The sequence below is a fragment of the Zootoca vivipara genome, chromosome 4 (assembly GCF_965207765.1).
Source record: "Zootoca vivipara chromosome 4, rZooViv2.hap1.1, whole genome shotgun sequence".
Taxonomy (NCBI): Eukaryota; Metazoa; Chordata; class Lepidosauria; order Squamata; family Lacertidae; genus Zootoca; species Zootoca vivipara.
The window spans coordinates 2,733,289-2,805,377 of record NC_142587.1 but is presented as its reverse complement, the minus strand read 5'-3'; the positions used below and the strand labels follow the sequence as shown (position 1 = coordinate 2,805,377).

Genomic DNA, 72,089 nt, shown 5'->3' with positions numbered 1-72,089 from the left:
AAAGGAAGGCTACTTCATAGAAATTTGTCTAAATATTCTTCAACTTTTGGGGGGCAGCCACCATTTGCCTCCTATGGTACCCTGGAACAACAATATGTCTGACACATTGAGGAGGATGTATTATTGTGGCCTGTCAGACAATACAGTTGTTGTTGTTGTTGTTGTTGTTGTTGTTGCTGCTGCTGCTGCTGCTGCTGCTGCTGCTGCTGCTGCTGCTGCTGCAGTGTTGGGAGACCTCTGGATCAAAGAAAGAATTGGTGCTATTGTCGTGATTGCCACTGCTAATGGCAAGCTCCCCATCCCCACACCATTAAATTGTTGGAAAAAAATATCCTCCCCGTGGAGAAAATCGGTGAAATTGTTCTTCCAATTTCTCTGTCCACATTTTTCATGAAAGATGATGTTGGTGCACATTTTTTATATTGCTGGAAAAGTTAGATTGTGGGGTGTCACTCAAAGTATTATTGCATGCCAAGCTGCCTTGCAAACATTTGTTCTGATGGAATACACCACTGTTACTTTTAGAAGACATCTGAAGTCAGCCCTGTTTAGGGAAGCTTTTAATGTTTTTAATGTTTAATAGACTTGTATTTTAATATTTTGTTGGAAGCTGCCCAGAGCAACGCACGACATGGTCAGCTAGTTTCTTTATATAAGGATATACAAGATCCCAACAAATTCTTCCTGATACTTTCTCTATGCTTGGGGAATTGTATGTTTCAGTTTTAATGGCAGACTCCAACCCAGCAGAACTCAAGTCAGCCTGCAAGTTGCTTAAATGCTCCCCATTCAAATTTCTCCCCTGAACTTTAAACTCTAAATTATCTAGTCTTACTTGCTAAGTGGCAGCAATGCAGTAGAAATTTGCCTTTGCCCCCTTTGGCAGCACAAGTTCAATAGGATCAGATGATAGGATCCTCAGCCTTCAAATCTGGAGAGCAGCTGTCTGTCAAAGTAAACAATAATGGGAAAACACCTGAAGGCAGCCCTGTTTAGGGAGGCTTTTAATGTTTAATAGATTATTTTATTTCATTTTTCTGTTGGAAGCCGCCCAGAGTGGCTGGGGAAACCCAGCCAGATGGGAGGGGTATAAATAATAAATTACTATTACTATTATTACTATTATTATTATAATTATAAAAAGGAACTAATAACTCAACCTAGTAAAACACACCTTCCAGCGTTTTCTACTTTTGACTTCTGTGCTTGCATAATTTCCCCCAGTTCATTTGAAACACCTCATCCCACCACACAAATATTGTATCCTCTAAAAACATGGGCCAGGGGCAGGGGCAATATTGATGCAATATATGCATTATTATGTGTGTGTGAGAGAGTGATCAGGGGGTTAGTGTAGCATATTGGGCTTGTGTTGAAAAAAAATTGTGAGGGAAGGAATCATGTTCAATACCTCCAACAGATAAATGGAATGAAATACAATTTTAGCTGTAAGCTGCCTTGAGTCCCTGTCAGGGGGAAAGGCAGGGGGAAAGTGCAAAGTTGCAATCCTGGTGTATTGGCGATATTTACTCCCACTCCAGCAAAACCCAGGTGGGTTTTCCAGGGTGAATCTGAATGTGTGAGCAAGCCCCCCAAATTTTGACAGCATCCGCAAGGGGTAGGGAAGGAGCAGGAGGAGGCAGGGCCCCTGCTGAAGCCCCCAGTGGACTCACATGTGCTGCTAGATCAGAAGATCCTTGCAGACCTCATTTGCATAAACAAACAACAAAACATTTTTTTAAAAAAAATGTGTGTGTGGGTTTTTTGGGGTGTGCACTGTCCCCAAACACAACCACATAGAGGAATGTTTGGATTGAAACCTCAGTGGAATTATCCATTTGTTGCAAGAACAGACATTTGCAGCCTGTAATTTAAGCAGCTACATTGATAAGCCAACAAAGCAGAAAGCAAAACATGATGCATTGTTACAGAAAGTAAAATGTATACTACACAATGAAGAAAGAAGTGCATGGATGCATGTTGCTGGAGCTCATTTAAATTGATATTTACAGGCGAAAGTCTAGGGTGGAGCCCTAGAGGCCTCTTCACTTGTGAATCTTTGTGTGTGGAAAGATCCCTTTCGCCAAAGAAATGGATACATGTTCATAGGAGGACATGAATCAGGGCTACTTGCTCAGCAAAAGAAAGGTATGTACAGGTACTGCTATGATTCAAGGTGCATTTATTCTAATTATGCATACAAATTGCCAATTATAGAAGTAGTTAGGTGTTTGCATACTCAGTTAGACTGCAGCATGGGGACACATTTTCATGGAAATATGGGCCTGTATCTGAATTTCAAAGAGAAACCCAGCAGAAGGAGCCTGGCTGAACAACAGCACCATCTGCAAGAAACGGAAGAGGAATGCATACCTTGCAGATCTTGTAAAAGCAAAACAAACAACCCTCAAACATTTTGAAATTAATTTCAAACACAAAGATCACTTAAGCATTAAAGTGTTTGCAAGGTCTGATAATGTTTTACATGTACCTGAGAGTTCAGCATCATGCACAGAAAAGGATCAGAGGAGAAAGAATTATTTGGACCCCTGCAATTCCAGAGAGGGTTTGCCATTCCTCATCCTGAGATTTCAGAGTCCAAACCTGAGACCTGGGGGTGGCCTCCGGCGATGCTATTAAACACATCAAACATTCAGGCCATTCAAATAAAAAACACAAAGTCTAGCAAATGAGAAAAACATCACTGGTTGAAATGATGGGCTAAGTGGGTGTTCCTATGCTTGTTGTGTGTTTTAATGTTTTAATGATGCAACTGCAGGCATTTAATTTCCGTCTGATATCATTTCCTTCTGAACTCCAACCTCAACAACACTTCTGCCTATATACATTATACTTCAGGAAAAAACTAGATTTTAAAAATCAGGTAGGAACATTTTAATCCAGTAGACGAAATTGCACAACCTTCTTGATCTTGAGGTTCAGATACATGGGTATTTTCCTACACATGTACATTAAGACAGATGCCAGTAGCCTCTGAAAATAAATTCCACTTACATAATGACACACATTTCATGTCAATTGAATTCAGTTTTTCTGAGTATATTTATGACGTGAATGAGGTGGGCATCTTTTTCTATTTTACATGAATAAACAGTTGTCTTGCCTGAAGCATGTCTTTTTTTCAAATTTTATATTCGAAAATTTGACCTTTAAAATAAAATAATAATAACTTACATAATGAATTGCAGAGTACATGCATTAATATTGTATTAGTGGCATATTAGCTCATACAATTTTATGGGCGACAGTCTGAAGGCAAAGATATTTCACATTAAAATTTTGTTAAAGAACTACAATAATCCACTTGGATGCAACCTCAACATTTCACAGCTAGAAAAAAAGTGTTTTCGAATTTGCCAGGTATTATCTCAGTTGCATTAACAAAACCATCAAGGTCATAATTAGCAAGCATTAACCTAATGAAAATAACACTAAAAACAGTAGGATTGGTGTAGTTACAGGTAGGTAGCCGTGTTGGTCTGACATAGTCGAAACAAAATAAAAAAATTCCTTCCAGCAGCACCTTAAAGACCAACTAAGTTTTTATTTTGGTATGAGCTTTCGTGTGCATGCACACTTCTTCAGATTCTTTAGTAGGATTGGTGCACAAGCATATTGCAGTGGGGAAATTATAGCTGAAAAAACTAATGGTAAAAGGGATTTTGTCTGCCTTTATGAGTGGCAGGTGGAGGGACACCCTTCAGAAATGAAGTCAATGAAGAAATGAGGAATGAAGTCAACATGACTTGACCTTCTGGCAGATTCCGTTGCTGTGTCCCAGTCCTGAATGACTAGTTCTCCATGATGTCAACTTGCTGTACTGCCTAGAACTGCAGCTGGGAGCTCAAATGACTGAATGCCAATCAATACTGAACAAAATAAATAAATGCATCAGTGTACATAGAAATCTTGATGTCCTGGAAAAGAACAAACCTTTATGACAGCAAAACAAAACTATCTCAGACTCTAATGGATGCCCCAAACCCACAGAGACCAAGCAAAATGGTTGGTGACAGAACACCAGGCATCTGGTACTGCGGGGGGGGGGGGCACCGACCCGTCAAGCATTTTCTAATCCTAAAATCCCCAGACGTATTGAGAATACCTCTAAGCCTTTGTCCGCCACCCATCCAGGCCAACCTACCTACCCTGGGGGTCTTTCTAGAGAGGCCCCACTGCCAAGTTATGTCTCAGAACTGTACCAGCACACATGCACCCCACCAGCAGGAGACAACCAGAAGCCAGGCCAACGGAGAAGCAGGCAAACCTTTTGCTACCATCTTCCTGCTTTGCCTTGCTACTTCATAAGGAAGCAGATTGGTGCTGCCCTTCCCCCACCTCCCCTGGGTTGTGTGGTGGTGGCCAGATCTCATGAGATTTGGGCAAGGTTTCATGTGGAGACAGCAGGGGGGTTGGGAGAGCTGCAGGGAGGTTGGAATTTTGAATTGGAGAGAATGGATTGAAGATGGGTGTGCGCGGTGCGATTCAGCACTTCTGTGCATGTGCAGAGTTAATAACTTGCTCATAAATACAAAGAAAACAAAGGAGCTTGTGGTGGACTTTAGGAGACAGAGGAGCAAGGTCCAGCCACTTTTGATTGATGGAATTTGTGTGGAGAGGGTAACAACGTTTAGATTTCTAGGCATTGAGTTACAGGAAGATCTGTCCTGGAGTGTTAATACAATGGGGCTTGTGAAGAAGGCGCAGCAGAGACTTTTTTTTTTGAGAATTTTAAGGAAAAACCATCTTCCACAAAAGCTGCTGCTTGCCTTCTATCACTGTGCCATACAGAGCGTGCTGACGTATGGTTTATGTGTGTGGTATGGAAGCTGTACTTCTCAGGACAGAGCAGGGCTGTGCAGAATTATTAAAACAGCAGAGAACATTATTGGCTGCTCACTCTCCACCTTAGAACAAATCTACACCACCAGGTGCCATAGAAAAGCACTAGACATATCAAGAGATCCAACGCACCCTGGTCACCATGTCTTTCAGCTCCTGCTATCCGGACGGAGATATAGAACTATGCAGGCAAGAACGAGCCGTCTCAGGAACAGTTTCTTCTCTAGAGCGATTTTGGCCTTAAATGGAAAGCCTGGACTTTGAAGTCATCTTATTTTACTTGTTATTTTGTATTATATTTACTCTTTTTAATTAGGTTTTGTAATTTTGGATTATGCGGAATGCTTTATCTGAGTGGATGTAGCAACCGAGTAATTTCGTTGTTCCCGCAAGGGGACAATGACAATAAAGATATCTTATGTGCATGACATCATTCGTCGCATCTGTGCATGCGCGAACTGCTGAACCTGGAAGTAACCCATTCTGGTACTTTCGGGTTCAGCGCGTACCTATCCTGTGTTGTACACAACCCACAGCATTCGTAACAAGAGGTATGACTGTAATGAGAAGAAACAGATCTTGGAGGTTCCTCCTCCCGCCCCCCGCCCCCCAACCATGAAAAGATTTCATACTGACCTGTATGCACATTTATCACCTTAACTATATGTATATGGTGATAAACCTTAAATATATGTATATATCTGGGACACGGGTGGTGCTGTGGGTTAAACCACAGAGCCTAGGGCTTGCCGATCAGAAGGTCGGTGGCTTGAATCCCCACAACGGGGTGAGCTCCCGTTGTTCAGTCCCTGCTCCTGCCAACCTAGCAGTTTGAAAGCATGTCAAAGTGCAAGTAGATAAAGAGGTACCACTCCGGCAGGAAGGTAAACAGCGTTTCCGTGCGCTGCTCTGGTTCACCAGAAGTGACTTAGTCATGCTGGCCACATGACCTAGAAGCTGTACGCTGGCTCCCTCTGCCAGTAAAGCGAGGTGAGCGCCACAGCCCCAGAGTCGTCCCGACTGGACCTAATGGTCAGGGGTCCCTTTACCTTTACCTATATGTATATGTGTCTGATGAACAAAATAAACTTGGGACCTAATTTGCAAAGGCAGAGCCCCCTGAAATCACTCATCATGGAGTAAACAGTTGAAATCACATTCATTTTCTCCCGGCAAATGTATCTCGAACGAAGTCCCAACAACCACCTTGAGCGCTCCCTGTGACAGCTGGTTGATGCACCAAGTGACATCCACATCTCGAACGCTCCCAGGCTGCTGTCGATTCTCCTCCTCCTCTTCCCTGTCAAGGTGCTCTTTAGGCTACCTACCACCAGATCTATATGACACATGGGCTCCTGGGAGGGTCAGCTCTGTAAGGTTGATGCTTAGCTCCTCCAGCAGCTTTTCCACTCTGGAGACTTGGGAGATGCTGTTTTTGGTACAACTGCAGAAAAGGAAAGGAGGGCACAGTATAAATGTGCCATCTGAACGATGGAGCACATCATCCCAAGGGAAGAAAGGAAGGTTGAAACTAAAGTGTTCTGAAGATGTAGCAAGGCTGGGGAATTCATTTAATGTTGCAAGGCAATTTTTTCCATAAAAATATCCGTACTGTAATTTTACATCTTGCAAATCCATTTATGTGGCAATCAAACATCTGGAGGATCTACATGTCGGAAGCTTGCTTATCCCCATAACAAGCGCATTATGTTTGTTCACTGATGCATGAGCATTCTGGAAACTCAGCAGAAAGTAAATACACGGCAAGGAACTGATCCATATGAGAGCTTAAGAATAAAACTATACATGCAACATGTTTCTGTTATCTCTCATGCATGAAGGGGAATAAATGCTACAGATAATCACCCAATATGATTGTGAATAAGAGCCATAAACTTCCATAAACTTTATCTTATTTTAACTACTGGTACTTCCAAGTGTTTAGTCAAAGCCTGCCAATCTTTCTACTTGTTTACAATATTTTTGCACATATACAATAAATGCCTCCCATTCTTTTTTGAATTTCTCGGTGTCATTGTATCTGAGCTTTTCTGTAAGTTTTACCATTTCTGCATAGTCCATCATTTTCAATTGCCATTCTTCTATAGTTGGTATCTTAACTTCCTCCCACCTTTGGGCTAGTAAGATCCGGGATGCTGCTGTTGCATACATAAACAGTTTTTCCTTTTCCTTCAGAATTTGATCTTCTGTTATTCCTAATAAAAACACTTCTGTTTTTTTGGTAAAAGTCATTATAAACATTTTCTTTAGTTCATTATATATCATTTCCCAGAAATTCTAAACCATTTTACACTCCCACCACATATGGTAAAAAGCAGGCATAGGCAACCTTGGCTCTCCAGATATTTTGGAACTAGAACTCCCATGATCCCTAGCTAACAGGGCCAGTGGTCAGGGATTATGGGAATTGTAGTTCCAAAACATCTGGAGAGCCAAGGTTGCCTATGCCTGGTAAAAAGTATCCTCTTTTTCTTCAAATTTTAAACACTTATTGGAACTTGTTCTACACTCTCTCTTTTTTGGCAATATTTTCAAGTAGTTCTCTTTCAGTGTTGTACATGCAATAAATTTCAGATCCACCTTCCAAAGTTTTTCTGAATCACCTATTGGATATTATGTCTCAGATCTCTCACCCACTTTATCATCACACATCATCACACCTCTTAGAATCATAGAATCATAGAATCATAGAGTTGGAAGAGACCACAAGGGCCATCCAGTCCAACCCCCTGCCAAGCAGGAAACACCATCAAAGCATTCCTGACAGATGGCTGTCAAGCCTCTGCTTAAAGACCTCCAAAGAAGGAGACTCCACCACACTCCTTGGCAGCAAATTCCACTGCCGAACAGCTCTTACTGTCAGGAAGTTCTTCCTAATGTTTAGGTGGAATTTTCTTTCTTGTAGTTTGAATCCGTTGCTCCGTGTCCGCTTCTCTGGAGCAGCAGAAAACAACCTTTCTCCCTCCTTTATATGACATCCTTTTATATATTTGAACATGGTTATCATATCACCCCTTAACCTTCTCTTCTCCAGGCTAAACATACCCAGCTCCCTAAGCCGTTCCTCATAAGGCATCATTTCCAGGCCTTTGACCATTTTGGTTGCCCTCTTCTGGACACGTTCCAGCTTATCAGTATCCTTCTTGAACTGTGGTGCCCAGAACTGGACACAATACTCCAGGTGAGGTCTGACCAGAGCAGAATACAGTGGTACTATTACTTCCCTTGATCTAGATGCTATACTCCTATTGATGCAGCCCAGAATTGCATTGGCTTTTTTAGCTGCTGCATCACACTGCTGACTCATGTCAAGTTTGTGGTCAACCAAAACTCCTAGATCCTTTTCACATGTACTGCTCTCAAGCCAGGTGTCTCCCATCCTGTATCTGTGCCTTTCATTTTTTTTGCCCAAGTGTAGTACTTTACATTTCTCCTTGTTAAAATTCATCTTGTTTGCTTTGGCCCAGTTGTCTAATCTGTTAAGGTCATTCTGAAGTGTGATCCTGTCCTCTGGGGTGTTAGCCACCCCTCCCAACTTGGTGTCATCTGCAAACTTGCTCAGGATTCCCTCAAGCCCATCATCCAAGTCATTGATAAAGATGTTGAACAAGACTGGGCCCAAGACAGAACCCTGTGGCACCCCACTAGTCACTACTCTCCAGGATGAGGAGGAGCCATTGATGAGCACCCTTTGGGTTCGGTCAGTAAGCCAGCTACAAATCCACTGAATGGTAGCATTGTCTAGCCCACATTTTACCAGCTTCTTTACAAGAATATCATGGGGCACCTTGTCAAAGGCCTTGCTGAAATCAAGATAGGCTACATCCACAGCGTTCCCTTCATCTACCAGGCTTGTAATTCTGTCAAAAAATGAGATCAGATTAGTCTGACATGACTTATTTTTCAGGAACCCATGCTGACTTTTAGTGATCACAGAGTTTCTTTCTAGGTGCTCACAGACTGTTTGCTTAATGATCTGCTCTAGAATCTTTCCTGGTATTGATGTCAGGCTGACTGGGCGGTAATTGTTTGGGTCCTCTCTTTTCCCCTTTTTGAAAATAGGGACAACATTTGCCCTCCTCCAGTCTGCTGGAACTTCGCCTGTTCTCCAGGAATTTTCAAAGATTATTGCCAGTGGTTCTGAAATCACCTCTGCCAGTTCTTTTAATACTCTTGGATGTAGTTCATCTGGCCCTGGAGACTTGAATACATCTAAACTAGCCAAGTATTCTTGTACTACCTCCTTACTTATTCTGGGCTGTGTTTCCCCTGCTGAATCATCTGCTCCATATTCTTCAGGTCGGGCGTTGTTTTCTTTCTTGGAGAAGACTGAGGCAAAGAAGGCATTGAGGAGTTCTGCCCTTTCTCTGTCCCCTGTTTGCATTTCACCATCTTCTCCTCTGAGTGACCCCACTGTTTCCTTGTTTTTCCTTTTGCTACGGACATACCCATAAAAGCCCTTTTTGTTGCTTTTAACCTCTCTGGCGAGCCTGAGTTCATTCTGTGCTTTAGCTTTTCTGACTTTGTCTCTACACGTGCTGGCTATATGTTTGAATTCCTCTCTGGAGATTTCCCCCCTTTTCCATTTTTTGTACATATCCCTTTTAAATCTTAACTCAGTCAAAAGTTCTTTAGATAGCCAGCCTGGCTTCTTTAGGCACCTTCCATGTTTCCGTCTCATTGGTATTGCCTGAAGTTGTGCTTTTAATATCTCCCTTTTAACAAACTCCCAACCATCATGAACTCCCTTCCCTTTTAGTATTACTGTCCATGGGATTTCACCCAGCGTTTCCCTAAGTTTTCTGAAGTCGGCTTTCTTAAAGTCTAGAATTTGGACCTTAGTATGCTTGGTTGCTCCTTTCCGCTGGATAATAAACTCCAGAAGAGCATGGTCACTCCCACCTAATGATCCTGCCACTTCTACCCCACTAACCAAGTCATCACTATTGGTTAGGACCAGATCTAAAATGGCTGATCCTCTTGTTGCTTCTCCCACTTTCTGGACAATGAAGTTGTCTGCAAGGCCAGTGAGGAATCTGTTCGACCTTATGCTCTTGGCTGAGTTTGACATCCAACAAATATCAGGATAGTTGAAATCCCCCATTACTACTATCTCACTTCCTTTGGAATGCTTGGCCATCTGTTCCAGGAAGGCATCATCTGTGTCCTCAGTTTGGCTTGGGGATCTATAGTAAACTCCCACAATGAGATCACTGTTGTTTTTCTCTCCCTTAATTTTGACCCAGATACTCTCAATTTGGCTTTGAAGTTTTAAATCCTGGATCTCTTCACAGGTATACATATCCCTAACATATAAAGCTACTCCTCCTCCTTTCCTGTTTGGTCTATTTCTCTTAAATAGATTGTATCCCTCTATTACTACATTCCAGTCATGAGACTCATCCCACCAGGTTGAGTCTCCTTTGTTTCCCATTCTAGCAACAAACTACTGTATACATTTTCTTCAATAGTTTGGTATTGTCCTCTACAATTTCTCTTTGAAATCTAGATATTGTATAATTGAATCCTCTTTTTTTTTTTGGTCTTCTTTAAATGTCTCATTTAATTGAAAATATTGTAGCCCGTCTGATACCTATTCTCTTATTTTATCAATTTTTCTTAATTTCAGTTGATTTTCCACTTCCACTGGGAGCTCTCTATATGTTGACCAATTTGTCCTCATATTTATCTTTTTAAGGGATATTGCTTCCATTGGTGACAGCCATCACCTTGAACAAAAGAACAAAAGATGCTCGTTAATTCTTATTGGTGAACTACCGGAAGGGAGAGAGGAACTCCCGTACTTGACAGAGCTTTTGTTAAAGATTCAAACCACCGTACCACAGAGGATCTCAGAAATGTCTGAATGCTCTAAAACAGGACAAGGGGATTTCTTGGGCCCAGTGGGCCAATTCATTATCTGACACCAATACTGTGCACCAACTTTGGTAGGTGGGTGTGACAATCCACTCTTTGATCACCGGATGTCATTATGATATCAGATGATTGACTGGTTGGTTGTCTCACCCATCCGTCAAAGTTCTGGGAGCTGCAGAGCAGGAGTTTGCTGAGTTCAGGGCTGCCTCTCTACGTGCCCCATAGCGGACATCACATGTGACGTCAGATGTGGCTCAGATGTGGCGAATAGGGCCCTAAGCCAGGCCAAGTTTGGCCTGAGGGCCAGAAGTTCCCCACCCCCCACATACTAGAACTTATTCCAATTCAATATACATTACCTATTCTTAGCAATATTTGCAACAATCCTGCCTGTATTGAAAATGTGAAATTGCAGCTTGCACACCTAGCATTTTATCTGCAGGTCCACTAGGAATATAAAAAAGATCATGTGATTATTATTTTATGGTAGGTTCCAGGGTTTAGAGAGAGAGTATTTCAGCTACCCTAAACCTCAGCTTCCAAAATATAAGACTAATCTGGTGAACACTTGACTTGCCACTTCTTAGAAGGCTTTCACTGAATACCTTGGAAACAGCTAATTCGCACATGCAACAAGCTCACATAATATAACCTAGAGCAGCTTGCCATGCACATGGGAAAATCACACCTTTGAATGTGCTCTCAACATCAAATTCTTTCTTCACAAGGGAAGACAGAACCTAATACTGTGGATCCTCAAGTGCTGAACCATCCAGAGAAGAGCCATTGAGTGATACACATTCTTGACAATTACATCTAGGGGCATATTGTGGCACAGCTGAATTGCGCTGATAGATTTCAAACATACACTTTTAATAGGGAAGAACTACTTACACCTGTTCAGGAATGTGAACATTTTCACAATTGTATTTATGGTGAGCAGATCATTGATGCATTGGATCACAACTACAACTCTCATATTACCTTTGCAATAAGCAGCCGGGAGCATGTACACAAAGAAAGTGATTCAGATTGAACAATGGAAAATCTGGAAGCTGATTATATAGCCGAAAATCACTTAGCACCAGGAAGCATATCAGGAGTGTCTTACACTTGTTTTTAATCAAGGGAAATTCTGTAAAAAATCAGTGGTGATTTCCTTTAATGAGCTATGGTTAGGGGAGAAAGTGCAATAAGCAGAGGTGGATTAGCAAGAAAATCCCTGAGCCACAAGAAGATGAGAGCTTCACACACCCTTGTCTTACCCTGATCTTGCAGCTTATGAGCCAAAGCACCAGAGCGGTGCAGGTGCTAAGAGCATGAGCTCTGAGCCAGGAAGTCTCTGGATCAAATCTCTTCTCCACCACTAACACTCTAGATGGCCTTAGGCAAGTGACCATTCCCCCAAACAGCAAAAATCCAAATGATAAAACCAATGTTACAGTTTTCTGGTAAAGATTACAGAAATTATATATGTAAAGCACCGTTATATATGTAAAGCACCCCAGCTGTCACCAAATTTTAAGCATATGTGACAACCTTGGCTCACATTTACTCTTTATTCTTTATCTTTCTTCCTTCTGCTGTTTTCCTCAATGACTGTGTTTGCTGCTAGGCCATGGTTTGGCTAAAAAATCTATTATTAAAGCTTAAGGCATCCCAAAAACAACCAAGCAACTTACTTTCTCTGCCCGCTGCTTCACCACACCTCCGGTTCATTATCGCAAATGCTTTTGTGGCACTGTACTACTGGCATTGCCTCACACTTACCACTGGCAAGATGTTTCAAAGGGTAAGGAAACCTCCTTTGGGTCTCCCCAGTCTCTCTTTTTCTCCATTAAAGGAACATTGCATGTTCTCTCCAGCAGTGGAGGTCTCCAAACTCCAAAAACCAAAGCTCAAATGCAAATGCAAAGCAAACAAAGTTTGGGAAACATTGGTTGGTTGGCTGGTTGCCTGGTTGGCTGGAGACAATGGAAGCGTGTGCCTACAGGGGTGAAGTCAAGCCACTGGAGAGTTACAGTGCTTGCTGTGGATCCTTGGCGGTGAGCAAAATTCTTCTCCAGCCAAAGAAGACTCATTGCACAAAGCAGAAGTGTGACCATGAATCAACAGTGCCGGAACAGCCATACCTGAACTTTGTGAATGCTTCCCTGATTCTATTGAACAAGCTCTACGGAACTGCCCCAAAGACAGCGTCAAAGGAAGGTGGAACCACATCAGAGAGGCAACCTACAACACAGCTAGGTCCTCTTTTGGCAAAAGAGAGCAGCAAATCTCTGACAGGTTTGAGGCTGGCATTAAGGACATGAGGCCTGTTATTGTGAACTAGAAGCATGCTCCTTGCAAGATGACACTTGCTGAACTGAGAAAGGTTCAGAATCCCAGGTGGCAGGTCAATGGGTACTGGCTCAAGCTGTGCCAGAGCATCCAACTCACTGCTGACAACAGCGACACTCATGAAATGTATGAAGGCATAAAGAAAGCCTTGGGACCAACAGTCAGGAAAACTGAACTACTGAAAACAAAAACTGTACTCATGGGAAAACATGGTCTCTGACACAGCAATCAACAGCATCCAGACCCTTCCCATGACAAACTGAAGAATACCACCAACGGTCAGGCATGTGGTAAAGCCCCAGGAAAGGACAGAATCCCAACAGGAGAGCTAGAAGCTGGCCTCAACTTCTCCCTGATGACACACCTCCATGGCCTCCTACTGCAGCGTTGGGAACAAGGATCCATGCCATAAGGCATGCACAACTTCAGCATTGTGACCCTCTACAACAACAAAGGTGACCACCATGACTGTAACAACTATCATGGGATCTCCCTGCTGAGGACCACGGGGAAAGCCTTCCCCCATGTGGTTTCCAACAGATCACAATCACTTGCAGACAAGGTCTATCCCAAGTCACAAGGCAGCTTCAGAACTCAGAGTCAACATGGTGTTCTCACTGCTGAGAGCAGAGACACCCTTGTCTTGCCTTCATAGACCTGGCAAAGTCCTTTGATTTCATCAGCCAAAAATGACTCTTCACACTGCTTCACAAGATAGGTTGCCCACCAAAGTACCACAAGATGATCCTGTCCTTCCACAAGAATATGTGTGGACCATCCATTATGATGGCTCATCTGTGGACCCCTTCTCTACACAGGGCAGCATGAAATAGTACTGTGTTCTTCTGCAACCCTCTTTGGTGTATTCTTCTCCCTGTTGCTCTCCTGAAGGCAGTGAGCAACAGGGGTCTGTTCAACCTGGCACAACTCCATACTGAGACAAAAGTGTGGCAGGTCCTTATCTGACACATGTTGTTTGCAGATGACACAGCTTTGACAGCGTACTCTAAGGAAGCTCTACAGAGGCTCATCAACTGTTATGCCCAAGTCTGCAGGGAATTCGGCCTCACCATCCGCCTGATGAAGACCAGCATCCTAGGAAACAAAATTGAAATACAAAAAAGAGTATTTCCAAAGCCCGCTACCTGTGATCCTTTTGAACAGTAGACAGCAGGGATTCATGAAAAGATTATGCTCTACCATTGGCCATAGGGTCTCACAGAACAGCAGTTATTAGGAGATCTGCAAATAGTTTCAGAGATACCAATTAAAAATACACCTGGGTGGTGCTATTATTGTCCTAGCAATATGTCTGTCTTCTAAGCATCATTTGTTGCAATCCTGAGTCAAGGAACATGTTAAGTCTCACTGAGATCTTTAGGTATGTATGATGTGCAGTGAAATCCAAGACATCTTGAGTCTAGCATGAGCTCCCCTCTGTTCAAGAAGGGTGCACCGGAGAGCAGCCCAAGGGCAAGATCACTGCATGAGCTTTTCGCATTGCCCAGCACCTATCTGAACCTGTTTAGCCAACCTTTATGTTATATCTCAAAGATTTGTGCAGCTCTTCTTTAAACAAAAATATAATTTATCCAGGAAGCAAGATGACATTTCTGTCTTCTTACAAAATAAGAGATAACTAGAAAAATAGAGAAAACTTCATCTGTTTTACTACATTAAAAAAATTTTTTTAAAAAAAGATGCTAGATGTTTGGGGAAACCTTATCTTAGCAAAACAAATAACCTTTTCCTTCAGCGGTGAACAATGGCAGAAGAGGAAGTCTTAACACTCCACTTCAGATTCTGAGAAAAGAAAAATGTTTTATAAGCACTGAAAATGAGAATGGTGACTGAAACTGAGGCCCCATATGAATTGCCATTTAGAAAGCATATCCCAACAGCCAAGTTTAATTGTGCTTTGTAAACTTGAAATGCCACTTAAATGTGAAATCCTTATCCCCTGGATTTGCTACATGTATTTCATAAAAGTTGTTTTCTTCCCCCTCAGATGAAATCCACAAAAGCTCCTAGCACTGGGCTGGCCCAAAGACCTCGCTTGCAGACCTGGCCTCTCTACTTTTTGCTCACTCCAGCAGGTTTGCCTCCAGGAGAGAATCTGTCCTCTCCACACACCCAGCGCATGAACACACCAGGCCTCAGGTGGACAAAGATGCTCACTGGGTTGGTGTGGAGGGGGCGCATTTATTTCTTTGCGCCACCTGCCTTTCTAGGTTTCTTCCGACAACCTTTTAATTCCATTTTTGAGAGTGTTCTTATCAGTTTCACACATTCCCCTCTTCATCTTTAAGCTATTTCTTTCCAAAGGATTGTGATATCTCTCAAAATAAGTGCTTGATTCATCTTTTGGAAAGGCTGAGACTAAGAAAATGGAAAGGGGACCTGCAATCCTCACACCCTTCCCACATTGGGCAGTCAAGAGGAGTATTTCAAAAGTAGTCTGAATACAAATCGAGAGAGACACACGGAATAGTTTAAAAGTGTTGATATTTTATCTGAATGAGGGGAAGTCTTGTTTCAGCTGAAGAGAAAACAATCTTAGTAATATAGACACTTTGAATTTTTCAGTTTTAAAGTTTCTAGGACTGAGTGAAAATGACCTCTCAAGATTCCCAGCTTTCTACAACAAACATTGTAGTAGCTTTTGTGATCACACGTGCTACAAGTAAAATAGCAAATCTTTGGGCAGTCATAGTAAGCCTTATATGTGGGAAAAGCTGTTTGGGATTCTGTACTTTGTCAAAAACCATACAAGTGAATTATTCTTCTATTTTCTGAAGTGCAGTGTGTGTGTGTGTGTGTGTGTGAGAGAGAGAGAGAGAGAGAGTGAAAATGAGGCTTTAAATCTATGCATATTGTGTTTTGAGAATTTCCCATAGCACCCAGTCTCTGTCATCATACCATATAATGGAACCTTGTACCTGTGAAGAATTTCTTTTCACTCCCTGCCCTGGCTTTTGCTCCTGTTGCTTTGCCTCCCTGAGAGAATCTCTCCTCTCAACACACATCCCAAATGGACCACGAACCACCTTTAGTGGACAAAGATGCTCTTAGTGACTCCTAACGAAAATATTGGGGTATGTATCTTTCTGCGCCAAATATTCTCTGAGGAGAAGTGGACCTTCTCTATGAGTAGAGAAACTGGGATGGATATTCCAGCAATTGGAGTGGGTGGCAGCCATTCTAACTGACAGTAATCTAGGGTCAGATAAAGTTCACCACATTTCAAGGTTGCAAACTGGATGATTTCATAATACAGTTCATAAGGAAGGCACCAGCTGATTTTTACTATCCAGCCCTTGAGAGTTGTTACTTCCTGTTTTTTATATGTTTTAATAAAGATGGTTCATTAGTGGGTGACTGGAGTAAACATACACGGAGATGCTGCGTTTCTGTGAGAAGGAAGGGCAGCGTTACAGAGTGTTTACCATTTTTATGCCTCCGTGGCTCTCCATTACCTTGAGTTCATCACTCCCTTGACACCATCCCTTATTTTCTAAGTTAAACAAAAGGCACTTGCGGAAAGCGACAAAGTGTTCTTGTCTCCTGACCCCCACACTGACAGCTCAATATATTTTAGAGCAACTAAAGATATGGAAGAAGGATTATGAAACAAGCAGGAACTTCAGAAGACTATATTTTTGTAAATTTATTGTTCAACTGTGTCATGCAGAGTGTGGTAGTTTTTGGAGAGCAAAAACATACATCTGGAATATAAAACAACGTTAGTGGCTCATAGGAACGAAAAGATAAAAACATCTGTCACATACAACTCCACAGCAAATGTGAGATTATTAGTTTCATAGGGATTTATTAATTTGATATATTCCAACTACATGGGGGAAGAGTCCCTCACAGCAGAGGACTTGCAATCATTTTGTAGTGTGTTCTGGTATTCTTTTTCACCTGAACCTAAAATGTATCCACCTAACTAAGGGAAGGAAGAGAGGGTAAAAAATAATAATAAAATGCAAACATCCTCACAACTCATTTCACTCAAGAGGCAGCCAGCTTGCTGCCAGAACTGTTTGACCCTCTCTTCCAGTGAATGGCTGGAATCTCCCCCACCCCCCGCCCCCGGCCAAGTTACTAGTGGTGCTTAAAATTGCTTCTGGACTCCATGGTTCAAAATGCATTTCCAAAACTAAAGTGACCTTTATGAAAATGGCATTTGCACTTGCTGCATATGTTACATATGAAAACTTATCCAGTTAAGCAATCATGGAAGAGGATAGGAAGGCCTGTTGCCTGAAAAGGGGGATTCCAGATTTTTGGGTAGCAGAGGGGAAAGGAGGGGGAGAAGCTAGTCAGATCCACATAGCTGTGGTTGGTGTGTCCAGGGATGGAGTGTACCTGCTGTAATTTTTGACTTATTTTCCTTTTGAATGATGGAACCTTGTGCCATTTCACATACTGCCTCTGAATCTCCATTTACAAAAAAAGCTTTCGCATATGGGATAAATAAAGAGCTGCTCTTCAGGAGAGGTGTCCACACTTCCCTTGGAAGCACAGAATTGTGTTTTTTTTTGGATCCCAGCCTTAGAGGGTTAAGTTGCTCCAATGAAAGCTTTTCAGGAAACTGAATAGGGAGTCCAACAAATTCCCCCCAAGCCCTTTTTACAGTGGTTGTTTTCTGGCTCCCTTGAAGACAGGAGTGGGAATAGAGCTAGTTTTCAAACTTGAAACATGCTATCATATCCCAAATGGGCTCACTGAGAAAGAGGGGAGGATACTGAGCAGTTGGGTTCCATCAAAGGCCTCACTTTGCTCTGCCATAGTGTGGATGTCTTTAGAATAAGCATCCATATACCATATTTAGATTAGTCCACCAACCATGGGCATTTAAAAGAGAATACAGTGGAAACTCTACTTGTGACCATAATCCGTTCCGGAGGTCCATCCGGAGGTCAAAATGGTTGCTGGGAGAGGCGCCGTTGTGCGCAGGTGCGGGCGGAGATTGCCCGCTTCTGCACATGTACAAACAGTGACAAACCCGCCGGTTACTTCCAGGTTTGCTGAGGTCGTGACTTGGAACGACCGTAAGAAGAGGCGGTGGAAAGTAGATGTTTGACTGTACCTACACCCAGATAGGAAGCTTCAAGTAGGAATTGGGCCTTGGTTAGCAACCTCTGCATAGTTTTTTCTTCTCCTGCAACTGCTAGCCGGCAGTATGGCTGGTAGCTGATAGTAGTTGTTAAATGATTTAAAATGTCAGGATAAGGGTGGGGAGATAACCAGGAAAGCAGAAGGAGATGGAGAAATCTCTCTCTCTCTCTCTCTCTCTCTCTCTCTCTCTCTCTCTCTCTCTCTCTCTCTCTGTGTGTGTGTGTGTGTGTGTGTGTAGGTAGGTAGGTAGCAGAAAAGATAATATAAAGCCCTTTAGCTGACATGAGAAAGTTTAGATAGAAATTTGGATAAGGAAGGTAGCCTGGCTGTTTGCTGATACAACTACAGATCTCTTGGGCAGCAAAAGAAAATAGATAAGGCAACACACTTTCAGATCAGAGAGGTCTATCAAAAACCCTCTTTGGATCTCTGTCATGGGGTATCAAATTAACTTGGCTGTTGGTTTTGAAAACAACTATGTAAAATCAAGGGATAAGGTTGTTGATAGAGGTGTTGTTGGGCTGCTTAATTTTTAATTCACACCTTTCTAAACTAGTGTCGTCATTACAAATAATTCTGCATCTAATCCAAAGAGCTGAGCGTAATAAAATTTGATGTTAAGTACACAGTTTCTACTGAACATACTATCTTTAAATTTCAGAACTCGAGGCTTTGCAGTCGGGGGAGGAGAAATATATTGACAGGGGGTATGAAATGCTCAGCAGAGATCATGGAACTATTAAGAAGCATTCAGAGATGAACAAGGCGGTTTCACAAGGGGGTTTCACAGATATCTCTGTGCATATCTGACCCCACAAAATGCACTCCTTCCCCTGATTTCCAGGGGGCAAAGGGCCACAAAACTGTGTGGCATGAAGGGAAAAGGTAAATGAAAGCATCCAGTACACATCCCGTGATACGCTTAGATAAGCAGGGGACTCCACCTCTGAATATGAAGAGGTGTTTGAATGCACAGGTAACTGTAGCCAAATCTACACAATGGTATCAGAAATTTCATTACATGGCTGGGAGCGTACAGTGCAAAAAAGATGAGACTGAGAAGAGGAGTAGAATTAAATGTAAGGTGTGACGAATTGACACAGTTTTGAAATGTTTATTCCTACCTGGCTGGAAAAGAGTTAATCCACCTCCAGCCTGACTGACATAATATTCTGATGGGGGCGGGACTGTTCCCAGTTTAAAAGGAGGGAGTGTCGGTTTGGTCAGTTAGGGAGAGGGGGAGGGAGTGGTGTGATGTGTAGAAAGCTGAGAGGTCAGGAGAGTGGGAATGTAGATGTGGTTTAGGAGAGCTTGAGGTTAAATGTTTGACAGAGTTATTGTACAAATGAAACAAGCTGATAAACACATTATACGATAAAGACACTACTATGTTTTAAGATAATAAAATTTCATCTGTTTTTTGCCAAGAAGAATCGTCTTTATTGTTCCAGCGGGGTATCAGAACTCACAGCAGTGGTGGCTCAATAGAGGACAAAACTTACCTCAGGGATAGAGGCGGCAGTTTGTGTCTTAGAGTTACACTGAGGAGGCTTAGGAGGATAACCTGGGGTGCCACGAAGTTGCCAGAGTGGAAAGGGCAAACTTTTACAGTGGGGAATCAAACTGAGTGAGACCCTTTACTGTAGGCAAAAGGTTATTCTGTCAAACAGCCTAGAGTTTCTTAAGATACCAGGCCACGTAAGCTGGAAGACACTCTTTACTAAGGAACCCACAAGTAAAAAGGGGTTTATTTTAAGGCGGCAGGAGAAGAGGGAGGGTGGTTTCACACCTGGATTCCTGTGTCGCATTTTAGTAGTAGAGAGTGGGACATTTCGTCACATAAAGCTTTATTTATTTATTTATTTATTTAACCAAAACATTTTGTTTCCATTGAAATAAAGCGGGTGGTTTTTGCCCCAAAATTGTTCTCTGACAAAAATTCAGTGTAATGATCTTAGGCAAGCAAGCAAGCATCAATAAGAATTAACGACTCTCCAGCAGTTTTATGGTCCATTTATTTACAAAAACACATCCAGAGTGAAGTTTCTAGTCTGCTCTCATTGAAGAAGTTGGTCAGTCTGAATCTCTGCCCCTCTCACAGTAGAAAGGATGCCAGAGTCCCACCCCCTTGCCCTTCTGTTGCACTCTGACCTTTTCCAGTCACCGAGAACAGGGACTGAGAGGGTGGACTTCTCCCACCCCCCTTCCACCAGACGAACTTCCCATTCACTGTCTCTCTGCTGGTTGCCTAGCAAGCCTCTGACTGACTTCTAACTCTCCCCCTTCTTGGGAGTTATCTGTTTCTGTGACTGGCTCCCCCTCCCCAGCTCTGGCAGCAAGCTCTCTCTATGTGTGTTCATTTTCTGAGCCCGACTCTTCCCCTACGCTCGATTCAGTCATGTCCCTGACATTCAACATAAAACTAACTTTGGAGGTCTGGTGCAGAAACTGAATTTGCCTAAGAAACAAGTCTGTGAGCAGAAAAATCACAAGGGGGGCAGATTCATGAGTAAAGGAAGCAGGGGCATCAGCCATTAGCCTTCCATATTCACCCAATATCTTATGGTGTCTTCAATTAATACCCAGTGATATTTGATTTCATTATTTGATATTTGGCATTCAGTGGAATTCAGTATTTAACAGTATTGGTAGCTCAAACAAAATCACAGCTTGTCTTCCAAATTGCATATGATTTCTATGCAAGTTCTAGGATGCACACTCAGTAAACATGGGACACCTTTGGGTGTCCCCATCACTCATTGTGAACCAAAGACACCCCATCATTCCTCGGGCATGTGCATTGCCAAAGAAAAGCAGCAGCATTTGGCAAACTGTCTTCTAGAAAAGGAGCCCATTACCACTGACCTTCTCACTTAGGAACCCTACTAAGCTTCTAGAGAACTTTATCAACACTGATATACCAAATCTGAAAATGCCTGATGGAGCACATCCAGCAATATTTAGTATAGTGGTGCCTCAGAAGTCAAATGAAATCCATTCTGGAAGTCTGTTAGACTTCCAAAATGTTTGGAAACCAAGGCACACATCAGCCGTGTCAGACGTTCGGGTTCCAAAGAACGTTCACCGGAACACTCACTTCCAGGTTTGAGGTGTTCAGGAGCCAAAACGTTCGATTCACAAGACATTCAGGGTCCAAGGTATGGCTATATTTGATAGTTAACCATGGTACTTGGTAAGATATTAAAGCATTGCAAAATCAAAGGGATAAAGAGAGGTAAACTAACATGTATATTTTTAAAAACAGATTTTTAAATTCAAAGTTGAAATTAGAAAATTCATATGCTTGCTTTGTCCCACAGTAAGAGACAGAACAATTTGGCTTCCTCCACCAGACTCCCTAATAACAAATAAGCAGAGCATCACAGAGACAAAGCCTCTATAGATATCTGAGGTAGGAATACATTTGCCATGTCAAATAGCTTTCTGCTTGAAAGGGTTAGTCTGAGAAATATTAAATAGTAGAAAGGAAATTTAGATGTTGATGTCTTAGCGAATGCCAATTTTACTTTAAAATGAGCTGGATCTACATGGATTGTCCTTTACCATACAAAAGCTTTGTTTAAATATATCTCAGTTTTAGCATTAAATCTTTAAGAAGTTGTATTAAAAATTTACAGGGCTTTAGTGCAAAGCATTTGCATGTTTACATAGATCATTTTCTATTCCAGAGGCTGTTTTCAAGCTCTCTTTGCGGAGAAAGGGCATGGAATCCGGGCTTATTCTGAAGTGAGGGTCACCCATCATATCCGCCATGGAAGAACAATTATTGACATGGGTTAAAATCATTTATACCCACTCCCCATAAAATAAAGAGAACAGACATGGGATTTTGGTTTTAAATAAGCAATAATGTTACCGCATTTTTCCAGAGATCTGCAACATATTCTCACTTAAGAGGCCACGAAACTAGAGGCCAGGGAGCTTTTGTCCTCCCTCCTGAGTCTTTTCTGTACAATCATGTCTGGCTCAGAGCCAAGAGCTGGACTTCCTCCCTCTCCTGGCCTGCTTGTATCACTTGGACCTTGCATGGCTTTATGGGGGTACATTGGGCCCACGAAAGCCCTGCCTCCTTTCCTTCTCACCCTGTGGCTGGGGTGGGGTCGAGAAGGGTCACTTGGGGTGAATGAGAAATGTCTCTCTTTTCATCTGAGGAACATTGAAGGGTATGATGCCTGACATCATCTACTGTACCAGGGATAGTCCTCCAGGCCCCCTCTAAGCCCCGATGGACTGCACCCCTCACTCCCTTGCTTTGTTTCCTGCTGGTTGCTGTGTGTCCTTGAACTCTGACCATGGATGGGAGGATACAGAGCGAGGTGGAGAAAGTAGAAAGGCAGAAAGGTGAAATCCACACTCTTTGCTGTGCCCACTTTTGCCTCCAGCCTCACCCATCACCGACATGTAGTCTCTGGCAGGTGTCACAGATGGGAATCCAGTCCTTGGGGTGAGAAAGGCCCCCCCCCATCATATATTATGTCAGTGCCAGGAGAGGCAGGTGCAGTTTGACCCCAATGGCTGCACAAGCTCATCTCAGATGCCTGGTGGGCCTGGGTAGAGGAATTAAGACTCCCTCCTTCTAACCTCCTCCAGCCCATATAGTTGTAAAGCAGAAATGCTTCGTTTCCTCGCATACTGACATTTTGGAATTAAGCTTTTGTTTCCCTATCCAGGATCTGGGGGTCTTCAGCTGGATGAAAGTAAGTGAGGCAAAGCTGGATAGACAGGAGAGAGAGAGAGAGAAAACAAACAAACAAACAAACAAACAGAGAAATTGTTCTTTAAACATCTTTCATATTGATAAGGAGCTGACCAAGGAGACATAATTTGCCATCTTTTATATCAATTTCATTTCTTACATAGGTGAACCCACGTAAAATATATAGGACCACAGAGCCTAGAGCTTGCCGATCAGAAGGTCGGTGGTTCGAATCCCTGCAACGGGGTGAGCTCCCATTGCTCAGTCCCAGCTCCTGTCAACCTAGCAGTTCAAAAGCACGTCAAAGTGCAAGTAGATAAATAGGTACCACTAAGGTAAACAGCGTTTCCATGTGCTGCTCTGGTTCGCCAGAAGCAGCTTAGTCATGCTGGCCACATGACCTGGAAGCTGTACGCCGGTTCCCTCGGCCAATAATGCGAGATGAGCGCGCAACCCCAGAGTCGGTCATGACTTGACCTAATGGTCAGGGGTCCCTTTACCTTTACCTTTATACATGGGATAAAGCACAACTGAGACCCCAGCTTCTCCAGTACATTCCTTTGAAATATGCCAGCAATGTTTCTAATTTCATTTTTATTGTGCTCTCTAATTCTTCTTCTTCTTCTTCTTCTTCTTCTTCTTCTTCTTCTTCTTCTTCTTCTTCTTCTTCTTCTTCTTCTTCTTCTTCTTCTTCTTCTTCTTCTCTCGTAGCTGAGTAAGATTGTCTTCCATAAACACGGTTTTAACAATGGGTCCATAAGTGACTGTGGAGGCCAATTCTGGATCCACACGTCCTTCCACAGTGGAGACATTGGTTTCCAGGTGGGAATTGATCACGGTGTGGATTTGCCAAGCGTGCCTTCTTCACGTTTCCCCCTTGTGTTCTTCAAAGCCCATGACACATTTGGTAAAGGCTGTTCTCCAACTGGAGCGCTCGCAGGCCAGTGTTTCCCAGTTGTCAGTGTTTATACTACTTTTTTTTTTTTTAGATTTGCCTTGAGACCGTCTTTAAACCTCTTTTGTTGACCACCAGCATTACGCTTTCCATTTTTAAGTTCGGAATAGAGTAGTTGCTTTGGAAGACGATCATCAAGCACCTGCACAACATGACCAGTCCAACGAGGTTCATGTTGAAGAATCATTGCTTCGACACTGGTGATCTTTGCTTCTTCCAGTACACTGGCATTAGTTCACCTGTCTCCCCAAGTGATGTGTAAAAAATTTTGGAGACACCGTTGATGGAATCTTTCGAGGAGTTGGAGATGGCATTTATAAGTGGTCCATGTTTCACAAGCATATAGTAAGGTTGGTAGTACAATAGCTTTGTAAACAAGCAGTTTGGTTTCTCTGCGAATGTCCCGGTCCTCAAACATTCTGCACTTCAATCGGGAGAAAGCTGCACTCGCAGAGCTCAGGTGATGCTGGATTTCGGCATCAATGTTGGCTCTTGTGGAAAGATAACTGCCTAGGTAGGAGAAGTGATCAACATTTTCCAACGTTACACCACTGAGTTGGATTTGTGGCACTGCAGGGGGGTTATTTTGTACTTGTTGGTGCAGCACTTTGGTTTTTTGGATGTTGAGTGACCAAGCTTTTCATAAGCTTCTGCAAAGATATTTAGGATGGTTTGGAGGTTATCCTCTGGGTGTGCGCACACTACGTTGTCATCAACATACTGAAGCTCTATGACGGAAGTTACAGTAACCTTACTTTTTGCTTTCAGTCTGCTCAGATTGAAGAGCTTTCCATCTTTCGATATATGATTTCTACTCTGGTCTGAGAGCCATTGTTATCTGCTATTGTTGCTGTCATATTATCATGGAGGAGCCGAATGATGTTTACAAATTTATCTGGGCAGCCAATTTTCAGAAGGACATTTCACAAGGCATTACGATTTACACTGTCAAAAGCCTTAGTCAGATCAATAAACGCCATATACAGGGGTTGGTTTTGCTCTCTGCATTTTTCTTGAAGCTGTCAAGCGGTGAAAATCATGTCCACTGTCCCCCTAGAAGGCCAAAAACCATTTTGGGATTCAGGAAGGGTCACCTCGGATATTGTTACCAGACGGTTTGCTAAGATCCTTGCAAGAATTTTGCCGGCTGCAGCTAATAGAGAGATGCCTCGATAGTTTCCACAATCAGTTCTGTCACCTTTTTAAAAGAGATTGATAATTTTGGCATCCCTAAAGTCTGCTGGGATTTCTTCTCTTTCCCAGATTTTTTCGATGAGCTTGTGAAGTTGTTGTGTATGTTCAATTCTGCCCACTTTGAAGATTTCGGCAGGTATCCCATCAGGTCCACTGGCTTTGTTGTTTTTCATTTGGTTAATAGCTGTACACAACTCTCCCAGTTTTGGAGATACTGCAAGCTCATCTCTAACTTGTTTTTGCGGAATTTGTGAGAGGACTTTGTCAGCAGCTACCGAGGAGTTGCAGTTAAGGTAATGTTCTTTCCAGCGCAGTGCAATAGCTTCTTTATCTTTTAGAAGTGTGTTACCGTCTGCTGAGCGTAGTTGGTTTGGATAACTTAACTGTTCCTAAATATTGGCTGGTCTTTTCTAGGACTAGATTTGTTTTCCTTCTGATGTTCTTGATGCAGATACAGAGTTGGAGAAAACTTTCCTGCTGAATTGCAGTTGAACAGGCACATGGGAAGCTTTCTTAAAGAAATCAGTGGCAACCTGATTCAAAATAAAAAAATTCCTTCAGTAGCACCTTAAAGACCAACTGAGTTTATATTTTGGTATGAGCTTTCGTGTGCATGCACACTTCTTCAGATACACATGCACACGAAAGCTCATACCAAAATATAAACTCAGTTGGTCTTTAAGGTGCTACTGAAGGAATTTTTTTATTTTGCTTCGACTCAGACCAACACGGCTACCTACCTGTAACCTGATTCAAGCATGTCTGCAGAACCATGGGGTCTAGGAACTTGTCTTCTCTTTAAAAAGAAATGAATTTGAAAATGAGATTATCGAAAATCTTTTTTAACACCAGATACAGTATTGTGATACAGTTCAGTCCTTGAATTATAGAATATGAACTCTTTTGTTGATGTAATCGCAGTGATTAGTGAATAAAAAGAGGAACTCTCTCTGGACACATACTAATGCAAGATTATTTGTGAAATAGCAACTCTAATCCATGTTAGTGATTTTGATCACAGAACCAGAGGTTGTTAGCTGTTCTGCAATAATTAAATTGAAAATTGAAAATTTTGATCTTGCATACATGCTAGACATGTGTTGGGTTAAAAAAAAAAACCCCACAGCCTAGAAGAAATGTGGCTGGAGAAATTAAAGATGCTGAATTCCTTTCTGGGCTGATGCGGAAGCTTGTCCATTGCTGCTTTTCCAATCAATAATCTGCTCATTCATGTAGTAGGTAGGATTGCATCTGGTTGAATGAGTTATAGATGTAGACGTTTATTTATCTAGCTTTAAGTAAAGTGCTTGCAACCTTTAGCAGAGTAATTAGCGTGGGTGCAGTTTCTTCTCAAGTCTCTTTAAGCAGGGATCCATAAGCCCTTGAACACACAGTCTTTGGTTGCGTATGTTGACACTGAAACAAGTGAGGCAGAATTAAAGTCATGTCAAAACTGCAGCCCCCTCTGACCCCATTCTCTCCTCCCCGGTGATGATACTCGCAGGAGTGGGAGAGCGGAGTCTGCTCACCAGCCCCCCTCCCACATCCCCTGTTGCCCTAGGCCTCTGTCATGTCGGATCATGTGGGGAGCCCACCCACAGAGAGTGAGACCTTTGGCGCTAACATGTGGGTGGGCAAGGTTGGTTGCAGACCAAGACTAAAAATAAAATAAAATTGGTCTCTAGGGTGTTTGATGAGGTTTGTTTCCAGATGCCTATGCAAAGCATTAGATATCAAGTGCATCTTCTCAGTGACAATATTCCTGTGCAATAAAATGGAGGGGAAAGAGATTCACAAATGCCCTTTGTTAACATTGCAACTCTTTCATCGGACTCTCACAGGGCAATCCTATGAATGTCAACTCAGACACATGACACATTATTTTCAGTGGGCTTATTCCAAAGTCCTTATGCAGCCCATGTCACTTTTGTGTACCCTCAACATCTTGGTTGCCAACGCATTTGTGCTAGTTCCCCAGGCAGGGTAAATATAGAGGGGGGGGGGGACCTCCAATTGAATGGGGAAGTAGGCTATATGCAGAGATCCTGCTAATCCCTGGATACAGCAAGTGTTAACGTTTAATCAAGGCTTCTAATTCTTGAGGTGATAGGCTGGGTGATGAGCCAATAAGGGGAACAAAGGAAGGGGCTCTGTGTGAGATGGCCCATGGGTGGGATCCCCAACCTCAATGCTCCCTCAACTCACAGATAGTGAGAAGGACAGAAACCAGAGTTGAGAGCTGAGAGTTTGCAGTGATGTGACCTAGAAGCAAAGCAGCAAGTTGGGGAGGGGGAGAGCAATAATTCATTTCTGTTTGAATCCGGGCAGCAGACTCCGTGGGTCAAAGGATTTATGACCCACAAACAAACATACTACAGTGGTACCTCGACTTACAAATTTATGCACAACAGTTCTGAATGTGTTTAGTATTGGCTTTTGAGTTGAAGTCATTAATAAACTTTTCACTTTAAAAATCTATTTCTCTAACTTTGACATACTTCTGTGGCAGGTTCAGCACTTTCCAGCACAACACATATTTGCAGCATTGCTTAAGATAACACATGCATACATATTAGCATTCTTCCCAACATTGCACCCTTAGAGATCATAGGAATCAAATGAAACTTAAATGGGTCATTTATTTCTTAACTGTAAGACTAATTTGGGAAGAAGTGGCATCTGTAATAAGTAAAGATGCAATTAATGCATATGAGCAACCCATGACAAGAGATGCTGATTCACTTTGAGATATGAAATCTTGACTCTTGAGGGTGTTGAATATGTCTAGCCTAGTAAAAAGGAAACTGAGAAGATATGTGATAGCCATCTTCAAATATCTCAAGGAGTGTCACATGGACGATCTGAACTAATGGATTCAAACTACAAGAAAAGAGATTATGACTAAACATAGGAAGAACTATCTTAATGTTAGAGCTCTTTGACAGTGGAACGGACTCCCTTGGAAGATGGTGGAATCTCCTTCGTTGGAGGGTTTAAAGCAGAGGTTGGGTGGCCATCTGTCACAAATGCTTTGGTTGCAATTTCTGCATTGCAGGGGGTTGGACTAGATGACCCTTGGGGCCCTTCCAACTCTACAATTCTATGAATCTATGACTCAGTTTAACTTCAGTGGAGGTGAAGAAGGCATACTAGTGCTGGTCTGATTTAACTTTCAACTTCCCGGAAGATTTGAGGCTGCCTTCACTGAGTTGTACATATAAATATGAGCTTGTACAGGCAATGGTGTACTGTTTTTGCATGAGAAAAGCCCCCCCCCCCATCCTATTCTTGAAGGATGTTGGGATCCTTTAAATGTGAAAGGATTAAAGGCATACAAGAGAGTCCTGTAACAAAATGTTGCCGTTTGGCGTGTCCTTCTCTTAAGAGTGTCAGCCAACCACAAGCTCGTCCAGGACATTCAATTCTCTGCTTATTGTCTCTCCCTCCCACAGCTATCGCCCTTTAAGAGAGTAGTTGGCTACTCAGAGGTTACTTCCACTTCCCCACATCCATAAAGTCCCTTCCTCTCAATTTGAGGAAACTATTTATGAAAGTAATGTCTTCATTAAAAAAAAATGCTTCTTGCTAAAATTTGCTAGGAATGATTTCAATACTTCCAGTCCTCTTTATTTGTGTATAAATAAAATATCCCACTTTGTATGGTCTTGAATCCCCTTCTGGTGTTAATTTTAGGGAATGGGATTCTTTGCAGCATGTCTTCCTCCTGTACTGTTGGAAGACCTGACAATGCTTGAGGCACCTACTGGAGCAACATTGGTGTGAGAAGTTGTTCTGGGGCTTCCTCCAATGGTTGCTTCCATGCCCTGAAGGTTATGTCAGAAGCATCCCTTAAACTGCTGCTCTGGATCATAAGTTTATGCCAAGCAGGGAAGTAAAGAAAGAAATATGAAAAAGGATCGGTGTCAAAACATAGCTTTAGGTTTTAAGGGAGCAATGTTAGCAACAACATTATCCAGCAGCAAACATGCATGGCTTGGGGAAATTCCCCTTTAATATGTCTTATCTGATTGCTTTTACTACACTCATTTCCTTTAGTCTGTAATAACCAACTATGATAATTATGTTTTCAACAGGATTTTATGTTCCTGTAAGTGTTGTGATCTATCAATTTGGGTATTTATATTGTCAACTGCATGCCTTTCATGTTCATGTTTTTCCTTTTGCTACGCTTTTTGTTCTCGTTGTTTATGAAAGCTGGCATATACAATTAAGTGGTTGCCTATTTCCTCAAGGGAAATGGACCGTCAGATGCCAGAGACTGCTATACTTCAGAAAATATTTCTTTTTTCTCTTTTAAAAAATTAAATATAAAGGAGGAACATTACATAACACTAAACAATAAACACATATGCTTGCACCAACAGGCAGGGGGATTTCTAAGTTAAGTCTCCAGATCCTCTTGGTATGCTTGTTTTCTAATTGTACGAAGACAAGGAGCCACTTGCCACTTGACTTACTGAATATTCTACCCAACCAAAGTGTGATACAGCCTCGGGGGTTTAACTATTAGCACTGCCAGTTGCCTCTTGCAAACCACAGCTTCCTTTCACAGACTTTGGCAGGAGATACATTATTAGGAACTATACATCTCAAAAATAAAAGAGCACCTGTCTCACAAATAAGGAACATCTGTTTGTATTTAACAAGGTGATTCCCATCCAGCCAGCTTTCCTTTTTACACGCACGCACGCACACGCACGCACACACACACCATTTTAAGCATAAAAAATAATAATGCAAAACTTCCATAATTCTCTGAAACTTAGAAGACAGACTTCCAAATGGCTATTTACAATGGGCTATAGGAAATGTGATTGCAGGCATAGGCAAACTCCGGCCCTCCAGATGTCTGAGACTACAATTCCCATCACCCCTAGCTAACAGGAACCGTGGTCAGGGATGATGGGAATTGTAGTCCCAAACATCTAGAGGGCTGCAGTTTGCCTATGCCTGCTGCTATTCCTCCGGGAATATGCAGGTGACCTTGGAAGGGCCAGCACATGGAAGAATCCCAACCAAGCCTATGAGGAAGCGTGTAGTGGTGATAGGGGATTCCCTACTGAGGGCCTGATAAGACGTCTTGAGAGGTGTGCTGTCTCCCTGGGGCCAAGATCCAAGATGTAACAGAACGGCTGCAAGGAATCATAAAAACCCACTGACAAATACTTTTGGTCCATGTGGGAACCAATGACACTGCAAGCCATAGCCTTCAGAAGATCAAAAGTGATTATGAGGCTCTCAGCAGGAAGTTGAAGCAATTAAATGCACAAATTGTCATCTCATCTGTCCTCCCAGTTGAATGACGTGGCACAGGGAGAGAGGAAAAAATAGGGGAAGTGAACAACTGGCTTCGCAAATGGTGCAAACAGGAACGGTTTGGATTCTTAGAGTACGGTGTGCAGTTTCTTGAAGATGGACTTCTGGCAAGTGATGGGCTGCACCTCACAAGGGTTGGGAGGAATGTTTTTGCCATGAAACTCAAAAACCTCATCAGGAGGGCTTTAAACTAACTTATGTGGGGGGGGGGGAGACAGTGGTCCTGAAGGTAGGAGTCTATCAAGTGCTGAAGATGATCACCCAAATGTCAATGACCAAATGGAGCAACAGCACACAGACTTAGTGGTGGGAGGAAAAAACCTTAAATAATAGAAATGGGGGATTGATCAATGGTCTTCAGTGTCTGTATACTAATGCACAGAGCATGGGAAATAAACAAGATGAACTTGAGCTCTTGGTACAGCAAACTAAATACGGCATAATAGGCATCACAGAAGCCCCGCCCCCTCAGACCATATGCTCAGGGAGAGCACACAGTCAGAAACAAACACACATGCAAGCCTGGACAGTCACACAACTCCAAGAGGCAGAAGCCCTTGTGCTCCCTCCTCAGTCACTGGAATCCAGGGACTTCAGCCATTATCTAAATATAATCTTAGGCTGCCCTGTGGCTAAGGAACATATCACAGCTTGTATGCAGCCACCAAGTGCTCCATCATTTCATCCCATCTGGCAAAATTACTCTCTTTGACGATAAAGTGTAAAGAGCTTAAACTACTGCATTATAAAAATGTCAAATATTTAAATTAGAAATATTTAAATAAATTATTCAAGCCTCACTAATAAAACAAGATCCTTTATTTCCCTTGTGGGGACGTGTGTTTGTGAGAAGGACCGCTTTGTCTCCCATGTAAAGTAATATATTTAATGATACTAAATAAAACCATAGAATAGGTCTTAATAGCTAGTCAAGCTGAGTTTAGGGGTATTTTTGTAATTTAACATATTTTTCAACCCCTCAAAAAGTCTGTCCTAATCCTTTAATACATTTTAACATGCTAATTAAATCATATACATCAATTAGATTATTCAACAAGCAATTGGAAAATCATTAATTCCCATTTTGTTGTTTTATGGCACTCTGAAGCATGACTTGTTAGTTCAAACTGAGGAGATCAAGTTTTGAGATGTCTGTTTCTCTTGAATAGCATCCCCCCTAAATATTCTATTTATGTATCTTCTAACAAATTAAAAAGAATCCAACCACCACTGATCCCATGGCATGCTTCTGCATTACAGTTTCTTCTGTGGTTATTAATTTCTGGCCAGAATCTTATAGAGTTTTTATTTTGATGTTGTTGCTGAAGGCTGCAAATCCACTATGCAGTTTGCGGGGGGGGGGGATGCTTGTTTTGATGAGGAATAATGCCTGGAGGCTATCATTGCCACCTCCAGACTGACAATTGATCAAGCAACATTTTGTATACTTAACTTAAAAACACACATTTCCCAAGCACTGAAAAGTTTATCTCTGTGCCCAAACCAAGCAACTTTATATTTTCAATATTTTCAATATTTCCTAATCCCTAAAGCATATCCTAAATGTTCAAAACAGTCCCAATCAGACAAAGTATAGACCACACAGGGAGAGTTTACAAAAACAGATTTTGCACAAAAATCACCCCCTAAAGTCAGGCAGATGACCTCCCTGAAGACATTGAGGACATTCACTTGCCCTTTGAAAACTGCTAAGGCACACCAAGCCCCTGGCACGCCCTTTCAGGGCAGATGAATGACTGGGGAAATGAGGAAAAGCTGTCTATAATAATAACCACAAGGACTGACATTTGCATCTCCAGATAGGTTTCTCATTGGCTTCAGCAACTGCAGAGAGAAAGGGTTCAGAAGTGTATCTGGAGGACTGCTCATTCCTAGAGATCTGATCAAACCCATAGATCTTATTCAAAGGCTCTTGCTTGGGTTCCCTCCGATACAAGGGTGATCCAAAACAGCGATGGAGCCACCTCTCTTTTGGAGTACTAGACTCGGGAAGGCAAACTGCCTGTTGTAGTATGTTTGTTTGTGGGTCATAAATCCTTTGACCCATGGAGTCTGCTGCCCGGCACTGTAATTAGCTTGATTTACGATCTGGTCTGACATTTATGGTCGCCCCACATGCTTCCTCAGAGGCTCAGTCACACTTCTCTCTTGTCGGACGTTGCAGAGTTCAAAATGCAGCAAGGAATGGCAGCTGTCTGTGTCTTAGTGGTGTCTCAAAATAAACAGCTCGACACCAGTGCTTCTTAATCTAACAGAAGTCTTTATTTCGTTAGTATAAATGAACAGAAAAACCTACGGAAGCAAGCTGCATGGCTGCAGTCTCTCTCTCTCTCTCTCTCTCTCTCTCTCTCTCTCTCTCTCTCTCTCTCTCTCTCTCTCATCACCCATCACTGGTCCCATCACCTCCTGGCAAATAGAAGGGGAAGAAATGGAGGCAGTGAGCGATTTTACTTTCTTGGGTTCCATGATCACTGCAGATGGTGACAGCAGTCACGAAATTAAAAGACGCCTGCTTCTTGGGAGAAAAGCAATGACAAACCTAGACAGCATCTTAAAAAGCAGAGACATCACCTTGCCTACAAAGGTCCGTATAGTTAAAGCTATGGTTTTCCCAGTAGTGATGTATGGAAGTGAGAGCTGGACCATAAAGAAGGCTGATCGCCGAAGAATTGATGCTTTTGAATTATGGTGCTGGAGGAGACTCTTGAGAGTCCCATGGACTGCAAGAAGATCAAACCTATCCATTCTGAAGGAAATCAGCCCTGAGTGCTCATTGGAAGGACAGATCGTGAAGCTGAGGCTCCAATACTTTGGCCACGTCATGAGAAGAGAAGAATCCTTGGAAAAGACCCTGATGTTGGGAAAGATGGAGGGCACTAGGAGAAGGGGACGACAGAGGACGAGATGGTTGGACAGTGTTCTCGAAGCTACCAACATGAGTTTGACCAAACTGCAGGAAGCAGTGGAAGAGAGGAGTGCCTGGCGTGCTATGGTCCATGGGGTCACGAAGAGTCGGACACGACTAAACAACAACAACAACAAATCAACTGTTTGGCTCCGAAGCGCCCTCTCTGATTGCATGGAGCCTGGACACCCCTGTGGTTTTCCCAGGAGCTGAGGGCAATGAAACAATTGCTGAGACAGGTAGAGTGCCGGGGGCGGAAAACTCATGCTGAATAGGACCAGACACAGATAAGAGCTCAACGCTGAGCCTACGAAGTGACGATAGTGATGGTGAAGAAGATCTCCTTCACTGCCTCTATTGCATCTGCAGCAGACTCTTTCAGGTGGTTCACAATTTAGTGGAACCACCTTCATCATCAGGGGCCCAATAAGGACCCCACAATCTGCAAGATTTTGCTAAGTTTTTTGCAGATAAAGTCGCTCAGATTCGGAAAGAGGTAGAATCCACCGTGAGAGCAGGGCGGGGCGGGAGAGAGCTAGAGTCCTGTCTAGTCAAGTTGCATGGGATCAATTCTAATCTGTTACCTCTGAGGATGTGGACAGGCTGCTTGGGCGAGTGAAACGGACTACCTGTCTCCTGGATCCTTGCCCATCCTGCCTCATAAAAGCGAGCCGGGAAGGGGGGTGATGGGCTCTGGGAGTGGTGAATGCTCCCCTCTGTGAGGGAGCCTTCCCAGACCCGCTGAAAGAGGTGGTTATTAAACCACTTCATAAAAAAACTTATTTGGACCCGGCCAATATGGCCAACTATTGCCCAGTCTCAAATCTTTCATTCTTGGGCAAGGTGATTGAGCGTGTGGTTGCGGAACAACTCCAGACACGCCTGGAAGAAGCGGACCATTTGGAACCCTTCCAATTGGGATTCAGGCCTCACTACGGGACTGAAACTGACTTGGTCATGCTGGTCGATGATCTCCGGTGAGCTAGCGACAAAGGTGAAAGCTTTTCCTAGTTCTGTTGGATCTCTCAGCGGCTTTGATACCATTGACACTGACATCCTTCTAGAGGGGGTGGGAGCTGGGGGCACTGTCATACAGTGGTTCCGCTCCTTCCTCCTGGGCCATGTTCAGAAAGTGGTGGGGGGGATGAGTGTTCAGACCCCTGGGCTCTCACTTGTGGGGTGCCTCAGGTTTCCATCCTCTCCCCCATGCTTTTTAACATCTACATGCAGCTGCTGGAAGAGATCATCAGGGGGTTTGGACTGGGTGTTCATCACTCAATGCACTGAGGACCTGGTATACCATACGTTTGTGAGAGTAGCCAAATAGACAGCAGAACTCTGATGTTTATGAAGCCATAATTGACAGATGCACAAACACGGTATAGCAATTGTATTTCACCTATTTGTCTTTGCAACCTGGTAAAGTTTCCTCCTATCCACTCCTTTTTTCTTTTCTTCTACCACTTTTACATGTTGCTTGTAATGTTTGAAAAGGAAAAATGGAAGAAGCAAATGCATACATTTTAAAAGTCCATCTAGTTTATATTGTCTTCATGGACTGGCAGCAGCTCTTGAGGGTCATGAATTAGTCTCATACAGTTGGAAGGACCCCCAAGGGTCCTCTAGTCCACCCCCTGCAATGCATGAATCTCAGCTAAAGCATCCATGACAAATGGCCATCCAACCTCTGCTTTAAAACCCCCAAGGAAGGAGAGTCCACCACCTCTCCTCATGGGAGTCTGTTCCAGTGCTGAACAGCTCTTACTGGCAGGACATTCTTCCTCAAGTTGAGTCAGAATCTCCTTTCTTGTACTGTAATGTGAAGCCACTGGTTTGGAGAAAACAAGCTTGGGCCTTCTTCCATGTTACAGCCTTTAAGATATTTGAAGTTGGCTATCATATCTCTTCTCAGCCTCCTCTTTTCCAGGCTAAACATATGCAGCTCCTTGTAAGGCTTGGCTTCCAGACCCTTCATCATCTTGAGCAGAGGTCTTTCTCAGCCCTTCCTGGAGATGCCAGGGCTTGAAGCTGGGGACATTTGCCTGAAAAGCCCCTGCAAGTCAGCCTGTGGAACCTCCTCCTCTTGTGCACTGTGTTGTGAGTGTAGATGTTTGGCCTCTGATTTGACTGTCATTTGAATGCCATTGGAGACACGGGGATAAACTGGGCTTGGCCTGGTTTTCAAAAGAAGGCGGAAATGAATAAAATGAGATGCGAACCATTTTTGTGTTGAGAAATGGGAAGAGATCTGGAACTGACTTTTAATGAGGAAACATAATATCTTCCATCTTTTTAAAATGTTTAAAGTTAAGCAGAGTTTCCAAGAGAAAGTTAAGCTTAAGAGCTTCTCTTTGGCATAAAGAAATGTTTGCTATGATGCCTTTCCAAGGCCATCCAAGACGGCAGATTGTTTTTCAATTTTAAAAATAGCATTATATATTTCAGAAACCAATATTTTCAAGCAAAAAACTTTTTAAACATCTGCTCTGAAACCACTCCAAGGAGGGAAACACACAAGGCTTCACTTCTTCTGGCTCTCTGGAAATGCAACATTATCCCAAGACATAAGGTGCTTTGCTTTACAAGTCTGATCAGCTTTTTGCCTTGTGAGAGATTGTTTCCCTTATTATTATTTTTAAGCAAAGTTTAAGCAGTACAGAGGAGCAAATTGGCAGATTTATTTGCATGTTAGCAAGCACAATAAATGGCATATGTCATTCTCTTTCTTCAAAGGTCTGCTTATGTTCTGGACATCCCATTTTAACTGTAAGAAATAAAGGCACTGCAAGAGAAATGTTGCGTGAGATGTGAGGAGAAGGGCATCTTTTATCTTGAGCATTGATGCTTGTTCAGTACCTGAAGGCAGCAGATGATAGGAAATGCAGAGAGGGTTGGGGGAAACTGTCTAGGACTGACTCCACATACACAAAATGGCCTGTAGAAAATGCTCCTGTGCAGTCAACAAAGAATTAGGAAAAGAGGCACCCCCACGTGTGACCACACACACATACACATGCACCCCTCAACATATTTGTTCTTAAAGGACATAAAAAGTAGACAACCTTAAGTAGATTTCCTTAAGTAGAGTCATTTGAGGAATCCTAAGAAGTACTATGACTGCATGACCAAAGGTGAAATTTGGGTCCCTTCCAGTAAAAGTAATTTGTTTGTCAAAAGTAGAGCTTTGTGTACAGTACAGTAATTTTCAATCTGAGGTCGGGTTTTGAGTTGGATTTATTTGATCATGGGCCTCTCAAACAAACAAACCAAAAGCAACATTGGGGAGGCTGAAAGTGCTTTGACCCCTAGGAGCTTTCTCTGAGTAGTGCAAGAACTACCAACTAAATACTGCCTCCATGGTGGCCCATCAGGGCCTTGATAAATTATTATGGTTATTTATTCTATTTATACCTCCCTCCTATGCCTGGAGGTCTCAGGGAGGTTCACAAATCTATTTTGACTGCCTGTCTGCTTGTCACAACAAAAGCAGAAAACTCCACTGCTGAGCTGATGTCCTCATTTTGGTCCACGAGACCGAAGTTGTGCAAGCCAGGAATATTGCCATTGTGTGATGATTTGGCTTCATTCCCCCTTGGGATCCTCCTTAGCTCTATGGTTGTATGATTGTATTATATTTGGGGAAACATATCTTGACAGTTCAAGTGAATAAAAATATGAGATACAACTTTACAGCAGTTTTCAAACTTTGGCACAATGAGTCCAACAAACCTTTTGAGCCTCCAAGAATGTAACTAGGAAAAAGCCACACCATTTGAATAGGAACTTCCTCCAGGGAGTTTATGGTGTCCCTTAAGGTTGCTTTGGAGAGAGGCTCTAGGGAAGGAGAACAACTTTCAAAAAGCAAAGAGTTGCTCTATTATCTTCCACACTGTCAATCAGTTTGCCAAGTAGAGCAGGCTGCAGCTGCCCACTTTGCAGCGACTTGTCATGGCCCCATCCTCAAACCCAGGTCTGCAGGAGGAGGCACGGCCTGAGTCTGCTGAGAAGCTGCATCCAGTTCTGGATACAGAACCTGTGGTCAAGAGCTATTAGTCCTCATGGACACCTTCATCTCTGCCCGATTTGCCCAACTAAAGGAGCACCTCCACGGTGTGCCAGGATACTGACCACAGAAAGGGAAAGAGGCACCCCCTCTCCAAAGCACTATTTGAGGACATATTGTAAACTAATGAAAACATTAGTGGGATTGATATAAACACGTGCAGTAAGAGATAAGGGAAGGATAAGGGGAAAATATATTTGAATTGGAAATGCAGTAATAAAAAGATATGAAATAAATAACCGCAGAAGGGAGGGGAGGGGAGTCGAGAGGAAGGTAATGTAGATTTGTAAAGACTTCGTTTTTCTGGCTAAAATGTTTGTAAAAGTTGTGGGGGAGGGAAACCTTTTGGTGCACACCCACCCAGGCGCTGTTAGAGTAATTTGCTCACTTGTTGCTTCCTAGGTTTTTGCTGCTCCACTGACTCCTGCTGGATTAAAACATGACTGAGAGGTGAAGGACCAGGCAGCTGTTTGGACACAATAACCACCTTGCACTCTAAAAAGCCTCGCTTTAGAAGCATGCTGGACTGTCTCAAAGCATCTATTGCAAAGGAAACAGGTATTATCTCCAGATTGAGACCTGCAATTTTTATTAATGTAAATTAATATAAATGTAAATTAATGTAAAATGCATTATTATTTATTGTCAGCTTTTCCAGTCCAAATAAAAATTCTAGTTCTCGAGCTGAAGATAATACCTGTAGCCTGAGATCCCCAAGGAGGTAAAAGGCATGGCTGCTCTCACACTCCTTCCCTGGTTGAAACAAAAAGAAAAAAATCCTTCCAGTAGCACCTTAGAGACCAACTAAGTTTGTCATAGGTATGAGCTTTTGTTTGCTTTCTAAGTAATACCCCTCCCCACCCTCTGACTATACATAAGGATCTGGTGACTTCTGTTTCAGTGTATCTGAAGAAGTGTACATGCACACAAAAGCTCATACCAATGACAAACTTAGTTGGTCTCTAAGGTGCTACTGGAAGGATTTATTATTATTATTATTTGTTTCGCCTACGTCCTTCCCTGGTGCCATCTTCCTCTCTTGAAGCAGGCAAAACAATAAAAACAGCCATGTGTTCTTGCCCTCCCACTCATCTCCATATTCCTCCTTGTGGAAGTATTCAGAAAACCAAGGAAGAGATAACACACACTCTCCAGATGTCGAATCGATGAGAAATGTGTTTGGTACCTCCAGAGATCTACCAATGAGGTCTGTGACCTTTTCTCTTGCTCTGGGCATAAGCTGTTAAATTGACCAGTACAGTAGTGTGAAAAGTATGTGGCTAACTCAAGATCGCAAAGCTCATTTTCACTTTATATATGGGTTATGATCAGGACAGGGAAGATGCTGAGGTCAGGAGGGATCATAATCTGACACCTTAACAAAAGTAGCGACTTCTCACTCCACTTGCTTAATTGTGTAGAGTTTTCTGGATCAAATTTGATTCACCTCATGCATTTCAGTATTATAGCTGTGAAGGTTTTGCTAACAGAAATCCACATTTTATTTTATTTTTATCAATAATTTTTTATTGTTTTTCTCAGATTTCTTTACATCAACAGATACAGTTTACGTTTGTACAATACGTGGCTCTATCAAGCTTTGACTTCCCTCCTCCCCTAAGTAGGTACCTGAATTCACTTTACTCATGCATTTTCCAATTTTCCAATATTAAATGCTAACTCAATACCAAAGATTATACCCGTATTAAATCATCATTGTAGGATCTAATTTATACCCGCCAGAGTCTTTAAATTCTTATAGTTCTCCTTTGCATAGTCCATAAATTTACTCCACTCTTCTCTGAATTTCATGTCCTCCTGGTCTCGAATTCTGCATGTCAAATTTGACAGCTCTAGATATTCCAACATCTTCACTCGCCATTCCGCAATTGTAGGTAGTTCCTGCACTTTCCATCTCTGGGCTATTAATACTCTCGCTGCCACTGTGGCGTACATAAACAGTCTTTGGTCTGTTTTTTAAATTTCATTTCCCATCAGCCCTAACAAAAAGGCCTCGGGTTTTTTGGGGAACGTGTACTTAAATAGTTTTTTTAACTCTTTATAAACTAATTCCCAAAAACTTTTGACTTTGTCACATGACCACCACATGTGGTAAAAATCACCATCTGATACCTTGCATTTCCAGCACGCTTTGTCCTTCTTTCTATACATTCTCGCCAATTTTACTGGCGTCATATACCAGCGGTATATCATTTTCATTACATTATCTTTCAGGAAGAAGAAGAGTTTGGATTTGATATCCCGCTTTATCACTACCCGAAGGAGTCTCAAAGCAGCTAACATTCTCCTTTCCCTTCCTCCCCCACAACAAACACTCTGTGAGGTGAGTGGGGCTGAGAGACTTCAGAGAAGTGTGACTAGCCCAAGGTCACCCAGCAGCTGCATGTGGAGGAGCGGAGACGCGAACCCGGTTCCCCAGATTAGGAGTCTACCGCTCTTAACCAATACACCACACTGGCTCTTCAGGACTGTGCATGCTGTGAATTTAAGGTTTTCCTTTCTAATATCCTCTTAGTTCTGTCCCATACCTCATAGAGAAACCCGCGTTTTAAGGCTGTTGGAAGATGAGAATCATTGAGTGCTAAATAATTGACACATATTGACATGAGAGTAATAGCAAATCACTGGTTTATTCCAAAGACGGCCTCATATCAGAGTGAATCAGAACGCTAACCAGAGAAGCAATCGGCTGTGAAAACCTGTACTCTCCTTATCTAAACCAGCTAATTTAGCAAGCAACAACACACACTCCTCACTGACATCAATGGTAAATGCTCTTCCAGCCTCTTGTTATAGCTCCCTGTTGAAGGCTTTTTCTTTTTTTCGTTTGGTTCCCTTTCTCTTCCATTTCATTCTAACACAAAAATAAATCTCCTAAATAGGCTTTGAGAGATCTCCAGTGGCATTCCTTTCTCCACCCTGTGCAAGCTACACAGTTGTCTGGCCTCCTTCGCTCAGAGTCTGCACCAGAGAGTTCGATAGTTGAGTCAGAAATGGCACTGCTGATGCTCTCCCAGCAGGAGGTGGCTGGTTACGCAGCAATTTGAAATGTCCAGCTTGGAAAAGAGCAACTTCAGATTGGAGCTGCAGAAAACATTCCTATGGAATTCAGCTCTCAAGGAAAGGAATCCAATATGGAGAGACCCTCCTGTTGCCATAGTCTCTTGCACTCCTTGAGGGCACTGCCTCAGCCATCCGGGGCCACAGGATCAGGGTGTTACTCAGTTCAGTTTTGGAGAAAATCTGCATGCACAGGGAAGGTGACTCCCTGAGAAGCTGTGGAGTGAAGTGGAAGCAAACTTTGGCCAATAATTCTCTAGCTAATGACTGAAACAGGCCTTAGTGGCAGAAATGTCTCTGTCTGCTGGAACCCTGCTGGAATGTGAGGAACAGAAAAATAAAATGCTCCCTGCGATACAAGCTGCTTTGCTAAGGAAGAGGGGGATAAAAATAAATCAGGGGCCCACACAAATAATAGGGTGTCTGACAGGATGTCAACAGGTGAAGCTTTCCCCATGATTGTATTTCCATATGAGAAAAGGCTTCTCTTAGAATTGAGAATCCAGTAGAGGTGGCCTTTACGTGAATTTGGAACTCCCCCAAGACTACAGGAGAGTTTTGCAAGACCACCAAGGGCAGGGAAGCTACTGGGTGGTGGGGTCAGGGTGGTGGCGGCGTATCAACACCAGAAAGAAACCCTCAGATCCAGTCCTAAAGCAGATAGGTTTGGGGCAAGAACAACTGAAGTCCTTTGGGTTGCAGTGACTCTGTCCCCTGTGGCTCTCATCTGGATTAGTGCTGGGTCTAAAACAGGGGGAGCTAATCTTGAACTTTCTAGGTGTTATTGGACTTTAAAGGTAAAGGTAAAGGTACCCCTGACCATTAGGTCCAGTTGTGACCGACTCTGGGGTTGCGGCGCTCATCTCGCTTTACTGGCCGAGGGAGCCGGTATACAGCTTCCAGGTCATGTGGCTAGCATGACTAAGCCACTTCTGGCGAACCAGAGCAGCGCACGGAAACACCGCTTACCTTCCCGCTGTAGCGGTACCTATTTATCTACTTGCACTTTGATGTGCTAGGTTGGCAGGAGCTGGGACCAAGCAACGGGAGCTCACCCCCTCGTGGGGATTCGAACTGCCGACACCCCATCATTTCTGTCATTTGGCTCTGCTGACAGGAGTTGGGAGTCCATCAACATCTGGAATGGTGCATGTTAAGACTCCCCGCACCATTCCTCAAGTGGGCCTGTACCATTCCCTGGTCCAGGCACTCTTCCATTGTTGTGCCATCCACAACAATACTTCCACCCATTTCCCATTCCACCACAACAATTAGTCAGCATTTCATAGCCACTTAATTTTGGCTGGTTTGGGGTCTTCTCTGTAGGATCCACCACAAAACATTTTTTTTCAAATCTTCTGCAAATATTAGAGTTCCACCAAGTCTGTTGATATCACCCTCTTTTGTGTTTTAGCTGTACAAGTAACATCACTCATGTCGAAATATGCCTCAAAATAGATTATCATTTTCTAATATTGTGTTCATTTATTTGGAATTGAAACATTATCTTGTGCTTCAGTACCGAAGTATATAAAAGCTTACCTTTGATCCAGAGCAAAGGCTTGTTCTTTAGAGACAGTTATTTCCACTAATGAAGCCCTTCTCCCCCCCCCCCCAAGAGCTTCCAATTATATTTTCCTTCTTATTGCTAGAGATTAAGAAAGAGACTATTAATATCTGGTGCAGGTTCACACTGGAAGACCACTTGTGCTATGAAGGTCACCATGCTTACTTAAAGAAATCAGTAGAGTATATTAATTTAAAAATTAATTAAATGCCAATGCTGAGAAGCTTATTTCTTGTACTGTACTGTTAAGATACAAGACTTCATGAGGTTATCTGTATTAAACTTTCTGGAAATGATTTCTCCCTTTTTTCCTTTTGCTTTTATATATTGTGGACCATATGGAATCCAGATTTAACAACAACAAAAGTGGGTTGGTGTGACAAATTATCTTTCCAGAATGAGAATTGTCCCATCTTAAATGGCATAGCCCTACCTTTGTTTCTTCGCTTCATGCTTCAACGTTAGAAAGACCTTTTAAAATTACTTGTTAAGTATTATATTATATTTTTCTAGCTTTCTGTGTTTTATCCATGTTAGCTTTAATATTTGAGAGTTTCCTTTATTTATTTTATTTATTTATTGAATTCATTAATTTTCCTTGAGTTCTGTTTCTGGGAAAAGATGGGATGATAATAATTAAATCATCACCATCACAATTATTGGTAGAGCTCATTTCTTTTAGTTTAGACCTCCACAAAATGTAACTCACAAAGACAAATTCAATTCAACACATCTTTTCTCCCCTGATCATTATAGTGGGGACCCTGACTTCTTGGGGGGAGGAAACATGGATGCCATTTTGAGCTCCTTAGAGGAAAGACAAGATACGAGCACAGCAAATACATTAATAAATACTCTCCCACCACCCAGACACTTGCAGCCCATTTATGCCCTGTCCTTTCAAATTATTTGGGGTGTATAAACAGCAACTGGGATCCTCATTCCATCAGACATCTACTTGCCAAATTAATCTGACTGATCAGTGAAGTTAATTTAAAAGAGATAATTATCATTTGATTCATAAGCCTGATGGGAATAATATGTGCATTTGTGAGAATGACAATTCACTGTGACATTTTAAGTGCCATTAGTTTTCTAATGTGTACCCCCCCCCTTTAATCTTTCCCACTGCAGCAAGAAATGTTAGGGGCTGACCATCTAAAACAAACACATTCTGCTTTACGTAGAGTTAAAATAATGTGGAGTGACATCGTGCTTATTGTTCCATAAATGTCAATGGCAGGAGGCAGGAGCAGGTCAGCAATAACTCACATGGTATCAGTAAAGTTAAATCTTTATTCAAGGAAACAAACAGGCCTAGTGAGTACAGCAACTCTCCCTGGTAGCTCTTGCCCCAATGACAAAGTTGTCAGGACTGAAGGTCCCTGCCTTCCCACATCTCTCTGCGTCTCCTCACCAGCCTGACTCATCGCTGCCTCTCCAGCCTCCTCTTCTGCCCCTGATTCTGCGCTGCTGTCTGCCCCAGCCTCTTCCTGCTCACGAAACCCTGTTACCTCTTCAGCTTCTGACATCAAATCCAGGATGGGTGACACCTGGCTTGAGAGCTGTACATGTGAAAAGGATCCAGGAGTCTTGGTAGACCACAAACTTGACATGAGTCAGCAGTGTGATGCAGCAGCTAAAAAAGCCAATGCAATTCTGGGCTGCATCGATAGGAGTATAGCATCTAGATCAAGGGAAGTAATAGTACCACTGTATTCTGCTCTGGTCAGACCTCACCTGGAGTACTGTGTCCAGTTCTGGGCAACCAAAATGGTCAAAGGCCTGGAAATGATGCCTTATGAGGAATGGCTTAGGGAACTGGGCATGTTTAGCCTGGAGAAGAGAAGGTTAAGGGGTGATATGATAGCCATGTTCAAATATATGAAAGGATGTCATACAGAGGAGGGAGAAAGGTTGTTTTCTGCTGCTCCAGAGAAGAGGACACAGAGCAATGGATTCAAGCTACAAGAAAGAAGATTCCACCTAAACATTAGGAAGAACTTCCTGACAGTAAGAGCTGTTTGGCAGTGGAATTAGCTACCAAGGAGTGTGGTTGAGTCTCCTTCTTTGGAGGTCTTTAAGCAGAGGCTTGACAGGCATATGTCAAGAATGCTTTGATTGTGTTTCCTGCTTGGCAGGGGCTTGGACTGGATGGCCCCTGTGGTCTCTTCCAACTCTATGATTTCTCTCGGTCTGCCTCTCTTCTGCCTATGCCCACCTATCCTGGTCCTGCCACGTCTTTCCCTGCAGTTCCCCTTCCAGTCCTTCTTCCAGTCCTCTGCATCCAGCCAGTCCAGGACAATCATTCAGCATGGAGGAAGCAGCAGGCTGGAACTCTTGTGAATCCAAAGTCTGCTGAGGAGAGTTCATGAGTGCAGAATTCAGGGTAACTGTTCTTCAGATTTACAGGCCTGTTTTCACAGGTGGAAACTTCCTCAGTTCAAAGTTTAAGGCGGGGGGGGGGGGATAAAGGCTCTGACTTCAGTGCCTACTGTGAGACTCTTGTGATCAAACATCAGCTATTTTCTGCAGTTAAGGGCTCTGAATTTCCCCCCCCCAAAAAAATCTTTATGATTGGATGAATTTTAAATATTATCCAAAATAAAGTGTTGCTGTTATCTCCATCATGCCATTTTTCAGACAATTACTGAATTGTATTTTAAAATGCATATTTTTTGGGAAATGGGTTTGCAGAAATGGGTTTAAGGAAATAATAGAATCATAGAACTGTAGTTGGAAAGGACTATTAGAGGCATAGCTGCCGAGTCTCCCATATTCCCCAGGAAACCTCTGTTTTTCCAGCCGTTTCCCGCTGGCAGCCCGGATTTTTAAAAACCCTGTAAATCCCCCGGATTCTTACCGGCCCGGGGAGACTCCTTCTGCGCTTGTCTGGAGTCTCTGGACATGCGCAGAAACGATTTCTGGCGCGGCGGCCATTTTGAAATGGGCAGAGAATGCGTAGAAGCGACTTCTGGTGCTGCTCTACCCAGTTCCAAAATGGCCGCAGCACGACTTCCGGTGCCGCGCCACTGCTGATCCCAGATTTTTCAATCTGGGAGTTGACACCTATGATTAGAGGTTACCGTTCACACACTTTCACTGTGCAGATACTGGTGGTTAGGTAAAACCTCTTTTAAACTGTTTAGCAGAGTTTATTTTATTTCTCTCGCAGAAGTAGTGAACAATGACAAAGTTGTTGTTTCAAATATGACTCACAAACTTTATGAAGTCTCGGTCAAAAGATTTTATTCCCTGACCGGGTACAGGCATTACCATAGCAAAGGTATTTTCAACTGTTAACATGAACAACAATTAACTGCACACTTTCAAACAAAAGTATTATCTATCTCCCACACCCTGCAAATTACAGCAACAGTCCTTCAGCAGATTTTGACAGGCAACACTCTACGGCAGGGGTAGGCAACTTAAGGCCCAATCGCCTTCTTAATCTGGCCAATGAACGGTCCAGGAATCAGCATGTTTTTACATGAGTAGAATGTGTCCTTTTATTTAAAATGCATCTCTGGGTTATTTGTGGGGCCTGCCTGGTGTTTTGACATGAGTAGAATGTGTGCTTTTTTTTTAAAAAAAATATGCATCTCTGGCTTATTTGTGGGGCATAGGAATTCATTCACACACACACACCAAAAAATAGTCCAGCCCACCACACGGTCTGAGGGACGGTGGACCAGCCCACGGCTGAAAAAGGTTGCTGACCTATGGGCAGACATTTGCTATCAGGCACCTGCAAATAGGAAGCCAAGTGGTCTTCTAATTAGCACTTCCAGCTGATGATAATTAAGCTCAGAGTGTCTCTCCCATATAGAAAGGGAAACTCTGGAACCTTTTAGAAACTTTCTACTTGTTTCTGGCCAAATGATTCTCTAACCACAACCCAAGGGTCGTCCAGTCCAACCCCGTGCAATGCAGAAATCTCAACTAGATCACCCATGACAGACGGCCATCCAACCTCTGCTTCAAAACCTCCAAGGAAGGAGAGTCCACCACCTTCCAAGGAAGTCCATTACACTTCCAAACAACATCAGAAAGTTCTTCCTGATTTTTAGTCAAAATCTTCTTGTAATTTGAAGCCATTGGTTTGACTCCAACGCTCCAGAGCAAGAGGAAAACAAACTTGCTCCATCCTCCGTGTGACAGCCCTTTAGATATTTGAACATGGTTATTGTATCTCCTCTCAATCTCCTCTTTTCCAGTCTAAACATACCTGACTCCTTCAAGCATTCCTCCTCCAACCGATCATCTTGGTTGCCCTCCTCTGCACACATTGCAACTTGTCAACATGCTTCTTAAATTTTGTCACCCAGAACTGGACACAGTATTCCAGGTGTGGTCTGACCAAAGCAGAATAGAGTGGGACCATTAGTTCCAGGCACTAGACTTCCTTTGATGCAGCCTAGAATGGGGTTGGGGTTAGCTTTTTTGCTGCTGCATCATGCTGTTGACTCATGTTCAGCTTGTGGTCCACCATGAGCCCTAGATCATTTTCATATGTACTGCTAATAAGCCATGTGTCCCCCATCATATATATGTGCATCTTCTTGCCTAAGTGCAGAACCTGACATTTGCCCCTATTGAAATTCATTTTGTTAGCTTGGACCCCATTCTCCAACCCGTTAAGATCATGCAAATCCCTGGTTTTCTGGTTTTTATTTTTTGCAGAATGTGAAGGTACTGAATATTGGGAATCAATAAATTTTCTTTTAGGTGAAATTTGATGGCTACTCTAAGTGTAATGTTTTCATACAGGTATGGAAAAAAGATGGGGTAGCAAAGACAACATTGATACACCTAGTTCAACAGCAGCTAGGAGCTAATTTTTATTGTATCGCTTCATCCAGAGGGTCTAAGGATTCTCCAATATTGTCAGCTTTGGTTCCTTGTTTCTTCCCTCCATTCCCTCCCTCATTTCTCTCATCTTAAATCTAATTATATGGTCTGAGAAATTCAAGAAGGTGAAGTGGTTCCAGACATGATATTATTTGGCAAGAGAGTCAAACTCACCATCGGTGTTCCAAGATCACATGAGGGAGCAGTGAGGCTAAGTAGGGAAATGTTCCCACCACTTTCCCAGAGGAACCATAGAATCATAGAATCATAGAGTTGGAAGAGACCACAAGGGCCATCCAGTCCGACCCCCTGCCAAGCAGGAAACACCATCAAAGCATTCCTGACAGATGGCTGTCAAGCCTCTGCTTAAAGACCTCCAAAGAAGGAGACTCCACCACACTCCTTGGCAGCAAATTCCACTGCCGAACAGCTCTTACTCTCAGGAAGTTCTTCCTAATGTTTAGGTGGAATTTTCTTTCTTGTAGTTTTAATCCGTTGCTCCGTGTCCGCTTCTCTGGAGCAGCAGAAAACAACCTTTCTCCCTCCTCTATATGACATCCTTTTATATATTTGAACATGGTTATCATATCACCCCTTAACCTTCTCTTCTCCAGGCTAAACATACCCAGCTCCCTAAGCCGTTCCTCATAAGGCATCGTTTCCAGGCCTTTGACCATTTTGGTTGCCCTCTTCTGGACACGTTCCAGCTTATCAGTATCCTTCTTGAACTGTGGTGCCCAGAACTGGACACAGTACTCCAGGTGGGGTCTGACCAGAGCAGAATACAGTGGTACTATTACTTCCCTTGATCTAGATGCTATACTCCTATTGATGCAGCCCAGAATTGCATTGGCTTTTTAAGCTGCTGCATCACACTGCTGACCCATGTCAAGTTTGTGGTCTACCAAGACTCCTAGATCCTTTTCACATGTACTGCTCTCAAGCCAGGTGTCTCCCATCCTGTATTTGTGCCTTTCATTTTTTTTTGCCCAAGTGTAGTACTTTACATTTCTCCTTGTTAAAATTCATCTTGTTTGCTTTGGCCCAGTTGTCTAATCTGTTAAGGTCATTCTGAAGTGTGATCCTGTCCTCTGGGGTGTTAGCCACCCCTCCCAATTTGGTGTCATCTGCAAACTTGCTCAGGATGCCCTCAAGCCCATCATCCAAGTCATTGATAAAGATGTTGAACAAGACTGGGCCCAAGACAGAACCCTGTGGCACCCCACTAGTCACTACTCTCCAGGATGAGGAGGAGCCATTGATGAGCACCCTTTGGGTTCGGTCAGTAAGCCAGTTACAAATCCACTGAATGGTAGCATTGTCTAGCCCACATTTTACCAGCTTCTTTACAAGAATATCATGGGGCACCTTTTCAAAGGCCTTGCTGAAATCAAGATAGGCTACATCCACAGCGTTCCCTTCATCTACCAGGCTTGTAATTCTGTCAAAAAATGAGATCAGATTAGTCTGACATGACTTATTTTTCAGGAACCCATGCTGACTTTTAGTGATCACAGAGTTTCTCTCTAGGTGCTCACAGACTGTTTGCTTAATGATCTGCTCTAGAATCTTTCCTGGTATTGATGTCAGGCTGACTGGGCGGTAATTGTTTGGGTCCTCTCTTTTCCCCTTTTTGAAAATAGGGACAACATTTGCCCTCAGATGATGTAGTTCATCTGGCCCTGGAGACTTGAATACATCTAAACTAGCCAAGTATTCTTGTACTACCTCCTTACTTATTCTGGGCTGTGTTTCCCCTGCTGAATCATCTGCTCCATATTCTTCAGGTCGGGCGTTTTTTTCTTTCTTGGAGAAGACTGAGGCAAAGAAGGCATTGAGGAGTTCTGCCCTTTCTCTGTCCCCTGTTTGCATTTCACCATCTTCTCCTCTGAGTGACCCCACTGTTTCCTTGTTTTTCCTTTTGCTACGGACATACCCATAAAAGCCCTTTTTGTTGCTTTTAACCTCTCTAGCGAGCCTGAGTTCATTCTGTGCTTTAGCTTTTCTGACTTTGTCTCTACACGTGCTGGCTATATGTTTGAATTCCTCTCTGGAGATTTCCCCCCTTTTCCATTTTTTGTACATATCCCTTTTAAATCTTAACTCAGTCAAAAGTTCTTTAGATAGCCAGCCTGGCTTCTTTAGGCACCTTCCATGTTTCCGTCTCATTGGTATTGCCTGAAGTTGTGCTTTTAATATCTCCCTTTTAACAAACTCCCAACCATCATGAACTCCCTTCCCTTTTAGTATTACTGTCCATGGGATTTCACCCAGCGTTTCCCTAAGTTTTCTGAAGTCGGCTTTCTTAAAGTCTAGAATTTGGACCTTAGTATGCTTGGTTGCTCCTTTCCGCTGGATAATAAACTCCAGAAGAGCATGGTCACTCCCACCTACGGTAATGATCCTGCCACTTCTACCCCACTAACCAAGTCATCACTATTGGTTAGGACCAGATCTAAAATGGCTGATCCTCTTGTTGCTTCTCCCACTTTCTGGACAATGAAGTTGTCTGCAAGGCCAGTGAGGAATCTGTTCGACCTTATGCTCTTGGCTGAGTTCGACATCCAACAAATATCAGGATAGTTGAAATCCCCCATTACTACTATCTCACTTCCTTTTGAATGCTTGGCCATCTGTTCCAGGAAGGCATCATCTGTGTCCTCAGTTTGGCTTGGGGATCTATAGTAAACTCCCACAATGAGATCACTGTTGTTTTTCTCTCCCTTAATTTTGACCCAGATACTCTCAATTTGGCTTTGAAGTTTTAAATCCTGGATCTCTTCACAGGTATACATATCCCTAACATATAAAGCTACTCCTCCTCCTTTCCTGTTTGGTCTATTTCTCTTAAATAGATTGTATCCCTCTATTACTACATTCCAGTCATGAGACTCATCCCACCAGGTTTCAGTGATGCCTATTATGTCATATTTAGTTTGCTGTACCAAGAGCTCAAGTTCATCTTGTTTATTTCCCATGCTCTGTGCATTAGTATACAGACATTGAAGACCGTTGATCATTCCCCCATGTCTCTTATTTAAGGATATTTTCGTCCCACCACTAGGTCTGCATGCTGCTTGCTCCATTTGGTCCTTGACATTTGGATGATCATCTTCAGCATTTGATAGACTCCTACCTTCAGGACCACTGTCTCCCTCCCCCACATAAGTCAGTTTAAAGCCCTCCTGATGAGGTTTTTGAGTTTTGTGGCAAAAACATTCCTCCCAACTTTTGTGAGGTGCAGTCCATCACTTGCCAGAAGTCCATCTTCAAGAAACTGCAGACCGTGATCTAGGAATCCAAACCGTTCCTGTTTGCACCATTTGTGAAGCCAGTTGTTCACTTCCCCTATTTTTCCCTCTCTCCCTGGGCTATGTCGTTCAACTGGGAGGATAGAAGAGATGACAATTTGTGCATTTAATTGCTTCAACTTCCTGCCCAGAGCCTCATAATCATTTTTGATCTTCTGTAAGCTATGGCTTGCAGTGTCATTGGTTCCCACATGCACCAAAAGGAAGGGGTATTTGTCGGTGGGTTTTATGATTCCTTGCAGCCGTTCTGTTACATCTTTGATCTTGGCCCCAGGTAGACAGCACACCTCTCGAGACATCTTGTCAGGCCCACAGATCACTGCTTCTGTACCCCTCAGTGGGGAATCCCCTATCACCACTACACGCCTCTTCATAGGCTTGGTTGGGATTCTTCCTTGTTCTGTCCCTTCCAAGGTTACCTGCATATTCCCGGAGGACTGACTTTGCTGCTCGTCTTCATATTCCTCATCAACTGTGATGAGGGAGAGATCCTCAAGTGGAGTCTGTTCCTCGTCTTCCACGAGCACTTCAAAACGGTTGTGTAATTCTAAGCACTCAGAGCGATCCCTGGGCCTTCTACTTCTATGAGTCACGTTCCTCCATACATCTGGCTGCTGTGTTGGGGAACTGACCTCCTCCTCAGGGAGATCCCCTGTCTCCTCCTTGGTGCAGACAGTGTGCTCTGCTGCATCCAAGAAAAGCTCCAGCTCTTTAATTCTCTGGAGCGTAGATACACGCCCCTGAAGCTGCTGCACCTTCTCTTCCAGAAGGGCAACCTTGTTTTCTAGTAAGGCAACCAACTTGCAATTGTTGCAGGTGTAGCTACCCACATCATTTGGCAAGAAAACAAACATTGCACAGGAATTGCAGGTGACAACGGTTGTTCCCTCCACCTCCATCAAACAAACAAGGTCACAGCCAGAAACAAACACCCACACAAGCCTGGACAGTCACCCAAATCCAAGAGGCAGCAACCCTAGAAAACCAGCACAAGCACACAAACAAGTAAGAAAACAAATAAGCACACAAACTTACTAACACACAGCCCCAAAAGACAAAGCCACAAAACCTACAGAGTGTCTCCCAAGCTCAGCTCACCTTCTGCTCCTTCCTCAGTCACTGCACTCCAAGCTCTGACTAGCTCCACCCACAGCTAATCACCTGTCCCTCCTGACTCACACTTCTAGGTGAAAGGTCACAGCCAGAAACAAACAAGGTCACAGCCAGAAACAAACACCCACACAAGCCTGGACAGTCACCCAAATCCAAGAGGCAGCAGCCCTAGAAAACCAGCACAAGCACACAAACAAGTAAGAAAACAAATAAGCACACAAACTTACTAACACACAGCCCCAAAAGACAAAGCCACAAAACCTACAGAGTGTCTCCCAAGCTCAGCTCACCTTCTGCTCCTTCCTCAGTCACTGCACTCCAAGCTCTGACTAGCTCCGCCCACAGCTAATCACCTGTCCCTCCTGACTCACACTTCTAGGTGAAAGGTCACAGCCAGAAACAAACACCCACACAAGCCTGGACAGTCACCCAAATCCAAGAGGCAGCAGCCCTAGAAAACCAGCACAAGCACAGAAACAAGTAGGAAAACAAATAAGCACACAAACTTACTAACACACAGCCCCAAAAGACAAAGCCACAAAACCTACAGAGTGTCTCCCAAGCTCAGCTCACCTTCTGCTCCTTCCTCAGAGCTTCCACTGCACTCAGCACCTCCACCCCCTTTGGTCAGAAGAAGTTAGAGCCAGATACAGCTTTGCCACTTCATCAAGGATCTCTGTCCATGACCATGCTAACTGAAATTCTGACTGCTGGAAAAAGCTCAAGCAATTGTTGAGATTTCCCCTTGTGGAATAAGCTTGCTTAATGAAGCTGAAATGTTTTTTATCTCCCATCATTTCTCTCTCTTTAGATTTCAAGTCACCTGGCATATGCTACGAGTTTGAATCCAAACCCAAAGGCTCCCAGGATTAGAACGGTAGCCATGAACTGGAATTATCTCATATCTGATGTGCAAATACCTCGGTTTGTCTCAATAACACAACAAATGGTCCGCTTCAACAAATGCACCACCACCACCTGTCGCTGGAACATCTCTCATCTGCAACACAGTCCCTGTCCACAAGGCATGCATGAGGCATAGGTTTGAATGTCTTCAGCAGAAGGAAGAGAGGAAGCGATACCTTTGGAAAATCCTGTCTCCCTTCTTGTCTCACACACATAACAAAGAAGGAAGCAAAGGACCCGACTATTATGTAAATCAAATCCATGCGAAATATTAGCAATAAATGAGAGCTCTTTGTGCCCTTTTTCTGTTGGCATTCAGGAGGAGGGGGACACCAAGGCCCCAAATGCCTGAAATAAAAGAACAGCCACTGCAAAAATAGATGCTTCAGAAATAATAGGAAGAATGAACTGAATCACAATCTCGGGTGAAGAGAGCAACCATATAGATCAGTGTCACATAGGAGGAGTATTCAGGGTAGAAATGATTACTTACTGGAATATCATCTTCAGAGAAGGGCCAGTTTACAGAGCAAACACGGGTGTATGCAAATAAAAACAAAACAAACCATTTACAACCTCTGGGTTGCTTAGGGACTTTTCCTCTTACAACATTTTAACTTTCCCCCTGACTTAAGATACAAGGTGAAATCCTGAGTCTGGTCTAGCCCATCTTCAAGGACATAGCCCCAGGCTTGCACACTCACACACACACACAACCCCCCCCCCACTGTTTGCCCCCCAAAAGGCTGCATCATTTGAGCATTTGGGATTGTTGGGGGCTTTTCTATGCTTCATGCGAGTCCATGCAAAACATGTGAGGCTGTTTGAAGCACCCTGTCCCTTCCATGGAGGAGAGTCTGTGCAGTTGCCCAGGAATGCCCTGAGTAGGAGGTGAAGCTGCACAGGGACCCCCTCTGGCAACCAGAGCCTTGCAATCCTTGAGTCAGCTCTCCCAAGCCTCTCTGGGGCTTTTCCCTTCTGTACTTTCTCCCATACTAGACTCCTGGGGATGGTCACTGAGGCCATCCTGCACTAGAATCAGCCTTCGCCTCTCCCCTTTGCCTCTGGCATGTTTACACATAGCCCGGGATGGTTCTGCTTGAGAGTGTCTCATGGTGTTGCTCAGGGGATGGGTGGAAGAAGGCTGGTGAATATTGCTCGGCTTAGCAAATCACCTTGGGTTTCCCTAATTTTTTCTCAAATGTCTCACCTGAGCAGGTGAAATTTAGTGGCAGCTTAGGGATCAAAGAAGCAAACCCTGATATTTTTTGCATGCCTTTCTTTAAGTGGAGACCCATTGCTTAGTGGTATAGAACATGCTTTTCATGCATTTGGTCCCTGGTGCAGTCTCTGTCCTCTCCAGTGGGAGAATCTCAGGTGAGAATATTTTGGAGAGTAATAGCCTGTCGAAGCAAGCAGTTCTAGGCTGGGTAGTCCCGGATATCTGACTGACTGCAAGGAAGCTTGAAATTCCACAAATCTTTCACCAGAACAAGACCCTCCAATTCACTATGAATATTTACTGTAGCAGAAATTGGGTGGCAACTCTTATAGATGGAGAGTCATTACACTGGTGTATTACCCTGTAAGAAAGCCTACAGCCACGCATTTCAGGGTTGTAAAGGGGAAACAATCACTACACAGCTCTCCTCATATTTAGTGAACGCAAATAGACTAGTCTTCTGATATAGCTCTCATCATTACTCTTGTTCTTTTGTACAGAAAGGTGGGGAAACAAGACAAGGTCTTAATGCCCTTTGACCCACCAAGAAACGGCAGGAGGAAATAATCTAAACTGTATAGAGCTTGAGAAAGACTCAAACTATTGGGAGTCAAGTTATGCCTTTGAAAATTACAAGAAGGCTGAAACTTTAAAGTACCAGGTTGAATTGTTCCACTCCTGCTCTGTATGTGAACTCCAGGAAACTAACTCTGTGCAGAACTTTGAAAAATCTAGTGGCAAAATTGACTAAGCCCAGCACTGGCACTTAATCGAGTATTTTAAGCATTCTGTATTTCTCTCTCCAGATTTTCTTCCAAACTGTGCTGCTTTTCCTCTCCTTCCGAGAGCTCCCCATTGTGAGGCAGAATGCTGTTTGTGTAGGGATTAGATGCAGCTCACTCCAATATAGGTGGGGAAGTTAAATTAAGGTGTCCGCCTTCAGCTCTCCCACCGTTCTCCGTGCAGCATTCGTTGGAGAGGAGACTAATGAGCATATAGGCTGCAAAGCACTAGACAAAAATATATATATTTGATCCCTGCTGCCTGGCCCTTCTCACCTCCCTATTCCCTACCAAGCACGCACAATTTTTCTAGGTTGAGAAGCATAATTCATATTTGAAAACACATTACAAATAAAACACTCAGCAACAAGTTTGTTGGTGCAATCCAGTGTATGGAAACTATATATTTTTACTGAATGACTGGGTTTCCTACAGTCCCATTACCCGCAGCTGTTTCACCCAAACTCAGCTGGAGGCTGCAACCAAGTTTTCAATGTAATCACGCTGGCGATATTTTTGCGCATTGGACCGCTTTCACCAATCCTGGAGGAGGGGGGCAAAATTAAATCCTTGGGCATGCTGAAGACCAAAATGGGTGCTCCAAAAGTGGGCATGATCACAAGACACCTTTAACACAGAGACACAATCTCACATCAGAGACACAAATCCTAAACACACAAACCATTAGTACACATACACACAACATCCCATTCTGCTTGCCCTGACATTAAAGAGGAAATGGCCCCAATTATGGCAACACTTGTGGTGAGGGAGTCGGGTTGTGGGGATGGAAGGTGGAGATGTTCGGTCCTGGTCTCCTACTGGACAAAGTGCCCAGTAGCCACCTGCTTCCTGGATGCTTCAGTCACAGAAGAAACTGAGAAACAAAGAGACTGTCAAAATATCTTGAGACAGGATGTCCCTGTCCCACAAGATTTGGGGCAAGCTATGGGGAATGGCCATGTAATTAATCACATGCAACAAATGAGTTGTACTGGCGAAAGGTAGAGAGGCCCACCATGGACTGTCTTCCTTGGGTTTACAGCCAGGGGAGCTGAAACAGGGTGAGGGCTGTGCTTCACACCGCTGGAGTAAGTTTATACTGGCAGAGGAAAGTAAATTGCTTGCATCTGCAAGGTCAGGAACTCATGAGGTGTGAGTTAGAGACAGATGTCAATGATCCAGCACAATGTAGAATCATAGAACCATAGAGTTGGAGGAGACCACAAGGGCCATCCAGTCCAACCCCCTGCCAAGCAGGAAACACCATCAAAGCATTCCTGACAGATGGCTGTCAAGAATCATAGACTTGTAGAGTTGGAAGGGACCCAAGGTTCATCTAGTCCAGCCCCCTGCAATGCAGGAATCTCAGCTAAGGCATCCCTGATAGATGGCCATCCAACCTCTGATTAAAAACCTCCAAGGAATGAGAGCCCAAAACCTCCTGAGGGAGACTGTTCCACTGTTGAACATCTCTTACTATCAGAAAGTTATTCCTGATGTATAGTCAGAATCTCCTTTCTTGTAACTTGGAGCCTGTGGTTCATGTCCTGCCTTCCAAAGCAGAAGACAAGCTTGCTCCATCTTCCATGTGACAGTCCTTGAGATATTTGAAGATGGCTATCATCTCTCCTCTCAGTCTCCTCTTTTCTAAGCTAAACATACCCAGCTTCTTCAAGTGCTCATTGTAAGGCTTTGTTTCCAGACCCTTCATCATCTTGGTTGCCCTCCAGCTTGTCAACATCCTCCTTAAATTTTGCCATCCAGAAGTGGACCCAGTATTCCAAGTATGGTCTGACCAAGATAGAATAGAGTGGGACTATTACTTGCCTTGATCTGGACACTATCCTTCTTTTGATGCAGTCTAGAACAGCATGAGGTTGTTTTGTTTTTGTTTTTGCTGCTGCATCAAACTGTTGACTCATGTTCAGCTTGTGGTCCACCACAAGGAAGAACAAGGAAAGGAAGAACAAGGAAACAGTGGGGTCACTTTCAACACTATGATTCTATGTTCGTTTCCTCAACAATCCCTTATTTGGCTCTCTTTCCCCCCTTTTCTAGTTGTTGATTTCCTCCAATATTTCTCTTGCTTTGGAATGTCAGACAGCCCAATTTCATTTTTACAAATAATATATGCAAAGCTAAACATATAACTGCAGCCTAAATCACATCATATGGTTCCAGATGCAATATAATGTTCTTAAAACTTCTAAGAAGGTAGCATTTTCACTGGAATGAAGTAAACACCTATAAACCATTTTCAAAAGACAAATAGCCACTCAAACAAACATTGGACTCTCTTCAAATATGTTTTGCACCCTCTTGTGCTTTATTTCACATTAATATTACAGCAGCACAAATGGTCATAACAGGGCATTATAATCAAATCTGAATGATTATGTGGAATTTGCTGGTTACAAATGCAGAGTAATAATGTGATACTCAGAAATGTGTGTAACTTGTCCTTCTACTTTCATGTAAAGATCCACCCCACCCCACCCCACCCTACCCCACCTCACTCCAGCCCAAGGTTTTTGATATCCACATAATATTCAGCTTTATCATATAGCTGCAAAACAACAAAAAGTAATTTTGGTGCAAGAAGGAGTAAATGGCAGTAGTGGTGGTGGGGAGTGGGTAGAGGTCTGGTGAGAGGAAGAGCCCTGTCCAGGAAGGCCAACAGAATGGAAACTATTGACCCCCCCCCCCAATAATATACCACAATAACAGAGAATGCACTGCCTTGCAGGGCAGATGGAAGTGAAGGCCCAAATGCCTTCAGTCCATCTGGCAGGCAGATGCAATGCCTTCTTTCTTGCCGCTATCACTGTCTCATCGCCCGTCAGCAGCACAAAATGAAATTATGAATTGGTCCATCTTTATAATGTATTGAGTAGCCACAGATTATGCAACATTCTATTAATGTTTCTTGATATCTGGGAATCTCTATGGAGCTTGGAGAATGCAATGGCCTTTGGAATTTTCCCCTTCCTGCTATCTAGATGGTATCCCAAACTATTTGGAGTCCCTTTGTTAGTTTGAGTTTAGGAAGGAAGGTTCGAGTTCACTGATGCAAAAATTAGGACTAACATAAGGCAAAACAAGGGCTTTGACTGAAGGCATGTGGGAATCCTCTTTCTAAATCTGTTGCAGATCTGTTGCCTGCTTTGAGATGTCTGCTTGTTTCCACTGTGCTCTGCTTTTATATTTGTAAATTAAAATAAGATTTCTTACATCTCCATTCTACCTATTTGACTAACTCAGTATATTTCATTCACAGGGAAAATGCATTTTCTCATTAGAATTAATGCTACTCTGCGCAGCTGACAGAAAGGCCATTGTGACTGAATATTGACTAGTCCCAGATATGGGTGGATTTCCTAAGTCTGATCTATTATTACTTTGGATCTCCTAAATTAATTCTTGATTGGCTTTTACATGTCTAAAGGTAAAGGTAAAGGGACCCCTGACCATTAGATCCAGTCATGACTGACTCTGGGGTTGTGGAGCTCATCTCGCTTTCCTGGCCGAGGGAGCTGGCGTACAGCTTCCAGGTCATGTGGCCAGCATGACTAAGCTGCTTCTGGCGAACCAGAGCAGCACACGGAAATGCCGTTTACCTTCCCGCTGGAATAGATACCTATTTATCTACTTGCACTTTGATGTGCTTTCGAACTTCTAGTTTGGCAGGAGCTGGGACCGAGCAACGGAAGCTCACCCCGTCGCGGGGATTCGAACCGCTGACTTTCTGATCGGCAAGCCCTAGGTTCTGTGGTTTAACCCACAGTGTCACCCGTGTCTAGAAGTCTTATGCCAGGGACTCTCCCTCCCACTCTCAGTGTTCTCAGGAGTTGGAGGGACTCAATCATATCATCTTCTTCTGTGGAGTATTCCCATTATATTCCTGAAATGGGTCTGAAAAGTTCAAACTCTGACAAAACCCAAGCAAATCCAGCCAGTCCAAGTCTAAGCATGGTCATCATTAATGGGATGCTACTCAGATAAGAAGGGTCATGCATTGAAAGCCAGTCTTTCTAGCCAGAAAAAGAAACACTGCATGAACCAGACATCACGACTGACTTGAATTTGGATTAGCAGTGGGCTTCTTGTAGTCAATTGACATATGAAAAATTACTCCCTGGAAAATATATTTTGAAAGTTTAAAGAGTGAATAATAAATAAGTTAACATTTGCAGGCTCTTTGCAGACAGCTCCAGAGCATGATAAGGCCAAAGGTTGCCAAATAAATCTTCAGTTGCCAATAAATTAAAGCTTTAGTGAGATGATACCATATTTAGAATCAAGAAGTTCTCAGGAACAAGAACTTGAAGGACAGTGGGAGAAACCAGGGGCAGGTGAAGGGGGTGAGGCAGGTGTGGGCCACCCCAGGTGTCACCACTGAGGGGGTGACAAAATACCAGGCAGCACTCACCGCAGGAAGACTCAAGAGGCCCTGTGGTGCACCCCGTCCCTATGGGTGGCTCACCCCGCCCCTGGGTGCACTGCACAGGTGCCTGAGCAGCTCCCTCCGCCGCTGGGAGAAACCACACAGTTTGGTAAATTATCACATTATAGGATCGAGAGAGGAGAAACCACACTCACACAATCGACACAATCAAACAGCAACAACATGACAGCCACAACAATACAGGACAACTTTGCATGGGCTCCAGGAATGGCATTTTTGCTGTGAGACAGGCAATTCTCACATGATGCCAGGTTGGAAACAAGAAGATTGCAGCAGGCCAAAGCAAGGCTCCTTTTACCTCTGGACCCCCAACCTCTCAAAATGCCAATCACACACAGAGAGAGAGAGAGAGAGAGAGAGAGAGAGAGAGAGAGAGAGAGAGAGAGAGAGAGGGGACCTAGCCACATGATGCTGACACAAACCCCTACACTAACTGTGCACCAGAACGGAAGAACAACACCTTTCCCCCACCCTCTCCGCGCTTTCCCCTCAACAACAAGATGTCTATGACAAAAGTGTCTCTCACTACATGTAAAGGAACCATGAAAAAGATTCTATGAATCGAAAATGGAGACAAAATTTGTACTGCTCTCTCCTTTGGTTTGTTTTTTAGCACAAGAAAATATTTAATAAAAAAAAGAATTTTAAAAACACAAGGTCATACCTAGACACTGGACACTAGCAGAACAAAGAGCTGCTTTGGAGCAGCTGTCACTGGATGGAGAAGTGGGGGGGGATGGATATTGTAAGTGACTCTGAAAATGGCCAATCTTAAAATATTATGTTGGAATGTTAATGGTTTGAATGACAAAGTTAAACACAACAGAATTGGACATTTTTAAAACAAAAATTGGATATAATTTGCCTTCAAGAAACACACATTGCAAAAAAGCACAAAAGTTTTAATTAACAAAAAATTAGTTATGGATTTCATCTCAGCAGATAATGCAAAAAAGAGAGGAGTTGTCTTTTATATTAATCCTGCACTAGAACCCAAATTGATTCATAAAAATGAGAAAGAGGGAAATTTAATAGTAAAAATCAAAATTCAGGGAGATAATTTTAGTTGGAATAGAGGCCCCAAATGAGAAAAAAGCAGTTTTTTAAATAAAATAAAATAAAAAAACCCCACAAAAACCTGGAAACATAATTACTTGAATATGCAGATCAAAAGATTATGTTAATGGGAGATTTAAACAGAGTTCCATCATTAGAAAAGGACAGATGAGCTAGGAAAAAGGATACAAAAGAAGGCAGATTACCAAAAAACTTTTTTTTTACTTGGCCCAAACTTTAAATCTGATTGATATTTGGAGAGCAAAACATTTGTTTGATAAACAGTTCACTTTTTATTCCCATGTTCATGACAGCAGTTCAAGGATAGATGCCTTATGGATTTCCAAAGAATTGGAGCCCAAAGTAAAAAAGAAAGAAATAAGAAAGAAATCAATCCCAAAACATTGTCAGATCATAATTTCATGATAATGGAAATTCAAAAAGAAAGTCAAACTACATTTAGATGGAGATTGAATGAAGATTTATTGGAAGATCAAAATTTTATGGAAAAAGTAAAGAATTACAAATGGTCTGGAATGCAAGTAAGGTGGTGATGAGGGGGACTGTTTATACAACAAAATTCGATTAAAAGGAAATTGAAAAGAAAAAGGGAAAAATAAATCTTAGATGAAATTACAGAAAAGGAGAAGGAACTGTCAAAAAAAGCTAACAAAAAGTCAGTAATGCAGGCAATTAAAATATTACAAACCCAATACTCCATAGTTCTGGTTACAGGTAGGTAGCGGTGTTGGTCTGGGTCGAAGTAAAATAAAAAAAATCCTTCAGTAGCACCTTAAAGACCAACTAAGTTTTTATTTTGGTATGAGCTTTCGTGTGCATGCACACTTCTTCAGATAGTGTATTCTTCAGAATACTCCATGATAGTGAATGAAGAAATGTTGGAAAACAGAGTGAAGCAGAAGTATTTTGAGCATGCCAATAAATCAGGAAAATTGTTAGCATGGCAATTGAAAAAAGTGAACAAGGAAATTTCATTAATAAAATTGATGTAAACAGGGAAATTACAGATAAGATGTAGGAAATAAGAGATGCATTTGTGAAATATTTCTCAGATTTTTATAAAAAAGGAAACGAAAAGAATTCCATAACAGAGGAATATATAAAAAATACAAATCTGCCAAAAATAAAAGAGGAACAAATAGTGATTCTAAATACCCAAATAACAGCTCAAGAAGTTTTAGAGGCAATAAATTGAACAAAAAGTGGTATGTCCCCAGGGCCAGATGGACTAATGGCAAAATATTATAAAAAGTTAACTGAACAATTAGTGAATCCATTGAAAGATATGATGAATGAGATTTTAAAGACAGATGAAATCCCAGGAACATGGAAGGAAGCTTACATAACAGTAATTCCAAAACAAGATTTGGATCTAATGCAAATAAAAAATTATTATTTATTCATTATTAAATAAGGATTATATATTATTTGCAAACATTTTGGCTAATAGAAGGAAAAAAATTCTAGGTGAATATATACATCAGGATCAAGCTGGGTTTCTTCCAGGTAGACAAATGAAGGAGAATACAAGAAACGTGATGGAATACCTGGAGGTAAAAAATGGGGGAAAAAAGTGGCAATGATGTTTATAGATGCTGAAAAAGCTTTTGACAATCTTTCCTGGGATTTCATGAAAAATTGCTTGAATAAATTAATTGTGGAGATAAATTTTTAAAAGGAATACAAGCAATATATTCAGAACAGAATGCGAAATTAATTGTAAATCAGGTGATAACGAAGGAATGTAAAATACAAAAAGGAACTAGGCAAGGATGTCCATTATCACCGCTGTTGTTCATCTTGGTCCTGGAAGTACTTGCAAAAAAAATAAGAGCATGAACTTTCACCCACTGAATGCCTGCTTGTTTCTCTGGCTGTTTGCATTCCATTGTCTCCCTCCCCCCTTTCCTCCATCTCTGCTGGCATGTCTTCAACAGACAACTGCCTATTCTTCACCGGGGGTTCTTCGATCCTGATAGCTAATCAATATTCCATTCCATTGAAACTTTCATGCAAATTGGCAATGGCCAGTCTTCTAGGCAAGCCTGTGGCCTAGACTTACCTAATTTGCTGCCTCAGACCATCCCAGACGGTTGCCAGAGGATGGTGGGACCAAAGAGCAGCACTCGCTGGGGGTCTGCAATGTCCCTCTTGCAGCAGGGCGCTTAGATCACCAAGGCTACACCCTCCCCATGCAAAAAGAAAACCAAACTACATGCATTATTGATGTGCATTGTGTAGCTAAGTTTCTTAGGTTTCTTACATTAATGGCAGCTGTAGGGGCGGGGTGTTACTGTTATTATGGTCACAGATTGCAGGAGGTTTATTCTTTCAGCCCCACTTCCAGAGATGGCTAAGAGGTTTGATGAAGTCTCATAGCCATGTGTGATTTTCCTGGGTGGTCACAGCTAGAGAAGGAAGCGATGAACTTTCCTTTGTATTTGTAATTAATTTAAGTAAAACAAGTGATGTAGCCGCATGCTATACATTCAGAGTAGTGTGTAGTATGCCTTTTTGAATCCCAATTCACTACCCATGTTGAACCTGAAGAATGGAGAGAAGCCTTGGTTTTCTACCATCTTTGCTCAGGAAAGTTGGACTCATGGCTCCCCTGCCCAGTTGAATCACTGGCATCAACAAAGAGGCAAGTTTTGATTCGTTTTGATTTAGTTTGAACTTTCAGGGGCGGGGCAGTCGGTGAGGCAAATACTGTATATGGGTTTCCTTGAGGCAGGGCTACAGTGGTCAACTTAGTGTTGCCTGACTTGGGTAAACCTTGGCTGAACTTGCATCAACGTGGGCAGGAGGGACATTCTGAACAGTCAGCTTTTGATCAATGCATTCCTCTGATAAGATTTTACTTGACAAAGCTGTCTAAATGGTTTTATTTGAGACACAATGTGGGGATTAATGACAGACACAAGGTATTTAGACAAATTAAGCAAAATACCAAAGTGAAAAGTGAGTGGTTGTATTAATTTGATTTGAAAGTTTCATTGCAGGTGCCTGCAGAGATACTAAGGGCAGATAACCTCCCACTGAGAGAAACTTCAGCTTGTTATCTGAAGTGGATGAGGTTTCACCACTTGGCAAGTTGTTTCTTGCTGATAGGCAAGGATACATGCATGACATGCACAAAGATTTTGGGTAAAATTCTGCAGCGTCTCCCTCCTTCCCATGCCAGGCTTGAATGTATTTCCAGGGTCAGCCTCCATGATCTCGATAGGCCCACTGGTGAAGCAGCTTGGCTCACTCAGACTCACCATACAAGTTCTCTCAACTTTCCTTTTATGTACTGTAATTATTGCGGATACTTCCATCATCTGAATACACTTTGTTTGATTCCAACTAAAAAGAATGTTTCTTTAAAAGAAAAGAAATAAGATTAAGGCTTTTCTAACACTGATGTTGCAACTTCATTGTCTGTCAGATGAAAATCTGCTTGATTTGTTGTCAAGGATGCTGCAGCTTGAATAGAGATAAAGCTACAATGGAAAAGGATTAGATCATTCTGGTAATACATTTGAGTTATCCATGTAAGCCTTTTATTTGGTGTTCAAAATACACATATTTTAAATCTTCAATCCAATTAAAAAACTGGGTTCTTTACTATCAATTTGGTTCTGGTTAATTTACTTACAGTATTTTTGCTGATGTTTATTATTGAGATGCTTGATTTCATTTACAACTATTTGAAAGTCATTTCTTATCACAAGGCCAAGTGAATTTTTACAGCTCCATGACCACACAAGACATCGGTAAGCAGGCAAGACTATGTATCAGAGGCTTTTTACGATCTAAGAAACAATGCTAAATAAAAAGTTACAACTGAACTGGAAGCTTCCCTAGTTGCTCCTAATATAGGGAGGAAGGCATAGTGGGACCCCTTTCTTGGAAAAAATGCCCTGGGGTGGGCCTGCAAGCCCCCGAAACTCTGAGCATCCTCCAGTATGCACAGCACTGGAAAAGGCATTTCCCTTCTTCTCCAGGGTGCTCCAGTGACATAAATCAGATGAGTTACAGGTAGGTAGCCGTGTTGGTCTGACGCAGTCAAAAAAAAAATAAAAAAAATCCTTCCAGTAGCACCTTAGAGACCAACTAAGTTTGTCATAGGTATGAGCTTTTGTGTGCATGCACACTTCTTCAGATACACTGAAACAGAAGTCACCAGACCCTTATGTATAGTCTGGGGGTGGGGGTATTACTCAGAAGGGTGGAGGGAATGGGAGTGGTGAGGCTGATAGGAGTGGTGAACCTGTAGATGACTTCTGGTGACTTCTGTTTCAGTGTGCTACTGGAAGGATTTTTTTATTTTGTTTTGAATAAAGCGGATGATTTATGCACACCAATCTTCTGGCAAAACACAGCAAGAAGAGTGAGACATTGTAGATCCAATGTACTATTTATTTACACACTATGTACAGACAAAGGCATAATGACGTTTGTTCTCTCCAGCTCAGAGAGAACAGACAGAAAGAAAAGTGAAAGAAAAGACCGCCTTCCTTTCTCAGACTCTTCCCAGACAGGCATGTGATTTACAACAATCTCACCTGCAGCATCGGAGGCATGAAATACTAGCACCCTTTTCACCAATGAACTACACCATGGGCCTACCCCGACACCAAGGGGACGGCTTATTTCACAGCCACAACACAGGCACAAATGTGGACTTGCAGTATCGTGGAGTAAGCTCAATTCAGCGCATAACTTTAGGTGCATAATGTAGGAGGTGGAAAAGATATTTGACCCACATGTGAGTAATTAATAAAAAGAATTGGCTGGGTGCCTGGATTCAAAACACGGGGCTTTGCACTCTGTCCAGTAGAAGAAAGCCCCTAGAGAGTTAAAAACACTCTCCAAGTTAACCAGCAGCATAGTGTGGAATATAGGTTGTTAAACCCTTTTGCACATCCCATTTGTTGTTGTTGTTTAGTCGTTTAGTCGTGTCCGACTCTTCGTGACCCCATGGACCATAGCACACCAGGCACTCCTGTCTTGCACTGCCTCCCGCAGTTTGGTCAAACTCATGTTCGTAGCTTCGAGAACACTGTCCAACCATCTTGTCCTCTGATGTCCCCTTCTCCTAGTGCCCTCAATCTTTCCCAACATCAGGGTCTTTTCCAAGGATTCTTCTCTTCTCATGAGGTGGCCAAAGTATTGGAGCCTCAGCTTCACGATCTGTCCTTCCAGGGAGCACTCAGGGCTGATTTCCTTAAGAATGGATAGGTTTGATCTTCTTGCAGTCCATGGGACTCTCAAGAGTCTCCTCCAGCACCATAATTCAAAAGCATCAATTCTTCGGCGATCAGCCTTCTTTATGGTCCAGCTCTCACTTCCATACATCACTACTGGGAAAACCATAGCTTTAACTATACGGACCTTTGTCGGCAAGGTGATGTCTCTGCTTTTTAAGATGCTGTCTAGGTTTGTCATTGCTTTTCTCCCAAGAAGCAGGCGTCTTTTAATTTCGTGGCTGCTGTCACCATCTGCAGTGATCAAGGAGCCCAAGAAGGTAAAATCTCTCACTGCCTCCATTTCTTCCCCTTCTATTTGCCAGGAGGTGATGGGACCAGTGGCCATGATCTTGGTTTTTTTGATGTTGAGCTTCAGACCATATTTTGCGCTCTCCTCTTTCACCCTCATTAAAAGGTTCTTTAATTCCTCCTCGCTTTCTGCCATCAAGGTTGTGTCATCTGCATATCTGAGGTTGTTGATATTTCTTCCGGCAATCTTAATTCCGGCTTGGGATTCATCTAGTCCAGCCTTTCGCATGATGAATTCTGCATATAAGTTAAATAAGCAGGGAGACAATATACAACCTTGTCGTACTCCTTTCCCAATTTTGAACCAATCAGTTGTTCCATATCCAGTTCTAACTGTAGCTTCTTGTCCCACATAGAGATTTCTCAGGAGACAGATGAGGTGATCAGGCACTCCCATTTCTTTAAGAACTTGCCATAGTTTGCTGTGGTCGACACAGTCAAAGGCTTTTGCATAGTCAATGAAGCAGAAGTAGACGTTTTTCTGGAACTCTCTAGCTTTCTCCATAATCCAGCGCATGTTTGCTATTTGGTCTCTGGTTCCTCTGCCCTTTAGTCTGCCTTAAAATTTAGTCTGCCTTAAAATACTTGCCCCCCCCCTCTCTAACTCTCTAGCAATGATCAGACATTGTTAAGTAGGTTTAAAAGCCTTACTTACTGAATCCAAAGGTCTGATTCATACCTTGTACCATGTAGCAACAAGGAGAACACAGGCAGATTTCCCTTGGATGCAAAATGCAGCATATAGTTTCAAACCAGGTAATCATGGTCGATTAGATGGCACAGAGAAAGTGAGAGGAGGAAAGAGAAGCAGCTTCACTTCCTTCCTTATGGAAGTAAGGGGCATGACCTAGCTGAGACTAGGAAAAGAGCTCTCTGGTCTTAACCCCTTTGTGCACTAACTAGCACTCATGCAGAGTCATGTTTGAGAGCAATTTCCCACACATACAACCAGCAAGGATTATCGCTGATTGTTTACTAAAGTGAAATTTCAAGTTGAACCTGCAGGTTTCTATTTGCAAGAGAACTGTAGGGGAAACTGAGGAATTAAAAAGGATATTGATAAAACTAGTGAAATGTTATGAGGGGTGTCAGGCGCCAGAGTCGGGGAAGTCCCTTGACGTGTCACAGCCAAGGCAGATGTGGCATTGGGAGACCAGGAGTGGTTTTGCAGAGCACTGGTATAGCCCCTGGGGCTTCTTAACCTGTAGCTATTGTAAGGAGACAGCGGGGGAAGCGGAAGCATCAGAGGGAAACCTCCTTGCTGCAGACTGGTCACCAGAGTCTTACAGGATCAACAAGCAGATCCCCCGTCCACAAAACGAAGCTTGCAGCCTAAATGAGGAAGATTTCCATGTTGGTGAAGGAAAGTGTGGATGTTGCCTGTGGTACTTTGTACTTTGCTATTCCAGCTTCCTTCTTATTTACTGTAACTCAGCCCTAGGCACAGCCTTAGCAAGCAAGTAGTTCAAAAGTATGCTTTATTTGAAAAAAAATGGGAAATTAATATTATTTTAGGATATCTTCCATACTCAACGATCCTCACAATATTTTTGTGGGCTGTCATTAAAACTGTTTTAATAAGTAGTATTCCTATTTTACAGACTGGCTTTCGTAGATTAACAGATTAAATTTAAGCATACATGACATGCTGCTGTCACTCAAACACAAACTCATTGTCTAATCCTGTGGGTTTTCCTTTGCCGCTGCACTGAGGCAATTAAAGAAGTTTCCTTTAGTGTGGAAGCTTTTCTCCCCTGATTGAAGCTGCTAACATAAATTAGAGGTGAAACAGATTGCAGATATAGACGAAGAGCAAGTGCAGTGTGGTGGTTAAAGAAATTAATTTGGATGTGGGAAACCCAAGTTCAATAGACATTCAGCCATGACACCTGGAGTCGCTCACCTTCACATCTCATGGGATTGCTGGGAGGCCAACATAAGCTGCGGCAGCCCAGGGTGTGCAAAAGCTGCCCTTTTATTTCTGCATTTCCCCTATTTTTCTACCCTCTCCTTTCACATAAATTCTGCCATGTTCCTTATTTTAGGAACTAGCAACATAATCAAGTGCACTTTTAGTTTTCATGTGATGTGCATCTGCAGGCAGAAGCTGTCCTTTTTGAATGGGGTGTGCATTTAGATCAACACCCTCCTTCTTCAGCCAGCCAGCCAGCTTGCATCAGAGTTGACACATTCAGTTCAGTTCAGTCTATATATCTCATTATGGTAAGTATATCAATACCTTCAAACAGGAAGTGGACAATTCTTCACTAATGGAACTTCTCTGGAAACTCAACTTTCCCTGTTACCACAACATTCTTAAGAAACATCATGTATGGCACAATGGTCACTTTGTGCAAAGGATGGGATACAATATAATTTCCAAATAAAAATTTCCAAATAAAAAATTTTTAAGTTAAAAATAATTTTAGCTCATGCCTTCAGAAGATGCAAGCGACAGAGAATTCATTGCAAGAAAACTACAGCTGGGTGGAATTAATTTGCAGGTGTTTAAAAACCTGCCTTGTGCCCTCTGGCTCCATTGTGCCACTGGCATGGCAAGCCAGAGAGAGCCATCAAGGCCCCAGAATTAGTGCTCTGGCACCTTGGACTGATGCTCTGGCAGGAGCCACTCCTGGACTTCATTCCGAGTTGAGAGGATGGTACCTGGGAATGGACAGGGTGAAAAGTGTCCTCCTGCTGCCTGCATGGCTGTTGTTAGGTGGATGTGTTCTCCTCCCTCCCGCTCTCAAAGGTGGGAGTGCGCAAGGAAATCATAGCCGTAGCAATAATTGCACCCTTTAAGTTACATAATTCAATAAATATCTCTAAACAGTGTACGGAAGTAAAACTAAGGGCTCAGGTGCCCAATCTATATCATGCAGGGTTTCCAGTTTCATAGCCTTTCAGAGGGTGGAAGAACAGGAAGCTTTTTTTAAAAAAAAGTAAAGAACAGGTTATACACATTCTTGATTCTCTGGAGACTTAAAACACACACATTCCTATTAGAAACTGTTGGAAAATAGGTCATATTACTGGCAACAGGGTCCAGGAATCCATTATGGAAGTACCATTTTTTGCAGCCTGAGGAATTCTTTGACAGTAAAAACCTATGCTAACAAAAAGGGAGGGGGTTCATTAAACACCCTGTGCAACTCATCTGACTTTCCTGAAGGCAATATCGGTTTCCTCAATTCATCTCCATAAAAAAATAAGAGCCCAGCAGAATTAACTTTATTGAATTTCATTTTCCACTACAATTAAATAATGAAAATGTATCCCAAACTAATTGGCTATTTTATGAAGGGGAAGAAAACATGATATGCAAATATTTCTCAACTACCAATTTGTATGGGTGCACACAGTTTATTTTCTGGCTTATGGAGTTTTTTTTTCAGATTCTGCATGCATAAAAAAGATCTGCATAGGATACAGAATTTAAAGTTTGCCAGATATTCAGAAACTTTAGGGAAACATATCTAACATGAATACATATAATTCTGATGTTCTGAACAATAAATATGGTGTTATGATCTATTTAAAAAATGCTCAAACAAGAGTTGTAATTTCTAAAACCTCTGAAATTATATTTGACTTTCAAATGATGTTAACATGTAGCTTCCTTGTTTCATTTTGTATCATTTAATTGTTTTAGTATTTTAAAATTGACAATGGCCTTGGGTGTCTTGGCAGAAAGGCAGGAGATAAGGACAAGCAGTCAATCCATGTTCCACCATAGTGTACAGCTTCAAGTCACCAACTTGATCAAGTTTTCCTTAGCACCTCAGCCCTTGCTTCCCCCCCCCCAAAGACCAATTGCAGTCATTAACAGTCGTTAACAGTCATCAACAGGTTTACCACTCCTATCAGCCCATCACCCATTCCCATCACCCCCACCCCCTACCCTCTGAATATACATAAGGGTCTGGTGCAAGGGTCTGCAACCTGCGGCTCCGGAGCCGCATGTGGCTCTTTTACACCTTTGCTGCGGCTCCGGAGCGGATACGAGGGGAGGAGGCGTCCGAGCCATGCGGCGGCGCCCGCCAGACACTCGCGCAGTGCCCGCCGCCGCCGGAGCACACAGCTGCGACGGCGCGCTGTGCGCCTGTGCCCCGCACGGCACCCTCCGGAGTCCACAACTCCGCTGTGCGCGTGCACTGTGCAAAAAGGACGCAAGGTGACATTAGCAGCCCGGGGAGCGTGGTCGGCCCCCTCCCTGCATCAGCCCCTCCCCGCCGCATTTCTGCAGCCAATAAGCTCACGGGGGGCGGGGCGGAGTTATTTATTTTTTTAAACGGGCGCGCTTCTTCCTGCCCAGCAGCAGAAAAGGCTTGCGGGCTCGGAGCACGTGTTTGCTGCTGCTGCTCCTGCCTGCGGCCTGCCTGTGGCCTCCTGCCAGCCTGGTCAGGACATTGAGGTAGATGTATTAATCAATGGGTTGATTCAATATGAGGAAATTTTATAAGTTCACTTGATGGGAGCAACACACATGAAACCATACAGGTGTCCTAATAAGGGAGTCAGAGTTTTGCCCATTCCCAGTAATCAAGGCAGCCCAAACTCATAAGGCAGTGGTTGCTGGTGCCCATTCCCAGTACAGTGGAACCTCGGTTTATTAACACCTGGGTTTATGAATTTTCGGTTTACGAACGCCGCAGACCCATCTGGAACGGGTAAATTCATTTTCCATTACTTTCAATGGGAAAGTTCGCTTCAGTTTATGAACGCTTCAGTTTATGAACAGACTTCCAGAACCAATTACACCCATGCTTCAGTTTATGAACGCTTCAGTTTAAGTACTCCGCGGACCCATCTGGAATGGATTAATCCACTTTCCATTACTTTCAATGGGAAAGTTCGCTTCAGTTTATGAACGCTTCAGTTTATGAACAGACTTCCGGAACCAATTGTGTTCACAAACCGAGGTACCACTGTAATCAAGGCAGCCCAAACTCATAAGGCAGTGGTTGCTGGTGCCCATTCCCAGTCATAGCTGCCAAGTTTTCCCTTTTCTCACGAGGAAGCCTATTCAGCATAAGGGAATTTCCCTTTAAAAAAGGGAGAACTTGGCAGCTATGTTCCCAGTAATCAAGGCAGCCCAAACTCATAAAGCAGTGGTTGCTGGTGCCCATTCCCAGTAATCAAGGCAGCCCAAACTCAAAGTTATTTTTATAATGACGAGGATGACATTGGGCCCTCATTATTAATTATTATTTACATCAGGCACTGATTATGATTTATGGTACACTGGGGCCCTGATTAATTTTCTATGGCATTTTGGGGCATTGATTATTGGGCATAGCAAATTTTGCTATGGGGCCCTCTGATTTCTAATTACGTCCCTGTTTTGCGGCTCCCAGTTTATTTTTTTTCTTCGGAAACGGGTCCAAGTGGCTCTTTTTGTCTTAAAGGTTGCAGACCCCTGGTGTGATGGCTTCTGTTTCAGTGTATTTATCTTGGCTGTTGCTTCTGAGCCTCAGTTGCAAGTTATCCAAAAAGTGTCTGGCTGGTCATTGCTGGCCACAGAACACTTTAGTTCTTATGCAACAGGAATACGGTTCATTAGAGAATACGTAATAAAATCTGTTGCTGTTTTTTGGAAACAGTCATACACAGATGGCAGCTTGCCATTGACTGTGGATTGTTTTGTTTAAAAGTCTGAAGGATCCATAAAGTAAATAAACCCTCTCCCTCTCCTTCCAAAATAATTAAGCTGAAGGAAGATGGAGTGACCTCCTTATTTCGACAGATGATTCGGCCGCCTGTCAGCTGATTTATTCCATGCCTCATTGTACTGAAGAGGAACCAAATGGACTTTGCATTGTTTGACAGCTGAATTCTACCCAAACTCCCTGCCTCCAGTAAAAACAGAACCACAAAAAGGCCATTTCGGCAGTTGCTGGTGCTGCTACTGGCCAGAATTCTGAGTCCTGGCTATTCATTCCTGACCATTCATTTTTGGGAAGAAGAGGCTATGAAGACAGCCAATGGCTTTTTGCCTCCCACAGTAATGAGGAAGGAAACAAACCTGAGGCCTTTGGAAAGACAAATCCAGACTGGTTTTTCAATTAGCGACAGTCTCTCACACAAGGTCTTTGGCAACTAAACTGCACAGGGATGTATTTTGGCACCATATTGATAAAAACATAAGAGCATAAGAAGTGTCTACTCAATCAGGCATTCTGGAGTTTTCGGCAGTCTTTTTGCTTTAACCACCATGGATAATTCTGTATCTTCAGCAGGTTTGGCTACCTCACCACTTACCCCTAACTTTAAATCATCTACCGGTATGATCAAGTTTAAAAGCACTGATCTCAGGAGACTCTCATTTCTAGATCCCTCCATTGGGAGAACTGTCCATTCTCGCACAACAGTCTGCCCAGGGTCTCTTTGGGTTTGAACACACACACACACAGCTGGCCCAGCCACAGGGCAAGGTGTGGTCACTACCTCAGGTGGCAGGATCCACAGGGACAGCAGATCCTGACATAGAGCTTCATTGTCCCATTGTTCATGATGTAGATCTTCACTCACTCCTTCTTCCCTGCATTTTGTGGTTCATCTCAGGTGCCAAAATGTCTTTGGCCAGCTCTGCCCATGCGCACCCTCCCTCCCAACAGAGAACAGAATCATAGAAGTCTGTGCAATGTATAGTCTGAGTCTTAATGCAACTGGAATATAAATAGCATTGATTTTTTTATTAACTGTAACTTCCAACATGTTTCTCAATGCTGCTCCCTAACCATTTATATTT

The 72,089-nt window shown here is 42.9% G+C and overlaps 1 long non-coding RNA gene across 1 annotated transcript; it reads right to left on the bottom strand.

Annotated features, from left to right (window-relative positions):
• Nucleotides 1–22,992: 22,992 nt before the first annotated feature.
• LOC148685828 (uncharacterized) lies at nucleotides 22,993–32,379 on the bottom strand. The gene is made up of 3 exons (XR_015949433.1): nucleotides 32,147–32,379; nucleotides 25,839–26,507; nucleotides 22,993–25,624 (listed from the first exon to the last, which is right to left on the bottom strand). It is a non-coding gene; the product is annotated as an uncharacterized LOC148685828 (long non-coding RNA).
• Nucleotides 32,380–72,089: the final 39,710 nt, after the last annotated feature.